The 69,959-nt window shown below is 43.6% G+C and overlaps 4 protein-coding genes, 1 non-coding gene and 4 pseudogenes across 10 annotated transcripts; 4 read left to right on the forward strand and 5 right to left on the reverse strand.

Annotated features, from left to right (window-relative positions):
* The first annotated feature begins 802 nt into the window (after positions 1-802).
* RFC2 (replication factor C subunit 2) lies at positions 803-19,197 on the forward strand. 2 transcript variants are annotated; one of them, XM_016130424.2, is made up of 11 exons: positions 803-949; positions 3,169-3,238; positions 5,068-5,109; positions 5,435-5,541; positions 8,226-8,327; positions 9,340-9,440; positions 13,964-14,121; positions 14,372-14,437; positions 15,758-15,838; positions 17,085-17,198; positions 18,817-19,197. In XM_016130424.2, the coding sequence occupies exons 1-11, from the start codon at positions 843-845 to the stop codon at positions 18,925-18,927; spliced, it is 1,059 nt and encodes a 352-aa protein (XP_015985910.1). In that variant the 5' UTR covers positions 803-842; the 3' UTR covers positions 18,928-19,197. The 2 variants fall into 2 exon arrangements, with proteins under 2 accessions (XP_015985910.1, XP_015985911.1); XM_016130425.2 differs by lacking the exon at positions 15,758-15,838.
* On the reverse strand, positions 7,327-7,429 carry LOC118607179. The gene has a single exon (XR_004952720.1). It is a non-coding gene; the product is annotated as a U6 spliceosomal RNA (small nuclear RNA).
* LOC107502832 (non-histone chromosomal protein HMG-17-like) lies at positions 12,388-13,739 on the reverse strand. The gene has a single exon (XM_036225359.1). The coding sequence runs from the start codon at positions 12,814-12,816 to the stop codon at positions 12,388-12,390; it is 429 nt and encodes a 142-aa protein (XP_036081252.1). The 5' UTR covers positions 12,817-13,739.
* LOC118607308 lies at positions 18,235-18,353 on the forward strand (annotated as a pseudogene).
* Positions 19,198-20,587: 1,390 nt separating the features above from the next.
* Positions 20,588-34,534, reverse strand: LAT2 (linker for activation of T cells family member 2). Of its 4 annotated transcripts, none has more exons than XM_016130427.2 (14): positions 34,295-34,498; positions 31,704-31,869; positions 30,292-30,417; positions 29,769-29,808; positions 27,200-27,258; positions 26,972-27,032; positions 26,682-26,719; positions 26,391-26,426; positions 26,279-26,309; positions 25,659-25,714; positions 24,554-24,616; positions 24,165-24,236; positions 23,568-23,688; positions 20,588-21,389 (listed from the first exon to the last, which is right to left on the reverse strand). In XM_016130427.2, exons 2-13 carry the CDS (start codon positions 31,837-31,839, stop codon positions 23,585-23,587), a joined length of 822 nt encoding a protein of 273 aa, XP_015985913.2. In that variant the 5' UTR covers positions 31,840-31,869; positions 34,295-34,498; the 3' UTR covers positions 20,588-21,389; positions 23,568-23,584. The 4 variants fall into 4 exon arrangements, with proteins under 4 accessions (XP_015985913.2, XP_015985914.2, XP_015985916.2 ...); XM_016130428.2 differs by having other exon boundaries at positions 27,215-27,258; positions 34,295-34,494; XM_016130430.2 differs by lacking the exon at positions 31,704-31,869 and having other exon boundaries at positions 34,295-34,495.
* A 2,364-nt stretch (positions 34,535-36,898) lies between these two features.
* LOC118607438 lies at positions 36,899-37,017 on the forward strand (annotated as a pseudogene).
* A 3,601-nt stretch (positions 37,018-40,618) lies between these two features.
* EIF4H (eukaryotic translation initiation factor 4H) lies at positions 40,619-61,857 on the reverse strand. Of its 2 annotated transcripts, XM_016130410.2 has the most exons (7): positions 61,695-61,849; positions 49,606-49,793; positions 47,689-47,753; positions 47,507-47,603; positions 47,122-47,181; positions 42,897-43,034; positions 40,619-42,621 (listed from the first exon to the last, which is right to left on the reverse strand). In XM_016130410.2, the coding sequence occupies exons 1-7, from the start codon at positions 61,751-61,753 to the stop codon at positions 42,482-42,484; spliced, it is 747 nt and encodes a 248-aa protein (XP_015985896.1). In that variant the 5' UTR covers positions 61,754-61,849; the 3' UTR covers positions 40,619-42,481. The 2 variants fall into 2 exon arrangements, with proteins under 2 accessions (XP_015985896.1, XP_015985897.1); XM_016130411.2 differs by lacking the exon at positions 47,122-47,181 and having other exon boundaries at positions 61,695-61,857.
* Positions 61,858-68,906: 7,049 nt separating this feature from the next.
* Positions 68,907-69,024, forward strand: LOC118607065 (annotated as a pseudogene).
* Positions 69,025-69,638: 614 nt separating this feature from the next.
* Positions 69,639-69,757, reverse strand: LOC118607616 (annotated as a pseudogene).
* Between the last annotated feature and the right edge of the window lie 202 nt (positions 69,758-69,959).

The raw sequence follows: 69,959 nt of genomic DNA on the forward strand, positions 1-69,959 counted from the left end.
CATAGTAACAGCACAGTAAAAGATAGTTATTATTCATATTTTTATTTATTATTATTTATTTGTATTTATTATTAATCATTATTATGACATTTAGGCGATGGGAGGAAACATTAGTTTAATAGGTAGAAATCCAGCCCAAAAGAATGCTTAAAGCACTTGTGAAGCTAAAGTACCTATTTCTCTGAAATGAAATTGAGTCACATCTTAAAGAACAGCTGCCTCCTCTGCAAAATGGGCGTAATTACCATCATGCAGCATGGCGAGAAGTCCCTAGCAATAAACGTCAAGGTCCAGGGCGCAGGAACCCTCCCAATAGGAGCTAGTATTGCATCAGAACATTCTGAGCAATCTGGAACACGGCACCGGCAGATTCCAGATGTCGGCTTTCTGCCACCCAGCACGGCTGGACATCAGTCCTCCTCCGCGAACACTGCCAAGTTCTGCATTTGGGTGGAATGCCCACAAGCCTCATCCCGCCAGGCTTGCCCTGGCGCTCGGCCTCACCGTGGCGCAGCTGTTCTACGGGCAGCACGGAGAGGGCCTCGCAACAAGTTACACAAAGATTAAAACCACCGAACGTCCCTTCCTGGAGTGACTAGCCTTCTCGGAAGGCGATGCGGTCTGGTCTCCTCATTCTCTCTCTCTGGACCCACGCCAGGTCTCCCGTAGCAACAGCGGCCTCTAACGAGCCAGCGGCCCAGTCGGTGCCCTTTGCGCAGGCGCGGGAGGGGGCGGGCCCACGGCGCCTGCTAGCGCCCAGGGTCCCTCGCGTCTCCGGGGCGGAGCTTGCGTGATGGCGTCATAGGGTGGGGCCTCGGGCGGCGGGAAGAGGCGGCGGGAGAATGGAGGTGCCCGACAACCCAGGAGGTGCGGGCGAGAGCGGGCCTCTGGACTCTGGTCCGGTCCCCAGCAAGGCCCCCGGTAGCGCTGGCCACTACGAGCTGCCGTGGTGAGGGCAGGCAATGAATGATCGGTGCTCTGGACGCGTGGGTGGGCGAGAGGCCGGTCGTGCCCCGGGAGAACCCAGGGGCGGGAGCTTGTTCGGGGGTCATCTGAGCAGAGCAGGAGGTTCCAGGGTGTCATCCAGGAGATTATTGTTTAGAGAGGGTGAGGGGCGTGGGTCGCTGAGCCCATCGAGGATCGAGAGTGGACGGTCTGACTTCTGGAAGAGGGATGTCGGTCAGAACTGTTCCAGCTGTGATCATAGCTTCCTCGTGATCACCCACTCTGCGCCAGGTGATGGGCCAGTGGTGACGCTGATAGACACTAGGCGGGAAGCGTCGGACGCAGTTTTGAAGCTACGGGTTGTGTGCAGAAGGCGCCCGCCTCCTTTTTTTGCCTCGTTTTAAATATAGCAGTACCTGGGTATCTGGGAGGAAATGGTAACTTGGGAAGTCACCTGCCACTGGTAGAGGTGTGCAGGCTCTCTGCTCGGGTCCCACTCCTTATGCGAACCCCTCAGAACTCTCCACGGAGCGCGGTAATGGTTTCTTCCCTGTCGTCTGTATATTCCCATTCCTCCAGCCCACCCCTCTTCTTGATGAGAGCTGATACTTAAATGGAGCACAGTATAGCTTAATGGAATATAGACAGCTGCGCTGTGCAGTCTCCCAGCCACTAGCCACATGAGTCTATTGAACCCTGGAAATGAGGCTACTCCGAACTGAGTTGGGCTATAAGTGTACAGTATACACTTGGATTTCGAGGACTTAGTATTAAGAAAAACTCACTAGTAATTTTTACATTGATTATGTGTTGAGAATGATAATACTTTGAATACATTAGTAAAATTAATTCCATCTATTTTCTTTCTACCGTTTTTAATGTTGCTACTAGAAAGTCAAAAATTACATATGTGGCTTGTGTTATATTTTTCATGTACAACACTATATGCTTAGGATACCTAAGTATACAAAACAAACTGCTGTCATGGAGCTTACATTTGATAAAGACAAAGTAAAAAATAAATAAGATATATGGTATATTTGATGGTGACAGATTTTGCGTAGTAGATAGCGTTGATGAGGTGATGTTTGAGCAAAGACCTGAACTATGTGGAGAATGCTTTCAGGTAGATGGAGCAGCTATGAAGGCCCTGAAGGAAGAGCATCTTGTTCAAAGTCCAGCTCAAACTTAAGCTCCTAACAAACCCAGGTGGTGATGCTCTCCATCCTCTGGGCTTCCACAGCCTTTGGTTTCTTTAACCAGTTTAGCACTGTAGTAGAACTAGCTTAGCAATATCTCCCCACTAGTAGGAAAGCCTTTTAGAGCAAGAACAATGTCTTGCTCATTTCTGTACTTTCTACTTTCCTCCCCTTAAAATCTCTAACTCCTTTCACATTGCTTGGCACCTGGAAGGAGCTGAGTTTGAAGAATGAATAGGAATAAGCATGCTCCATCTGCTGGTCTTGGAGGAGAGCTGTCTCTTTATTTCCTGTAGTGTGTGGCAAACAGCCTTCTTTGTATGCAGCTGCTTCTGGAACAGAACCAGTACCTGCGGAGGGTATGAGCTGGGGGTATATCAAGAAGAGTACTGGAAAGGGCAGAGGAGAAGTCTTCATGGTCATATCATTGCAAATCTACTTTTACTTCTCAGCTGGAAAAAAAGTCATTTTCTCTCATAGCATAACTTGCTATTCATTTAAAAGAGAAGTATTGGTTTGATTAGGCCACTAACCTGCCTACTCCACAACAGCCTAATAGAGTTTCAGGATAAGCCTGTGGTTTCTGTCTAGCCAGCCCTGCTGTGCACCTGGCACAAGTCTGCAGAAACTGGCAGATAAGGGATAAGAAGGGGACTCGGTGCACCCATGTCTGTCAGATCAAATGATGTCAGTGCTGCATATGCTGGACCTCTGTTGTGAGGGGCAGACTGTTGCCACACAGTAGCACATTGGTCCAGATGGTCTGCTCTGGCCCTTCTCCAGCAACAACAGGTGTTTTTCTGCTGTGGCAGGTTTGAAGTCTTTGGTGTATAATTCTCGCGCACTTAACTTTTCAAATGGTACTTCATCACCCCCTTAAATTTAAAACCTGCAGCTATTTGGTGTATTTTTATTGAATGTATATCATCTGACAAAGCTCTCGGGGTTACTTCTCTTTAGTGCTTTCTTTTGGGTAACATGAAAATAGCCATGTCAACGTCTTTCTGCATTTTCTTAAAAACAGGGTCGAAAAATATAGACCAGTAAAGTTGAATGAGATTGTTGGGAATGAAGACACTGTGAGCAGGCTAGAGGTGAGTGATTTTTTTTTAATAGAACTTATGTAGGTTACTGTGGCTTTGATAAGCTTAAGACATTTGGAGGAAGACAGACAAGATAGTGTGTGTTAGGGGTGGGGGCGGGCAGGTGAGCCAGAGATCCAGAAGAATTGGGACAGTGGGAGACATTTGGTTTAGAAATGACTAGAAGTAGCGAGTAACTTCAGATATTTGAAGGGCTGGCTTATTGGAGAGGGATTATCATATTTGTTTTGTATTCAAGAGTAGGGGTGGCAGATTTTTTCTGTAAAGGCCGATTAATAGATACCTCAGGCTTTTTGCCAAACACGTCTTTGTCAAATATTTTTTATTTTTAAACAATTCTTTAAACATGTGAAAACCATGCTTAGCTAGCGGGCTCATAAAACAGGCTTCAGGCTCGATTACTCCCACTCCCCCCACACCCTTGCCACCTCAGTTTGCCAGCCTCTGCCTAGAGGGACTAGGTGACAAGGCAGCCAGCTTCAAACAGGGGCAAGCAGAAGTGTTCACAGTAGAGCAAGCTTTGAATTCCTAGCCCTAGAGGTCTTTTGGTGGAATCTAGAAGTCCCAACTCTCTGAGATGTGACACAGGTTAAGTCTCTGTAGCAATGAGGCTTAGACCTTTAATAGCTAACATGGTATTTATTTATTTTACAAATTTATTCATTTTACAAATATTCGAGTATGTTCTCTGGACTCGATATGGTGCAGTGTTAGAAACCATTAATATAATGGTGAACAGAATAGACAGGATCTTTGCTCGTGTAAAGTTTTCAGTCTAATGGGGCAGCAATAAAGTCAGCAGGTAATGTGATAAGCGCTCTGCTAGAAGCGGTATGGGGTGCTGTGGGAGCACATGGGAGGAGTTTAGGGAGGAGTTAACCTGCTCACAGTATCTTTGTTCCTAAGTGGAAGAAGTGATACCAGGCTAACGAATGGGAGTGAGCCAGACTAGGCAGGGAGGAGGTGAAGAGAGAGGAGGCAACAGGAATAGCATGTGCAAAGGCCCATAAGCGAGAGAGCTTGGCTTGTCCTTGGGGAGGAAAATGCCATCTGATTGGAATACAGAGTAGTGCTTCCTAATCATTAGTGTGCATATGAATTGCCTGGGGGTCTTGTTTAAATGCAGATTCTGGTCCTATAGTTCTAGAGTGAGACCAGATTCCACATTTCTTACAAGCTACTGGTCCATGAGCGATGAGAAGGCTCTAGAGTACATGTACTGAGGTGTGTGAGAAATGAGCTGGTGAGGTAGGCAGGATCCAGACTGAGCAGAGCCTCCTGAGCCATCTTAAGAGTTTGTTCTTCATGATGAGGGCAGTAAGGAGTCATTCAAGGGTTTCAGTTAGGTGTAAATGTTAGATGTGTATTTTAGAAACTTGGTTGTGGTTATAGTATGGGAAATGGATTGGGGTGGAGCAGGATTAGAGGCTAGGAGACCAGTTAATGGTTTTTCAAAAGTGATCCAGGCAAGAATGTAGAAGTGGGGCAGAAGAGAAAGAAATGGACTTTAGATGAAAGAGAAAGAATGACTAAGCCTTTGTGATTGAGGTGCTGTGTGGGGTGAGGGAGAAAACCCAATTAAGAGTGACAGTGACCTCCAGGTTGATGCATTGACAGTCCAAGGGAGAGGAAATGTGGGTGGGCCTCAGGTTTGATGAATTCAGTTTTGAATATGCCGACGTGGGAGTTTTGAATATGCTGAGGGGCCTCCACATGGAGAAATTTGTAGCCGTGTCTACTACACAGACCTTGGTGGCTGGGGATGCTTGGTGCCTCAGATTCATAGGTTAACCAGTTTTAATGAACATTTCTTCCTTCAGGTTTTTGCAAGAGAAGGGAATGTGCCCAATATTATCATTGCTGTAAGTACTCAGTCCTGGCCCTGGTGGGACATCTTAGAGTCTCATTTTTACTTCCCTCTGAAGTACTTTCTTATGCATAGAGCTTCCTCCTCAGAGACGCCTATTACCACCAGAGCCCTTACATTTCCCTTGGCAAAAGGAAACATTTTACCCACGTTGGTTGGGAGGCCTGTGGGTTGGTTGCTTTGTTGATTTGGTGTGTGCTGTGGGTTGAGGTCGAGGGTTCAAGGTGGAGGCAAGTGCAAACAGTGGTGAACAGTAAATCAGGAGCTATGATAAGTTCATTCTATTGGCTTGAAGCACTTACTGGAGATCTCATCCCCAGGGTCCCCCAGGAACTGGCAAAACTACAAGCATCCTGTGTTTGGCACGAGCCCTTCTGGGCCAAGCTCTCAAGGATGCTGTTTTGGAACTCAATGCCTCAAATGACAGGTATGGATGGCAATTAGGACTGAAGGGTATTTTGTTATAGAAACTATCTTTTTTCCGTTCTGTGTTGTATGTGGAGCTTGCCTGCCCAGCGTTATGTTCTCTAATCTTTTCAAGTGAAAGAGGATGGGAATTCCTTGCCTGTTGAGATAACATCATAGGTGCTTGACTTGTTGGTTCACTTTTTTAATGGAAATTTAAAATATTATTTTTTATTGTGGTAAAATACACATAACATAAAATTTATCCTCTTAGTCATTTTTAAGTGTACAGTTCAGTAGTGTTAAGTATATTCACATAGTTGTGCAGTGGATCTCCAGAACTTTTTCATCTTCCAAAACTTAAACTCTTTATCCATTAAACAACACCCCATTCCCCCTTTTCCCCAGCCCCTGGCAGCCACCATTCAACTTTGTTTCTATGAACTTGACTGTTGTAGATGACTCATATAAATGGTTTCATACAGTATTTATCTTTCTGCGACTGGCTTATTTTACCTAGCATAATATCCTCAGGATTCATCTATTTTGTTGCATCTGTCAAAATGTCTTTCCTTTTTAAGGCTGAGTAATATTTCACAGTGTGTATATACCACCACCTTTTGCTTGTCCATTCATCCAACAGTGGATACCTGGGTTGATTTCATTTTTTAGATATTGTGAATTGTGAATAATGCTACTATGAACATGGGTGTACAAATATCTTTTTGAGACCTTTCATTTCTTTTGAATATATACTTAGAAATAGAATTGGTGGATTATTTGGTAATCCTGTGTTTACTTTTTTGGAAACCTCCATACTGTTCTTCATAGCGGCCACACCATTTTACATTCCCATCAACATTGCTCAAGGGTTCCAATTTCTCCATATCCTTGATGACACTTGCTATTTTCTGGTTTGTGGTTGTAGCTGTCCTAATGAATATGAGGTGCTGGTTCAGTTTTTAAACATGAAATAGTAGAGGATTATGAAATGAGAACCTGTTAAACAAAATGTCTGCAAAGTCTACCTTTGGTTATTCCTAGAGGATGTGGTTCTCACCTCTTGAATTGTCCTAGTTTTGAAGATCTAGTTTTGAAGAGCTGTATATACTTGAAAGAGGCAATGTCCATGGACTACAACTATCATGAATGAGCCTGTAATCAAAACATTTTGTCAATGTTGCTTCCAGATGTCAAATATTATTCGGTTCTAGCTTATTACCTCTTATTCTTCTCATACTTGCATCATCAAACTCACTAGTTTTGAAAACTTTGGTGGCTCATAATTTTGTTGAAGAGAGTATGGCCCATAATTGCAAAATATTTTCAGTTTTACACCTATTTGAATGATCAATACAATGACTTCCATTTCTATATCATCTTTTTCCTTCCAGTCACCTCTGTATACACACCTGCCTTCAGCTTTTTATCACTTACAAACTATCCTGTAAATGTTGGTGGACAAATATGATAAAAGATGAAAGAATGTTGTCACATGTTCTTTTAGCAAAACTGGAATGAAGTCCTTCCAGTTGAGTGAGTGACTAGATGAAAGTATATTTAGTTTTTGTCCTTAAAATATAGTGTTCACTCTCTAATTCTTTTTTTAAAATTATTTTTTAGTAAAATATAGTTACTGTATAATGTTATTATAGTTTCAGGTGTACATAATTATTCAACATTTATATACCTAGTGAAGTGATCGCCATGACAAGTCTAGTAATCATCTGATACCATACAAAATTATTCACTATTATTGACTATATTCTCAATGCTGTACATTTTATCCCCACGACTTACTGATTTTAAAAATATGGAACATTTCATGAATTTATGTGTCATTCTCGCACAGGACCCATGCTAATCTTTGTGTGGTCCAGTTTTAGTATATGGGCTGCTGAAGTGAGTACACTTGATTAAGTCTAAGCATTTAATCAAGTGTAGGATTTTGTAGGATTTTGTAGATTTTGGCATCTGAGGAAACATAGTCTGAGATGTTGCTTATATGATCAGTTTCACCATCATTAGACTCGAGTTCTATTTGTCTCTGCAGTCATTTTCTGATTTGTCTAATAATTATGAAACATTTTCTGAAAGCTTTTTCTTTTTGACATAGGTGGAAAATGAAATGTTTTTGAATTTTTAGTTATGGTCAATGAAAGCTTGAAAAAGGTAACAAGGATGATGTATCTGAACTTCTTTAATATCTTCTAAAAGGATAATGCAGTACCTCAAGAAGCACAATAAAAAAATGAAGGATGAGATAACAGTAATAGTATTTTTTCTCCCACTATTGCATTATTCTTCTAGATGGTTTCATTATCCTTTTATTTCCTATTATTTTAGTCATTTTTAGCATAGTTGAGAATAACTGATGATGAAACAACAGTTTTAATGTATAGGAAGAATAAGATCACTAAGACCTTAAAATATATCTTAGATTATAAAATGGATCCATATGGTAATTACAAGATAAAACAAGTTTCATTATATTAAAAGTAAGTAAATTTTTTCTTTGTTCTTCCGAAGACTTCCAAGAAGGAATCAAAATAATGAAATTTCTGTTCCTTTAAATAGTTGGAATTGCTCAAAAAGGAAACTTAAAAATGAAAATTGGGTCCATGTGGTATACTGATGGTTAAAAGTTCCCGTGAAGGTAACTTAATTTGTCTCAAAAGGTGACAGGTAAATTCTGGCTTGTTTCAGGGGCATTGATGTTGTGAGAAACAAAATCAAAATGTTTGCCCAGCAGAAGGTCACCCTTCCCAAAGGGCGACACAAGATCATCATCCTGGATGAAGCAGACAGGTAGAGTACTTTGCCAAATGCATTTTGGCCTTGATCTCTAAATCTCTTATTGGGCTTTATTAAATCAGGAGAAGAAGCTCCAACCCTTGCATTTTTGTGGTATGTTTGCTTATCATATCTTCAAAAGCAATTTAAAAGAGGCCTGGGCAGTTATTTAATGTGTTTGTTCCAGCATCACTTACGTGCATAATTTAAATGACATTTTATAAATTGTGAAATACATGTAAAATTTGCCATTTTTAATCATTTTAAAGTGTACAATTCAGTACATTCACATTTAGTACAACCATTACCAGTATAAATGAAAAGTTTTAAATAACATTAAAAAAAATAACTCATACTCTTAGAAGAAAATGTAGAAGATGTTCATATCTTGCTTTATTTCTTTTTTCTACACTATGCATTTTTAGAGTAGAGATCATAATACATATAATTTTTGTATCCTGGTTTTTCCTTTTAACATAAAAGGCAGTGTTCCACGTTATATCTCATTCGAAAATAGTTTATAATTGCCATATTATATTCCATAGTATCAATGCATCTTAATCATTTTATTGTAACATTATTTATAGAAATAATAGCAGCTAAAATTTATTGAGCACATATATGTAAGCATTTACATCATACCAGGCATTCTGCTAAACACTTTAGCTGTTATTATCTCATTTAATTGTCATCGGACACACAAAAAAAGATAATTGTCATCACAACCCTGTGAAGTAGGCAGTATCATTATCTCCTTATAGGTGGTGACATTGAGGCTTAGATAATTTGCCTGTGGTCCTATAACTAGCAAATGAAGGAACTACAAGGTGAGCCCAGGCAGGCTGATGCAGGGCCTCTGCTCTATGCCTGTGTGAGGCTGCCTGTATAAGACCCAAACAGGGTCCTGGAGAGAGGCCAAGCATGCTCAGTCAAGAGGGCAGGGTTCCCAGGCTCTATAGCGAAGGATTTGTGGCCGGTGGGACCTGGGTCCCCACTGCAAACCGTGCTCTTGTGTTTTTCTTCTCAGCATGACTGATGGAGCCCAGCAAGCCTTGAGGAGAACCATGGAAATCTACTCCAAAACAACTCGCTTTGCTCTTGCTTGTAATGCTTCAGATAAAATCATAGGTGAGAGTCAGCTCTGGGTGTCTTGGGGTCCATATAGTGCTTGCATTGGCTCTTTAGCAGCAGAAGAATAGGGACTTTTTGATTGCTTATTGTGGGCTGAGCATGACATAATCAACTTTTTCATTTAATTCTTTGCAGAAGTATTAGCTCTACATTAGAGATCAGAAAACGAGCTCAGCGAGGTTGAGTAGTTTGCCCAAAGACACAGAGCAAGTGGAAGAGCTGGGATTGGAACCCCACATCTGTCTATCCATTTTGATATCATGAACACAGTGTCATAGTCACTGCCCCTCTCCAAACGTGTTCTCGTACTTGCTGTGTGTGTCTGAGTACTTGGCATGCACTGTGTCTGCATACTAGGCTTGGTTATTATCAGCAGTTGCCTCACATCTGAAACCTTACATGTTAATCCTCTCTCTGAGCTTGTGTATGTCCTTCCAGCTCTCTCCCTCCTTCCCTCCTAGCAAACTATCTGTTTTCTAACTGCTTTGAGCCCTCCTGTCTCAGTGTCTCAACTTCCTGCTGGTTTCACATCCTTCCCTTTCTGATACAGACTGTGGACACAGTCCAACTTTCTCTTTCGCAGCTCTCTTGTTCCACTGTCCTTGCCTCGTGTCTGTCCTGCTAAACCCCAGCCTGTGTGTGCTCAGATATCCAGCTTCCCCTTCTCCACCTGGGCCATTGTGCACTGCTGCAGACAAGCATGTTACCAACTACGATACTCCTGCAGAGTTGGTGGGCTCTCTGTGTTACCAGGAATCCCTCATGTGCTTTAACTTCCCCCAGTAGACATTGTTTGTTCATTAATTTATTCAGCCATTTATTCAACAAGCATTTACTCTGTTCTCAATAGGTGTGAGGCACTGCTGGTGTAGAACATACAGAATTTAATGAGAAACATTTTCTGCCTTCAAGACACCAATGATGTGGTGGAGGAAACTGCCTAAAGTTCTTGATTGTTGGTTGTGTATGCAGGTTGTCTCCTTACTCTGTGGTAAAACAAATCTGCAAGGGCTTGAGTGACGTTATAGACCCTCCTCCAATGCATTTTGCATAAGGCTGTACATCAAGGAGTTATTTTAGTGATTTGAAACTGCACTTCTTGGTGGAGGAAGCTCTGGTCCTCCCTTTTCGTGAATTAATTTTTCTGATATATAGCAGCATTCAGATTATTTTCAATTTCTAAAGAGATACAGCAAACAAAAATGAAACCTCTAAAATTTATTTGATGTTGGAAGAAATGATTCGTGATCAAATTGCTGCAGAGCTGACTTTGAAACTTAGCAATTGAACCTCACTTCAGTTCCTGGAATCATACAGTTAAAAGAGAGGCATGTGTTCTTTGAGGAAGGCTATGGCTGCCTTAATCTGACATGTATTTAAATTTTGTGAACTCAACTTTAAGTACTTCTCAAAAGATAAAAATCAGCTAAAGGAAACTTCTAGTGTAGGTGGGAAGTTAATTGCTCTTAGATATGGACTCTAGTTTCTAATTGATCTTCTGTCTGTGCTGATAAACGAAATATATAAACAAAACATTGTGAGGCTTCCTGATTTCGGATAAGTTTAGATGGACTACCTCTTAGGGAAGCTGCTATTTGAAAAGTCTCATCTACTTGACAGATACTTAGCGTGTTCTATGTACAAAGCCTCTGTTCTGCATAAGGCACAGCAGAGGCTGCAGCTCTGTGTGAGGCTCTGCCCTGCACTCCAGGAGCTCGTGCACGGACAGGAAGGGGACTCCCGAATCAGCAAGCCCGAAGTCATTCCAAATCTTTTGTCTGCTCGCCACCACAGCCAGCCCCTCAACAAAATCGAATCCAAGGTCATCTCACCTCTCCAGTGTTTTGAACCCTTGCCACTCTTTGCTTCGCCGTTTCTCCCCTTTAATAGTTCAGGCTTCCTCCAACTTCTCTTGGACCCAAGTCACCAGCTGGCTGCCAGGGTCATCTCAGCACAAGTCTGACCCTCCTACTACCTGGCTTAACCCTCTAGTGGGCTCCCATTGCCTGCATAGCCATGCCTCCCCACCACCCCCGGGCTAGCACACAGGATCCCATTGACCACAGTCTCATCTTTTACTCCATGCACTGTAGCCTCAGCATCTCTCGCCGTTCCCCGAATGCCCTGGGCCTTTTCAGCACTCCTACCTTTTTCTTTTTTTTTTTTTTACCCCTCCTAAACCAAACTGTATCTGGCTTTATTGAAGGTGCTTTTCATACACAGTCATGATATTTCAAACAGGACATGGACAGTTGTTAACAGTATACAACAGCTTTCAAACTCCCTTCTTTAATGGACTGCCAAAATCAGAAAGCCACTATAAAACCCAGTGAAGTCTTCATCTGATGCTCTGAACAAGGGACGTTTAGAGTGAGGGCTGACATTTCACGTTAAGCATGTTGTTTAACTTTTTATAAGCCAACCCCAACTTTCAGGAAATGAAATAAAAATGGCAGAATTATCCATCTAGATCCACAATCTAAAAAAGGAACTGCTGCCCTATTGAGGAATGCCATCTCAGTGGTGACACTAGAAAGTCTGGGTTGCCTGACATACTGGTAACCAGTATTTTTAGGTCAGGTCCCAACAGGTTTGAAAGTCAAGTCTATGCTGAAGATGGAGAGGGAGGAAAGGACATGAAATGAAAACACAGTTTTAGTTTTTCCACACCACGAGCATTCATGTCAAAGTGGCTAATGTGTGTCAACATCAAGGGATCCTTCCTCTCAGGAACCAAGAGGAAGTCTCAAAACTAGAAGAGAAAGGTGTTTTTCCCCCGGATCAATCCAGCTCTGGAGACATTTTGTTAACTAATATATGTCATTACCCCAAGTGTTACAGCATAGCTTTTAAAAAGTAAAACAAAGTTTCCATTTTTATAAAGCTTGATAATATTTCAAACTATATAGTCAGCAGAAGTACAGTTATCCAAAATGCACACACTTCATTTGGCATCTCCAGCACCTTCAGCTTCCGGTGCCAAGTCTGTTTGGGCATCTCCATTTTCTGCAGGGTTATTGCCATCCTTGCCAGCATCAGCTTTCCCCTTTTTCCGCGTGGGTACCTTCTCTCCCTGCTTTGCAGGGGCCTTTTTAGGCCTGGGCTTTAGCTTTGGAGGAGCAGATTTCGCAGATAAACTTGTGGATCTCCTTTGTGGTTCATTCTTCACCTTGGCTTTATCTCCTTTACCATCCCCTTCAGCCTTTCTCTCGGACACGATGGTAACGGCAGCAGGATGTAGGCACTGGACATGGATGCAGCAGTGTGTGGGCTTGGTCGATCCTGGGGTCATTCTTGCCTCTTCACGCTGCTGCCAGCCCTCTTGTTTCTCAATATGCTGTTTTTTCTTGCCTTTCCAGCCTGGGAACCTCATCCCTAAAGACCCAGCTCAGAACTCACCTCTACCAAGAAGCTCCCTTCCACCAGGCTGAGTTGATTGCTCTCTGGCCTGTGATCCCAGAGTTATTCCTGGAAACCTCTGTCATGGCTCTGTCTCATTGTGTCATAACTTTCCTGTTTGTGCCTCCTTCTGTCCTGATAAAGTTAAGCTCTGAGGAGCCAGGACCTCATAATATTCATCCTCTGCATCCCCAAACCTGGGGAGGTAACGGGTTTCTTTAATACAAGTAAGCTAACAGGAATATGTTCTTTGAAAGTGTGTGTGAACAAAGCAGGGGGTGGGGATCTCTGCAGTCTGGGGAGATGGTTTGAGATGAGCTTTCAGTGACGGTTGTGATTTAAGTGGAAAGAAATTGAGGAAAGGACATCCTAGGTAGGAGGAGCCCTTCAGGAGAGGCAGGGTACCACACGCGGGGTTAGGAGAGTAGAAAGATGAGGTTTACAGAAGATTTTACATGGAAGGGTCAGAGGTGGACTATACTGTAACATTAGGGGGCTGTTGAAAAGTTTGGTGTGGCAGGAAGAGGTGACAGATCAAAACATTTTGGGGAAGGCCAGTGTAGCCCCAGAACAGAGGATGAATTAGACCAAATTGGGGCTCAGAGGTCATGGAGAAGCTATCGTCATAGTCTACACCAAAGGTTAAGGACAGCTTCCAGAATTCTGCATTTGTCTAGTGGTTCTCAGTCTTGGCTGTGGTCAGAATTTCCTGTTGGGCTTTAAAGAAACAACACAGATGTCTCGTACTTACCACAGACTTCCCCAGAAGGGCCGTGATGTCCAGTACACACAGCGATTGGAGTCCACGTGGGCCAGCACTAGCTCACCTGCTGGCAGTGGCACATGAATGTCTCTATCCTGGAGGATCTTTACCTTTCTGGAAGCTGTGGCCAGCCAAGGTCATCCCGGGCACTTCTGGCTGAGGCCTCTCGTTGCTCATTGGTTGATATTTTGACGTTTAGCCCCGGTTACTCAGGCACTCGTGAGCACCTGCTGGGTAGAGAGAGTGCGCCGGCACAGCTGGGCCATGCAGGTTGTGCAGCTGCTCTAAGTAACTGAAGAACCAGCAGGTTGACGCTGTCATTGGCTGGGGAGCCTCACTTTCTTCCTGTCTTGTTCAGAGCCCATTCAGTCCCGATGCGCAGTCCTCCGCTACACAAAGCTGACCGACGCGCAGATCCTTGCAAGGTTACTGAATGTGATCGAGAAGGAGAAGGTGCAGTACACCGACGATGGTCTGGAAGCCATTATCTTCACTGCCCAGGGAGACATGAGGCAGGTGCGTGCGGTTGCTGCCCTTAAGGCATGGAACTCCTGGGCTTGCTCAGCCCCTTATTTTAGGGGGAAAAGGGAAGTGACTGCTGCACAGAGCTCAGCATAGCCAGAGTGGAGAACATTGACCCAGCACACTGTTGGGGCCTTGGGCTGATTGAGAGCGGGCCTTCCAGGTGCGGTGCTTACCTAAGAGATGGGGAAGGGCTGAGACTGAAAATCGCCCCGTATGTGCTTATGCTTTTGTTCCTTGACAGGCATTGAACAACTTGCAGTCTACTTTCTCGGGATTCGGCTTTATTAACAGTGAGAATGTGTTCAAGGTACAATAGCTGGTTTAGTATCATAACCTGCAAAAGCAGTGTTTATTCGTGGGGGGCAGCAGAGGGGAGGTGGGACGGTGCCGAGAGGAGCGGGACACGTAGGCTGTTGCCGCCGTGCTGGAGCTCACCCTCAGTGGGCGGGGGTCAGGGAGCTTGCCCTGCTCCCATTTGTCTACTTTTATGTCCCAGACTGGAGGGTTGGGAGGGACTTCGGGATGCCACCAGTGTGTGATAAACGGAAGTGTTGCCACTGCTGCTCAGGTCCTGTGCTGGGTGCTTTCCCTGCGTCTTCTGATCCCCACAGCACCCCTGCGTGCAGATGTTCTCATCAGCATTTTGTGGCCAAGGAAGCAGGCTCTGGCGGCCTGCCCACGATCATCCAGCTGCTTAAAGCCAGGATCGAGCACAGCACTTTCCCCTCAGCAGGCTCTGGCTCCCACCAGAGACCTTCCCGCAAGCACATGCCTCTTCTCACCACTTCCTGTACCTGAAGTAGGGTAGCAAAGCTCTTCAAAGCCAAGCTGAGGAAAAAGATTCTCACTGTCTTGCATTGGCAAAAGATTTTTGTTTGGGGAATACTTTTGAAAATTGGCTACATCATCCTAAAAACTCAGTGTCTGATTTCTCCCTTTGAGGGTAAAAATTGGGTAGAGCTGTCCTTGCGTTCAGTCTGTAGCTCTTTCTCACCAAGTTTGTGGTAAAGAAAGCTGTGCTAAAAACCTTGCTTAGACCTTGGCAGTGGTGTCTTTTCAAGGACACTGAAAGGATTAGTAGTCACCTGTAGTGACAGTTAAGGTCTTGTGTCATCTTGGAGCACAGGCTTGAGGACTCCGGAAACAAGGACTTCTGAAGGAAGTTAATTGAACTGGGAAAAGAAAGCCAAAGGTGGGCTAAGGAACTATCTTGAGATATCAAAAGACTCATAGATTTAAATGTTGATCCTGCACTAGACTCTCAAATCTAGGGCCAGTGGAGGGAGTTGCAGGAGGCAGCATTTGGGCTCAGCTTATGCTGTACCACCCCACAGCAGTCAGCTCTTCAGGTCATGCTGAGGCCGGAGGTCCCTGTCAGGGAAAGCCAATTCCAATTCTGGTGGGAGACCGGCCCAAAAGACCTCCCAAGTCTTAAGTGGGTTTTAAGTGGTCATCCAAGTGATCTAAGATGTGACTAATGGCTTTAAAGCTGCCCCAAGTGGACATTCTTCACTGGCCCTTTGTTAAGTCATCTTGTGTTGGAGAAATCTGTAACATGGTATGGCAGGGCTCCCCCTCAGACAGTCTCCGCAGCCCCTGACTCGCCTCTTTCTCTCGGTTTGGTCAGGTCTGCGATGAGCCCCACCCCCTGCTGGTGAAGGAGATGATCCAGCACTGTGTGAACTCCGATATTGATGAAGCCTACAAGGTCTGCCTCCTTCCCCCTATCCAAGGGACCTTCCACTTAAGCAAGGCTAAGGGAACTTCCTGTGCTAGGGACTTAAATGCATCACTCCCCTTAATTCTTAAAATGATGCTAGGAGTGGGTACATTCTACACATGAAAAAACTACGACTAAGAGAGGCTAAATTCCTTTCTCTACTGGAATTCAAAACCATGGCTTTCTACTCTAATTATATTCTCCACAAGAGGAAATTGTCCACCTAAGAAAAGATCAGCCCAACTCCTTACTTTGCAGTGAAGCCATCTTTCTCTTTATTGAGGGGAGACTTCCATCTTCCCAAGAACATAGGAGTGGGCATTTTGGAACCCAGTAGTCCCCGGCCAGCCAGGAAAATGGGGACCAGGGTGTTTCTGGCCTGATTCTAGACCTTGGTCCTGTGAGGAGGTTCCAGTGGGGATATCATCGAGGTTTAGGTGACCCTCAAGTCACATAGGTGGCAGTGGTATGATTTAAGGCCATTGGTCTGATCACAGCAGGTTTCTCTCCCCCTATTTCCCACCAAATTAGTCCAGAGGAGACTTGAGTTTAAGGCTAGACCTAATGTGAAACTAGAGCACAAGGCAGGGAGACTGAGGCAGAGGCCCAGGTACACGGACTGGGTCACTGAGTGAGCCTGAAGGAAGCCTTCAGATTTATGCACACAGAGTTTCCCTACCACCTGAATCTGCCCAAAAATGCCAAAGCAAAGGCAGAAACAACTAACTGTAGATCCTGCAGTCCAGATGGGGTGGAGCGGGGGTTGCAAAGGCAGGAGGACAGATGCTGTGATCTCTGCCCTGGTCAGGATATGTTCAGGGCTGCAGGGGTCATTAGGACTCTGGCAGCTAGAGGAAGCATAGCAGATACAGGGTTCTGCTGCCTCCTCTCTGGGGTGTACTGGGATGATTGATAAAGTGTTTAAGAGCCTTGGCTAAAAACGTTACATGGGTACAGTCGTAGACCTTGCAGTGCATTTGAAAACATTTGCAATATTTTCTCTCTGCCTACTGGGAAAATCGATTAAATTACCCAACACAACCTAAAGGATGAGGCCCACCAGAAGCTCCATGGTATTTGGCTGATTCTCAGAATCACTTGGGTTTTCTAGGATGGTCTGCCCGCTCCCGGCAGTGTGGCAGGCCTGAGATTGGTGTGGCTTTGACCTCACTTTCCCCAAGCGTCCTTGCTGTTCACAAAATTCAGTTGCCTCAGTGTATCTTCTCTTGTCTAGATTCTCGCTCACCTGTGGCATCTCGGGTATTCACCAGAAGACATCATTGGCAACATTTTTCGAGTGTGTAAAACCTTCCAAATGGCAGAATACTTGAAACTGGAGTTTATTAAGGTCGGTGAGAATACAGCAATGCCTTTCTTCTGAAGACTGTGGCCATGCTGTGGTTTTCTTTATTTTACTCAGGCCTGGCACCAGGAAGGTGCTCACTAAGTGTCCCCGACTACAATGGAGTTGGGAGATGGAGGTGGGGCAGTTACTTGTTTCGGAGCCTGGGAGTTTGTTTAAACTAGTTCTGCTGGGAGTTTATTTAAATAGTAAGTGACCTACTGTTCCTTAGGATGACTCTTTTTATTAAAGATTTATTTGTTTACTCATCTTTAAGGTCAGATTAATTGAGGTAAATTTACATAAGAGTAAAATTCAGCCTCTTAGGTGCATTCTGTTGACAAAGGCATTCAGTCATGTAAATATGAGTCTCTCATCTGCCCGCCTCCCACAAATTTATGTGCCCCTCTATAGTCAATTGGAAACCACTGATCTACTTTCTGTTTAGGAGACAGAATTTTCCAGAATGTCATACAAATGGAATCAAGCAAAAATGTAGCCTTTTGAGTCTTGCTTTTCTCACTTAGCTTAATGCATTTCAGATTTGTTCGTATCATTGAGTCAATGGGCCATTCTTTTTTATTGCTGAATTGTGTTCCATTGAATGGACGTAGGAGTTTGTGTGTTCATCAGTTGCAGATCTTTTGGGTTTTGGTGACTATGAATAAAGCCAGTATAAACATTTATGTACATGAATTAGTGCGAATGTGAACCTAAGTTTCATTTCTCTTGGGTAAATTCCCAGGAGGTGATATTGCTTGGTTGAATAGTAAGTTTAAGTTTAAGTTTAACTTTATAAGAAACCAAGCTGTAGCATTTTGCATCCTACCAGTAGTGTGTGAGCATGTCAGCTGATGCACATCCCTGCCAGCTCTTGAATGCTCAGTTGGTTTTTAAAAGCCATTCTAATAGATGTGTAGTAATATCTCATGGCTTTAGTTTGCATTTCCCAGTAACTAATGATGTTGAGCACTTTTTCATGTGCTTTTTTGCCATCCAGAATCTCCTTTGATGTAACTTCTGTTCAAATCTACCCAGTTTTGTCTACAGCCATGCCACCCTGAACAAGCCCAATCCTGTCTGATCTTGGAAGCTAAGCAAGATCAGGCTTGGTTAGTACTTGGATGGGAGACCACCTAGGAAGACCAGGTGCTGTAGGCATAAAAAATAAAAATAAGGGATTAAAATAAGCTGACAAGGTCCTGGCAATCTGTGACATCAACCAAGGGTTGCCTTGCCTAAAAAATATAAAACAACAACAACAGCAAAAAACAAATCTAGCCAGTTTTTAATTGTTTTTTTTTTATTACTGAGTTTTGAGAGTCCTTTATATATTCTAGATGTAAGTCCTTTATCAGATATGTGCTTTATAAATATTTTAACATTTTCTCCAAGCCTGACTTTATATATATATATACGTATATATATTTTTTAATGGTATCTTTCAAAGAAATAGCTTTCTTTTAGGAAATATTTTGAATTTAAACAAAATCCGAGATATTTTCTAGTTAGAGTTTGAGTTCATTGCATCAATTTTGAGTAAACCATTAGTTTAGATTTAAAAAAGAAACAAAAACCTTTTCCCTCACTTATTAACCAGATTTAAATTTGATTTGTTTTTCAGGAAATTGGCTATACTCACATGAAAATAGCAGAAGGTGTGAACTCCCTTCTGCAGATGGCAGGGCTTCTGGCCAGGCTGTGTCAGAAGACAGTGTCCCCAGTGGCCAGTTAGAGTGGAGAACTCTGTGATTGGGTTTTAAGAGTCCCTGAGAGACAAGAGTCTCAGCCTTCTGCTCGGAAAAAAAATGCTGTCATCGGAACGCGCCTTTCTCTAACACACCGTGGCCTTCCCGGTGCTTCCGCACGTCTCCACAAGCATCTGCATTCGGCCCCAGACTCAGGGATGTAACAGGGGAAAGGCCCAAGAGAACCTCCAGGACAGAGCACCGAGTCTGGGCGTGTGTTGGCATTTTAGCTAATAAAGCAATTTTGTTGACTATAATGCAAGGCCGTAAGAAAGCCAGCTTCCTATCTCTGCATGCCCCTCACATCCTACAAGTAGAAAAGATTATTTAGACTGGACAAGGTAACCTCAGTTTTTCTAGAATTCTGGAGGACAGTTCTATGGGGTTTGTTGTAATTCACTGACTATTTAGAAAGGCTTCTCAGACCCGGGGCCATGAGCCCATCAGAAAGGACTTATAGGAATCACGTAGGAAAATGGAAAACTCCCGCCTCACTGCCTTTTCTGTGCAGTGCTTACTGCTTTAGAATTTCCCCGGGAATTTTATATTATAGAATTTTTTTGGGGGGGGGGGGAAGTACTATTTTTGCCGTTCTTTTTTTTTTTTAATTACAAAAAACATCAATTATATATTAAAAAAATGATATATTCTCTCTTTCTTCACACATTCATCGTAACAGTTTACCAACATGTGTCCAATCTTATATCTTCTGTACTCCCTCCAGCCCATGCCACTCTGAGAATGTTCTGAAGCAAATCCCAGGTGTCATTTTAGAATGGGGTTTCTGGGAGGGTGGGAATGACTCAGCTGGGATTGGTGGTCTCGTATAAAGCTTTGAGAACATACTCGTGTGGTATGCTGGCTCTTCCTGCACTGTGGGCTCCCAGGTGAAGGGCCGCAGCAGTGTGGCCGTGTGCACCCATGCTGCCGATAGTGTTGGAACAGCTGGACAGGCCCATATGCTTTTCTCTCCCCGCCCAAGCTGGTTCACAAAGGCTCTAGTGCTTCAGCCCGAACCTTCATAGCCGGAGGAAGCAGGGAGGGGATAGGCCTGTTGGCACTTGTACTTAGTGTCATCCCTCCCAGGCTGGTTAAGTAACTTGCCCAGACCATATCGTCGATAGGGACACTGAAGGGACACAGTGGAAAGGCTCCAAGATTACTGGCTTGTTGGGTTTGGGTTTCAATAAGGAGAAAAAAATTAAGGTCCTCAGAAACTACAAGGTGAAGTTTTACAAAGTATTTATACATACTTCTTCAACTTATTTTTCTTTTGGAGCCTCAGGGTCCCTGGAAGGTAGAGAAACGATTGTGCCCAGTTTGCAAGCAAGGACCTGGGGGCTCCGCCTGGGGTTTCCTTGCAGCCCTGGCACACCCCTGCTCAGACCCAAACTGTCCTCTGAGTTTGTGAGGCTGGGACCTTGGGACAAGATGTTTTTCTTCTAATTTCCTAACTTGTAGCAATAACTTCTTATAGAGAGAATGGATGTGGCATTCTGGCCAGAGAGCTGGACTTGGGGACCAAGGTCCTCTCCCTAGCACTCCCTCCAGGCCTCAGTGTCCCTTTCTGTGAATCGAGAGCCTGGTTCATCCCCTTAGAAGGTTTTACATGAAGCAGGAAAAGCAGACATTGGAGAATTGCTTCTCTTAAACTAAAAAGGTTTATTGAGACATTTTGGTTGGAGGAGGCATATATTTTTACCTCTAACTGGCTTTTCTGACCCAAGGTCCCACTGGACCCTTACCCTTCCCATGAGACAGTCATGCTGCTCAATCAGTTGAGTCAAGGCCAGCCCTGGAGCAAAGGAAGAGCTCAGGGCAACTGAAGGGCACACTGTTACACCCTGCCTGCCCTCTACAGGACTGATGCACTTTGTCCACAGTGGACATCCCCACCGAAGGGTCATGAAGATGGCTGTAGTCTCAGCTCTTAGTGAACCGAGGCCCAAAGAAGAGCACCAGGGCTCCCCAACTGCTGAAATTGAGTACATGTAATGCTTGTAGGAGACAAGATAGACGAGATCTCTGCCCTGGAGCGTAGAATATGTAGGCTCCACCTACATAAATTAACTACATGGTTATCAACCACAAAAACTAACCCAGCAACCAACATTAGTAAGCAATTTGGGATTCAAATCTGAAGCAAAAAAAGGATGAACGCCAGTGTTATACGATGTTTTCAATGTCCTAGGCGTTCAACCACAGTTGAAGCTTCACTGCCCTTGGCACCAGGCTCCTGCTCTGCCAGGGGAAGGTGATTCCATGTGTAACTGCCCCTTCCCAGGCGAGGTCCCTCATGGCCAGTGGGATGGTCCTCGGGACATGGTGTATCTCCCAGAAGTAACCGTGGCGGGGTCCAGAAGTCTGGAGAAGTGATTGTTGTGAGGCGATAAATTGTCCCGTAAGCTCAGGGTTTCTTGGCTCCATCAGTGAAGAGAAAAAATATTGTCTAAAAGGAAAAGGTATGCTTTGGCTAGCACTTAGTTCTCTCAGCACAGGAGTTGCTGGTTCCATAAGGGGAGGGGCACACAGTCACGGTCAGCATTCAGCTGCCCTCCCACAGCTGGCTGAGAAGAGAGCCCGCCCATTAAGCAGCTTTAGTTGTGTTTCTTCCAGGAGCTTCTGATTTTCCTTTGAAATCTTGACTGCTCTTTGGTCCTAACCAAGGCCTGAGTTACTTCGACCTGCCTTCCGTGTCTATCTGCAGCCTGACCTTTCTGGCTCCAGGTGCAGCTCCCTAACTGCCCATTTCATATCTCCCCCTGTGTGGGCCTCTCCAATTAATAGGCCCAGAAATATACGCCTTGCCTACTGACTCTGCCTCCCAGATCTCAGTGGCTGACAGAGACATTCTCTCTGCTCAGGCAAAAACCTGCGGTCCTCTTCAGCTCCCACCTCACACCCACACCCAGTGCACCAATGAATCCTGCTGACTGTAAAACATCTATTCCACCGCCTCCCTGGGCCGAGGTGGCACCTTTTGCCTGGACACTCAACTTATTGGTTTCCCTGCTCCCACTGCTGTCCCCCCGTGTAGTCAGTCATCCCTTGGTATCCTCAGGATTGGTTCCGGGACCCGCTCCCCACAGATACCAAAACCACAAATGCTGAAGTCCCTTATGTAAAATGGTGTAGTATATGCATAAAGGCCACAGGAGGTTATGCCTACATATCGCCTCATTTGCATGGATTGAATGTTGTGCTCGACATGTGGCAAATTTAGTTTTGCTTTTTGGAACTTTCTGAGATTTTCCAATTTGTGGTTTGTTGAATCCACTGATGCAAAAACACATACATACAGAGGGCTGACTGTATTCATTTCTCTACTCGGTAGCCAGTGATCCTTTAGAAACATCAAGTCATTCTTTGTTGCGAACCTTCCCATGTCCACCCTCACCCACTGCAAAATCTCAGAAAAAACTCAGGTGCTGGCCCTGCGTGGCAGGCCTCCCCTACCTTCCTCCAGCTCTACCACTCTCTATGCCCCACCTCCCATCATTGTCAGAGCCTCTGGGCACACGCCTTTGCTGGTCCCTGTGGGTGCCCTTCCCCTAGAAGGGTGCGGAGGGGGCTCCAAAAAGCCTCCCTGGCCTCCCTTAACTTACTCCACCATCTCCTGCCCCCTGCCCAATGTGACTTCCTGCCTCTCCTCTGTTTGTCTCCACAGGACTTATCACAACCTAACATGCTGGGTTTTTTTTCCCTCTGTTCTATCTCTCATCTCATGGCTATCTGTTGTATCTCTCCCACCAGAATGTCGGGCATTCTGTGTATTGTTTCTTAGTGTGTCCCCAGCCCTGAAGGTGGGATTCACTCCTGGCTGGTAAGTACTGGGTGAATGAATGGACAGTGGGGCTCTCTACTTTGGGCTCAAACTTCTGTGGATGGCTCCTGACCTGCCCAGGCCTGCCACCTGCTGAGAGGACTTCCTGTGTTCCCCAGATTGGGACTTTGGACAGCCTTCAAGGGCCCTGGAGTTGATCCTGCCACCAGGCAGTGGCAGGGCCTGGGCTCCAATGTCCCCTTCCACTCACTGTAAGTGTGACTTCAGGCAGGTGGCCTTAGAGCTCTGTGCCTGTGAGGCAGCAAGACATGGTGTGTATGAGCACTAGGCACGGTGCTGGCCAGTGCAGCGACTGCTTAATATGGTTCAGCATCTCCCAATCCTGCCCCCTGTCTGAATCCAACACTGGCCCAGTCCTGCTGGGTTCATGCTTTCTGTTTAGTGTCATGTCTAAGATGTAGGTCCCTTTAGCTCCTTTTGCGAGTGAGGAAATAGGTCCTGGGAGGTTAAGTCACTCGCCCCAGTTTGCAGAGACCCACCCAGAGCCCACCCCTTCACCCCTCAACTCATCAGCCTTCCCTGCCTGACACACCCCCAGCCTGAGACCTTTGTGCCTGCCATGAATCTGTCACCTCACCAAGCTTGTGGGAGTTAGTGGCAGGGTGGGCAAGGACTGCTTGGGAGGCCCAGCACCCTGTAGAGCCACCCCATTTCAGCACCCATAAATGCTGCCTCTTGGTCCCCCCTCCCCCATGGCTCTTCCAGCTCGAGCTCTCATCTTCTCCCTTGGAATAGGGTCCCTCAGACCAGTGAGGCCACCACCCTGCACTGAGGCAGCTATACCTTCTCCCAGGTCTGCCCTAGGCTTCCGTGGCCTCTATGTCCTTGTTCACATAATCAGGCTCCCCGTCATCCTCATCTGGACTTCCAGCAGGGGAGGAAGGTGCTTCTCTTGGGACGTGCTCTGTGGACCAGCAGGCAGACAGTCAGATGGTTCCCAATGGATACACCCAGTCCTGTTCCCCAAGCCAGAATGCCCACCCTGGGTCCCAAACCCAGAGGCCACAAAACAGCCTGAAGGAAAAGCTGCTCTGGATGGTGTGTCTGTCATGGCTCTGGGATTTGACAGATTTGTCCCACCTGGGGAGCAGAAGGAGTGTGACTCCATTCATGCAGCTGGATGGGCAGTCTGCCCAGGAGGACCCAACCTCAAGAAGCCATGGCTGCTGAGGGTCATCTCGGCATGGTTCAAGGCCAGTGTGGCCGTTGATGCACTGGAGGCTTCACCATGGAATCAACTGGCTTGGCTGCAGAGGAGCCCACCCTGGCCTGGCCCTCCCAGGCCAGAACCCATAACTTCCTGTCCCCTATCCTCCCAGGCCAGGCCCCTTTGAACCTGCCGAAGTTGACCCCAGGAGCCCCTGCTCTCCAGCCACGTACCCGTGACCCTCCTGGACTCTCGCCACTGCTGGATGGAAGCTGAGTTCTGATAGTCTTCAGATCCCTCATCGCCTGCAAGGAGAGTGCCAGGAGAGGGGGTGCAGGGGGGCATGACTAGTCCTCAGGCCAGTGATGTGCCATGGGCCCTTTTAGAGAGGTATCCTGCACCCCCATGCTGGACAGCCCCTCAGGGGAGGAAGGGATAGCCCTCGCACATTCCCACTAAGGTCCAGAATGATGGGTCGTCCTCCCAGGCCACAAGGTAGCATTTGACCCAAAGGCACCGGAGATACCGGTAAACTTTCAGGCTTCAAGGCAGGTGATATCTTTGAGCTGTGGGTACTTCAGATATCATTAGCCCCTGCCAAGCTCTAGGTTGACAACCTCACCTGATTCGGACTGTTTCTGCTTGCAGATGAGCACATTCTCATAGGAATTAGCATCTTCATCATCTGTTGGAGAGAGGGGAGAGGGCTTGGGGTGCACTGGGTCCTGTCCATCAAGCTTGGCTCTTCCTCCCTCCTTCCATTCCACCCTCCTTTGACAGATGACTTGTTCTACCAAACCCCAGGGTCCTCCAGGGTCTTGGAAATTCTCCTGGACAAGCCTCTTAATGGGTTCTGGCCTGGCTCCATCAGCTGCCACCCTGGGCTCCCTCTCTGTCCTCCAAGGTCACTCCCTGAATGAACTAGGGAAGCGAGATTAGAGGATGGTGTAGCATTCAGGCCCAGGATGAATAATTGGAGGGAGGGAGGCCCATCTCTATCAGGCAATGAGGGGCACGGAGAGCCACTGGGGGGCCAGGAGAGACAGGAGGCAGGATCCTTCAGGCAGGGCTGGGCGGGCTTGGAGACTTGCCCAAGGGCCTGGGCTGGGTATGGCATATCAGAGCCTGGTACCCTGGCATTACAATGCCAACCACTCCCCCACTCAGCAACCATCGTGTCACAGGGGCTCTGAGGAATGAGGGTCCCATCTCAAATTGGAAGGGGCCGGGAGGAAAGAAGAGGACCCCCTATCCCAGCATGGCCCAGGCAGGAGCCCAGGCCTATGCATCTCTCAGCAGGCACTGCCCACCCTTGGTCCTCAGTTTCTCCTTCTGTAAAGCAAAGGTATTAAGGGCCTAGGGTTCCAGCATCCTCAGAGCTTTCAGGGCTCAGTGTCCATCCACAAAGCCGTCCCATCCAGAGTCTTCTTCTGAGGTCCCATCTGTGTCTAGCCCTGAGTGAGGCCTGAATGACAAGGGGCCCAGCTTGCCCTCGCCCGCGGCCCCCTCTTTCTCCCTCATCCCTGTGGCCCACCCCCACAGCTCCCGTGCGTCTCCTCCCTTCTCCGCACTCGGGCTTCTGCCGTGGTGTCAGCTCCCTCAGCCCGCCCGTCACCACCACCATCCACCTAAACTGAGGCCTAACCTCCTCTGGCCCCATGAGTGTGACTTCCGAGCTGAGCTTCTTTGCTGCTCCTCCCTACATCCCTCCTCCTCCTCTGCCTCACCTTCCCTGGGCTTCTGGAACCGCCCCCAGTTGTAATATTCCATGGCGATGGGGTCTCTGGCAAGAAAACAGACAGAGCACCAACTTCTGGATAGGCCCGAGGATGGGGTGAGGGCTTCATGGAGGACAGTGAGGCCCGGGCTGCTCCAGCCATCACTCCCCCAGGGACCCGTGGCAGGGCTCAGCCAGAGTCTCCCCCTATTTTTCCATCTTAATTCCCTGTCTCTCTGAGCCCTCCTGGGGCTGAGGGCATGACTGTTTGGCTCCAGCCACCTTGCCATGTGACCCTAGACAAGTTCCCACCTGTATTAGGTCTCAGTTTACCCCTCTGTGAGATGAGGCATCTAAGGGCCCTTTCTATCTGGGGTTCCAGGTGCCCCTGTCACTTGTCTCTGACTGGGTGATGCTGGATGAGTCCCCCCAGACAGCCCCTCCCCAAAGCAGGGCCATGTCCCTGTTTCTGTATCCATAAAGCCACGGACACTTGAAAAGAAACAATGATACTGAGGGCCTGCCTGGGCCTGGGCTATCAGGTTCAGAGCCAGGAGGCCTTCATAAAAAAAGAAAGTCAAGGCAGAGGGGATGGGGAAGAGGTTCCAGGGTAGGGAGAAGGCCACTCACATGTAGGCTGCCTCTGATCCATGTCTACTTCCTGCAGGAGGAGGCAGAATTAGTCCTGATCACCAGGCGTTGGTTCCCCACCACAGGCCCTGTGTCTCCGGAGCCCACCTACCTTTGCTGAAGTTCAGGTACCTGGCAGATGCTGAATCTGGAAGAAAGACCAGATTCCTACCTTCACGCCTTTGTACCTGCTCTCTGTTTCCTCTCCCACTAAGCTAATCCCATCAGGCCTCCCAGCCTGGCTCGTGTTCCTCCATGTGCGTCCTTTGCAAAGGCTTCCGTCAGGCTGGCTCCCCTGCCCCCTTCCCCTGGAACTCCCCTGCACAGTATTTGTCCCATAAGGTATTCACCTGTCTCAGTCCCACCTCACCCCTGCCCACTCCTGTGTCTGAAGGTCACTCACCCTGGAGACTGGGGGAGAAGGGCAGGAGCTTGTCCTTCCTGCAGGGGAGGAAAAGGTAGGGGCTGAGGAGAGGTCAGGGGGAGAGGTCCCAATGTTTCTAGGAGTTTAAAGGCCACAGGCCCACAGCCCTCTGGTGAGGCCTTCTGAATCCAGGACTGGAGTTCTGAGATCCAAGGAGGGAGTGAGGTCTTGGCTCGGGCTCAGCCAGGTGGGGACCTCAGGGACCTCCTTCTCATTTCCTCCTGTGGGGCTGTGACCCCTCTGGATCCAAGACAGGGGGCTCATCCTACCTTGCTGATGCCATATCATAGACTGTGTCCACCAGGGGCCCTGGCCAGGCCTGCCCAGCCACTGCAAAGAACAAGGAGGTATTGGCTAGGCCCCCAGCCTAGCCCATCGGTGTAGCCCCCTCACCCCCTCACCCCACTTGATCATGCGTGGCCATAGCCTCAGGGCAGTGAGGACAGAAGGGATTTTGATATGAACCCCCAACCCCGAGCCCGGCCCCTGGGCCTTACTGTTGGGGGACTCACAGGAATACGTCCGGGCCACCACAAAGTCCTGCTCATTCTCTTGCCTGTAAATACATAGCACTGTGCTGACCTAGGGCCTGGCCTTGCACAGCTCAGGGACGGAGAGATAGGAGAGATGGACAGATAGGGGCAAGGAACAGAGAGGAGGGACATACCAGGGTGAGAGTGAGGAGGAGTTGCCATCCCTCCGGGCCTCAGATCTAGAGCCCTGCCCCCTGATACCCTCATTCTCTGGACTACCCCAGCCAACCACCCACTGGGTACCCGCCCTTCTCACATGACCCTGGGCTAGAGCCAGCTGCCAGAGGGACCTATCCCGCGACAGGGCTTCTTCAGGACCCCCAGGAGATGGTCAGGAGAATCCATGGGTAGGGCTAGGGGGCAGCCCTGAGATTCTGGGGCGTGATGGTTGGGGTGGCTGCTCAGAGACCCAGTGGTGATTTCGACCAGGAATGACAAACAGGCTGCCCCCACCTACCACCTCTGGAGTGTTTAACATTACCAGGAGAGCATGCCCCTCAAACATACCATTTATTCCCAGACAACTGGTGGGACAACTTTAAGGCTCAGCAGACCCATCTAGGTATTTAGCCATGGCTTAGTGTCCCCTCATTCCTCTGAAACACTCCCTTGCACCTAAGGGTGGCCACATGACTAAGCCCTGGTCAGTGAAAAGTAAGCTTTCCAGGAAAGCTCCTTAAAGGAGTCACTGACAACCGGGGTACAGCATTTTGCCCTTCTCCTTTATTCTTACTAAAGCCTGAGATGCAGAAATCAGGGCTGGAGCCTGAGCTGCCATTGAGGACCAGGAAAGGCCCTTGAGAATGGAAGCCACCACTAAGGAGCAGGTTAGCTAACTGTGAAAGCATTGTGGTCTCCTCCCCTGGGCTAATATGGGTCCTGGCCCAGCCTTCCAGGAGCTCCTGGGGCACTGGGGCTCAGGGGGACCTGATTTAGGCAAGAGGCTTTACATCCACAGGACAGAGTCAGGCTTGGCTCCCGAGGAAGCAACGCAGGAGCTGGCCGTGGCACACACAGTCTTTTCACGTAGGCTGGCAGGATTAACCCAAGTGAGGTGGGAAGAACCTAAGGCTCCTCTCTCTCCTCCTCCCACCCCAGCCCCATTTTCCTGCCCCTTACATGAAGAGGTTTAGTCTGCACAGTTCTAAGATCAATCGGGGGGGGCTGCAGTGGTCAGGGACTGAGGGAGGAGGAGAGAGGGGAAATACTGAGGAGGCCCGCTTTGGGGCAGGGGCAAGGGGGACAGCAGGGGAGCCCAACCCACCCCGATGGAGGTAGTGGACTAGAAGCCTAGAGGGCCAAGTAGCCAAAGAAGCCTGGAAAGATCCAGCCCTGGCCCCAGGAGTGGGCCTGGATGAGAAAATTCTATTTTCAAATCTCACTGTGGTTTTTCAGTTGCAAAAGGAAATGAGAGAGGGTGTGTGTGCACACATTTGTATGTGAGTGGCCACCCGGGCGTGCACACAAGTGCTGCTTGTGCGAGAAGTGCACGCATGAGCAAGTGTGCAGCGAGCGTGTGGGTGTGAGTGGGCGTACAGGCCTTTGGATGTGTGCACACGTAGGCCTCAGAGGTCCCCCGGGCTCCCCATCAGTCACTTTCCTACTCAATGTAAGAACACCAATGGCTGCTGCACCCCTGCGTGGGCTTGTTCCTGGGCCGCCCCCTGGTCTGCCGCATCTAGCGTGGCTGGCCCTTCCAGGGCTCACAGAGTGGCCCACCTGCCTTCAAAGTGCCTGGAGTTCCATCCATCCAGGTCTTGCCACTTTGCCTGGGTCACTGACCCCATTTTATCTTTACCCCACCTCCCTGCGGCACACAAGCCCCTGCTTCTAGCACTTGTGTGACCCCCCTTGGCCCTTAGGACAAAGGCCAAGGCCTCACCCTACAATCAAGGCCCTTATCCAGCTCATCTCTCTTAAGACACACTGTACCTGGCACCTCAACCCTGGAAGACAGAGTCTACCCAGGTCCTATGTCAGCAACTGCCCACCATTCTCTCTCTCTGGAATGTCCTCTCTCGCCCCTTTCTCTCTTAAAATTGTTTCTGCCACTTCTGTCAGGCCTCCTCTAATTCCCCAGGAGACATGCCCACCTCTTCCCCTGAGCTCCTTTAGCATTTTCCGGAGGAAACTTGGATGCAGCTCACATTGCGCTTTGTGCCCAGTCTCTGCCCCCCATTCCATCACACTGCAGGGGCAGGATCCCTCTGTCAACACGGCCCCCACCACCAGCACGGCAGGCTGCCATGGGGTCACAGGGAGGCTACCTGGAGGTATTTCTGGGCCAGCTGAAGAGTGGCATTCCCTCCTCCTGAAGCTGTCCTCTACCAGGCTGAGGCAGGGCCCAGACAGCCCCTGGGTGACCCCCTCCCTCCTCTGACAGCTCAAGATCCCCCCACCCCCACCCCGCCCCCAGCCCGGAGTGAGAGAAGGCATGAGGGAAGGCGTGCAGGGATGCCTGAGGGGACACCCATGTGGATGTCCACGCCCAAGGCACACAAAGTCACCGGACCGGGGACACAGTGGCACTCACAGGTTCCTCTGCTCATAGATTTTCTCAGACTGCTTCACACCTGCAAGAATGGGTCGGGATTAGCAAGTGTCCCAGAGCCAGGGTGGGAACTGAGATCCAAGGCACCCTCCCATCCCGTATCCCCTGTACCCTGCGAGGTCTCGGAGAAGACATGGAGACTGAGCAATCAATCACTCTGGGCCACCTGAAGTCAACAAGTTTCTCATCATTTATTTAGGAGAGCAGACTTGGGAAGGTGGATGCCCCAGACAGCCCAGCCTCCCCTCCTTTGTTCAAAGCAAACACCCCAGATATTTGCCCTTGACCTAGCAAAGCCAAAGTCCCACAGTGAGCTAGACCCATTGTCTTCAGGGACAGTTTGAGGCCAGCCTTTGGGATGTCACCCCCACCCTTTGAGGCTTATCCAGCTGCCCTCCCAACCACAGCCAGGTCTGGGCCTATGAGTGTCTCTGGGTACATACACTGCCTTCTCCTCTGTCATGCCCATGACCCCACCCACCCCGCCCCACAATCTCGCCTTTACCTGGGCGGGAGCAGCGCACACACAAGCTGGCCACCACTCCCAGCAGCAACAGCAGCATAGCTGCCCCTGGCCATACCAGCTCAGTCTCCACATTCATGTCTGCTCCTGGCCACTCTTCCTGCAAGGCTACAAAGTGGGGCACCCCATGAGCCAGGGTCAGGGGCTGTGGGGCCACCCCTCCAGGAAACCATCCAGTCCCTACTCTCAGGTTTCTGACCCCTACTGTCCCCTGATAGCCCCCAGCTAAGTCTAGGGGGAGGACCTGCAGAAAAACAAGGCCAGGACCAGACCTATTTTTTTATTGGACTCCAGATCCCCACCCCTGCCCCCAGGGCCAGCATCAACACTTGATAAGTGCTAGAAGGCTCTGGGGACTCACCAGACAACACCGTGTGGTGTGTATGCGCACATTCCTACACACACCCTCGCTAAATTCACACAACTGTCTTTTGAGGGAGAGGCTCACTTTTCACAGATGAAGAAACTGAAGCCAAACATCTTGCAGTTACTAAGTGGAAGGACAGGATTCAAGTTCCAGCCTTCAGACCCTAACTCTAGCTTTGTTCCCTGAATCCCTTGCCTCCTATAAATCCTGCTTTGCTCTCAGAGTCCGTAAAGCCTCCTGCACAAGAGCCCTCAGCAGCCGCCATCCATGGGCACTTCTCCACCCCATCCATAGCCTCCTGGGTAGGCTGGGAGTGGCATTTCCATTCCTTAAAGATCTGCATGCCCAGATTCCTCCTGTCTCGGGAGCTGGGAGCGGGGAGATCAAGGAAGGCTTTTCGGAGGGTGAGCCTGGGAGCGTGGGAGAAGTGCACTCAGGATAGATGGCCCTAGCATGCTGCTCATGGCGGCTGGTGGCATGTGCTGGGAGGGCAAAGGCTGGAAGGGAGTGGCTGCAGGGCGAGGAGGCCCTGAATCTGGGCTGTCTTAGTCAGTGGCCGGTCCCAGCCTTGGGGCCACGCTGTGATTGTCAGACCATGGCAATCACAGCCGTGCACTGGGGCCTGGTGAATGCAAGTAAGCCTCAACATATCCAGGACACAGCTGAGGGCAGCAGGGAGCCTGCCAGGGGGCCATGCCCCAGACGCGCAGGTGGAGCCGCCTCCACTGAGCATTCCCTCTGTGCACACCTGTGCTTCTGCGTCGTGCACCTGGGAGGAAGGCCCCTCCCCACTTCACAACTGGGGAGGATGAGGTCTGGGGAGAAGCTGAACTTTGTACTGCCCGTTTCTTGCTCCCTGAAACCTGTGAGTTTCCTCCATATCTCTGAGCATCCTGAATCCCTGTAGCAAATATAACATAGAACCTCAGTGCAGAGCAGAGCCTGGGTCAGGGACCCATCACAGAGAAGTCACTCCTCCTTCTCCGAAATGCCAAGTGAGTCAGTGGGAACACAAGAATTCTCAAACCTTGTGACTGGCCAGCCTCAGCTCCCCCTCCTCTTGGAGCCTGGGCGCTGCTTCCCCAGCCTGCACACCTTGCTCTGGCTCCTGCGGCTGCCCCAGCGCGCTCCCCGTCCCGAGCACTGTCATGGCCCAAGTTCATCTCAGGCTGTGTGGAGTTGGGAGCACCTGGCTTATAGAGAGAACTCCTGGTGTCAAATCCTGCCTGTGCCTCAGCATTTCCTAGCCTCAGTTTTCTCATCTGTGGAACAAGGATCAGTCACATCCAGCCTGGCTCCTGGTCAGGGCTTCCTGAAACAAACCTGCTGAGGGTCTTATTTCCAGTTGGTTGGTAGGAGCGGCTCCCTCAGGCTCCTGCCTCTTTGTCTTTTGGTTAGGACAGCAACTCTTGCTGCCCCCAAAGGAGATTTGGGCACAGACATGTGGGATAGGTCATATACATGCTCCCTGCAAGAGCTTTGGACAGAGTTGTCCACTCCTGGCCACTTCCATAGGCTGCTTAAGACCCCAAAAGCAAGTTCATACTCTCAGCCTGGCATTTTTGAGGCCCAGGATCTGGCCTGCTGACCTCTGGGGAAGGGTGGCTCTCCATCCCAGAAGGCCCCGACCACCAGAGAGCCCTCTTGCTTCCTGAAGTGAGAGGTACACTGTGGGGTTCCCCCAGCCCTGGCCCATCTCCACCTACCTGGCCATAGGAGAGGATGGGGAGGGAAGCATGAGAACAAAAATTCTAACCACAAACACAAATGGAATCTCGGCGTCATGGGTCTTTTGCCCTTTTGTTAAATGGGGGAAATAATGACACTCTTCCCGTGGGTTTGTCACATGAGGCCTGGTATTGAGATGACACATATAAGGTATTGGTGCGGGGTAGAGCACAGCTGGCTGTGACCACCATGACTGGCCATCATCATGGTCTCCATGAAAGGGGCAGGGGCAGCCACAGCCTGTCAGGGCTGGAGCTGGTTGGGTGGCCTGCAGCAAACCATGTGGAGCAACTTTCCCTGGTCCTCAGATACGTGGGTCCTGAGCCTCCCTCTACTGCCCCATGCGGGTATCATGCTGGGGCCCTGGGAGGGGCTAGGATCAGAAGAGAATGTGACCCTTACCCACACACCTCAGTTAGTTGTCACAGACATGCGTAGCATCACGTGGGAGACACCAGCTCCTCTCTTCCAAGGGAGGTCCAGAGAGATGCGAACTCTGTCCAAAGTCATGTACCTGGCCAGGATCCAAACCCAGGGCAAGCTGCCTCCGAAGGCCACATACTTTAACTTTTCTCATATTACAGTTTCAAAAATCATGGAATATTTTTTAAAAGACTAATCTGAGGAAAACTCCTATGGCTACTCAACCTTCCTGACTGAATAAATCTGCCCTCTCTCATAGCTTTCTACCTGTGCTCTAGAGCAGGGTGAAGGTGGAGGGAGAGGAGGCTAGGCCCCAGGAGAGGCAGCCCCAGCAGCCCCAGGAGGCCCCCAGAAGCCAGGCAGGGCTGGGTGCGGTTGGGTGTGGGGGAGGCTGCCATAGCCGGTGGCTCTGCAGGCCAAAATAGCATAAGGGGAAGTGGGCAGTTTTCATATGAACAAGGTTTGCAACAAGCCGGCTGTGGGAAAGCCCTTGATTCTGGGCGGGGTGGGCCTCAGTGTCCGAGCCTCCTGCCCAGAAAGGCCCTTGAAGATGATACTGCTCACTCTCCTAGTTCTTATCATGCTGTAAATGGAGAAACTAAGGCCCACTAGGGCCACAGGCCAGGCTGGGCAGTGAGGGTGGAGAGAGAGGTCCCAGTCTGACCCCTGGGAAGACTATCTACTGGGATCTGCTCTGATGTCTATTTTGTTTCCCCAAATAACCCTGGCCTTCAGATGAGGCTCACTGAGAGGTCTGTAATGGAGCCTCTCAACGTTCAGGTGACTGGTGCAGGGCTTCGGAAGCCCTTGTCCCACGGCAGAGATAGGGGATGGTGAAGGCCAGGGCCACCTCTTGACAGAGCTGGGTACGAGGAGCTCCCCAGGGACTACAGCCTCTCAGAGCTCCAGTAGAGAGCTGGAAGGCCAGGCTGGGGAATGGGAGGTGGCGGCCAGGACAGTTACTTCCATCTGGCCTGGGGCAGGACCTGGGTACGTTTGCCTGTAGAGTTTCTCCCAACCTCCCATAGCCCTGTGGCAGAGATGTTACAGTCCCATTTTATAAAGAAACCAAAGCTCTCTGTCTGGACCTAGGGAGCCACTGTCCTGGTCCTTCACCAGTCTCACACTCTGGGGGCTTCACCAGACTCACACTCTGGGGGCTTCCCAAAGCTGTGCAGGCTGGGCTAGGGAAAATGAGAACAGGAAGGTGGCCAGAGCCCCAGAAACAGACTGCCTCTCTGAGCACCACAGGGCCTAGGGTAACAGCTCCCTAACCGGGGCACCAGGGCAGTAAGGCTGAAAGAGGGGGTGCCAGGTGTCCTAACATCTTCCCACCCCATTCATCGGGCCAACAAGCACTCCTGCTGGGCCAGCAGGGCCACTCCAACCCTCAGGGTGTCAGGGGTGGAGCAGCCTCAAGACCTCTACCTCAGGGCCAGGCTCCAGAAACTCCTGGGAAAGGCTTACCTGTGAGTTGGGGGCTCTTCACTGCAACCACTTCATCCTGAGCCCACACACCTGCCTGAGCTGATGCTAACGCCACAGACACTGACGGGCAGCAGGCAAGGAAGGCGGCGGCGGGCTTCCTGTCAGCCCCTGAATCATCCCTCACACATCCGCTGCCCTGCCGGACAGGCTCTGCTGTGAATAGAGACAGAAAGACTTCCCCCCGCGCTCGCTCGCGCGCGCGTGCTCTCTCTCTCTCTCTCTCTCTCTCTCTCTCTCTCGCTCTAACACACACACATTGAGATAGGCATAAAGAGAAAGAATGAGACAAACACAGGCACAGAGAGAACAGAAAGACATGGACACACACACACACACACTACGTACACATATGTAAACACAAGTCGCAGGGAGAGGAAGAGACACACAGGGACAGGGAGACAGAATGAAGTGGGGGTGCTCACATGGACACACAAGGCAGCGAGAAAGTAAGAAGATATGAAGAAACACACACTAAAGAACACACATAAACACAGAAATACACATCCACACCAAAAACGTGAACACACCAAGACACCCAGAGACACGGAGAAAGGGGGGGGAGGGGGAGGGAGAGAGAGAGAGAGAGAGAGATTGAGGCAAGGAGAGAATGAGATACACACACACAATATACAGAGATACAGAGGACAGAGAGAGACAGGCAGTGACTGAGGCTGAAGTCAACCAAGAGACTCAGACTCAGAAGGAGAGGGAGACATGGTTAGAGACACACACACACATAGCCTATCAGAGACACATTCCGAGAGAGCCAGAAACATAAAGATAAAGACACTCACAGAACAAGAGTCCCAAGAATGAGACATATAGTACACACACATACACACACGCTCGCACACAGAGAACATGGGACATATGTGGACCAGGCAGACAGAACGAACAGCTCGCAGCAAAGAGCCAACAGAGGAATGGACATCTACAGGCATTAGAGGGAGACAGGCAGAAGGACCAGAGAAGGAAAGACAATCATAGCCCCTCCTCCATCCCGGGAGGCAGTTTCATCACCCCCATTTTCCAGATGAGGCTTGTGGAAGTGTGGAGCAAGGTGAGACCACTGACAGTGTGACCACAGCCCCGTTCTGACTGGCTGCTGCCCCTACACCAGCTGCTTCCCTCATCTGTGAAAGATGTGATGTAAGGTTTGGAAGGCACGGCATCACGGGGAGATGAGTAACCACCTGAGCAGTGCTGCAGTGCTTATGCTGCTGGTCATTAGTAACTTGCCTAAGGCCATGAAACTATTAGTGAAACCCCACCCACCAGATCCCAGGGAAGCCCCCGAGGGTCCCCTCATCCCCCCTCTGTCTAGCACTTCAGAGCCTGATCTTTCCAACTCTGGGGGCCCCTCTTGGTTCCGGGCTGGATATCTCCTGTGGCCCCAGCAGGGGGTGACCAAGACCTCCAGCAGCCCAGGCTCAGCCAGGGCTGGTAAAGGGGGAAGTACAGAGAGGAGACCCAGCCTTAACCGAAATGGAAACCGAGGGCTGGGTCCATGCTGCTGCCACCTCATGGGGAAGAATGGTGGCACATGGACTGGAGCTTGTTTTGGGTGAGTCCGTGGGTCCTCTGTGTCAGACACTGTCCCCATCTCCATACATGGCGGGACTAGAACTAAAACCAACCCAATCTGATTCCCAAATCTGTGCCTGTGCAATGAGCACCATGGCCCCTCGTTCCATGTGGGAAACGTTACATTTAATCCCCAGTCACTCTTGCCAGCTGGATGTTAAGTTTCTTATATAGGCGGGATGATGAAGGCTCACAGAGGCTAAATGGATTTGAACCCAGACTCCCAAAGCCTCCAAAGCCCATTGTCTTTCCACCACTCCCAAGTGCAGAGACATCGGTAGGCGCACACCAGCAGCCCTCCTTGCTGGGCTGCCTGCCTGACCCTCCTCACACAACTGGGACAAACCTGCATAGGTTTCCATCAATCCCTGGACCACATACCTCCCAAGGGTTTTCTGCTCACAGTCAGAAGCCCCAACATGTCTATGGGAACGAAGTTCTGTTCTACACTCCTGGCTTCTGTCTTGGGCCTTAGCAATGGCAGGTGCTGGAGTAACCTCCAACTACTGGCGATGTCTCCAGGTCCAATCACAGTGTGGCCAGGAGCCCTCTTGTGTCCCGGGCCCACAAAATCAAGGGCCTGTCAACCCAAAGACCCTTTTTGGACCTGAATGGAAGAACTCCCTTTCTAGGCAGCTCTCAAATTCCTCTGAATTCTATTTTATTTATAAAGCATTCAGTTGTAAATTAGAAATTAGGCTGTAAAAAACTATAGACAGTCCATGTCATTATACAAATTCTAGTGTTTTTTCAAACAATGGGTTTTGGTATTACATTTGTATATAACAAAATTTACCATTTTAATCACGTTTAAGTGTGCGATTCAGTGGTGTTAATTATAGTCATAATATTATACAACCACAACTATTCCTAAAACTTTTCATCACTGCTAACAAGGATATTTGGCTTTATAGTTCACAGCTGAGGAAATTGTGTACGCACTTGCTATAGAAGCAAGATGCCTAGGTAGTAATGCACTAGCTCTATGAACTCTCAACAGTCTACAGCCACGTCACCCTGAACAAGCCTGATCTCATCTGATCTCAGAAGCTAAGCAAGGTCAGGCCTGGTTAGTACTTAGATGGAAGACCATCTAGGAATACTGGGTGCTGTAGGCATAAAAAAACTCTCAACAGTTCCAAGGCTGAGAATCTCATATCACATTCTTTAAAGGCTGATGAGAAGCTATGAAATTGATAAAAATGCACCTTAGGAAGTACACACATTACTTAAGACCTGGGAGCTAGCTGTCACCTCCAGCTCTCAAGGTGTGAGCATCAATCCCGCCCCTTGCATCCAGCCATTTTTCTCTCCTTGGTTGTGAACTCACTACCCAACAGAACCTAGAATATTCCATTCTTCTGCCTCCTCCCTTTTTCATGTTATTTCTAAAGTTTTATAAAAATTTTAAAAAGTATCACTGTCTGTAAGCATTTGGAACTAATTTTCCATCTATTGTAACCACGATCCATCCATTTGTTGTGAGCAGTTATAGTTAATTCCTTTAGACTGCTGTACAACTATAGCCATCATCTGAATATAGTTCTGCAGCCATGTTATTTCTCTAGTACATACCTGAGAAGGGAACTACTGGACTATGGAGTATGAGAATGTCCAATTTTCGTTTTCTAGTTCATTCCCCAAAGAGGATGCACCCATTTACACTCTTATGACAAGACCCACAAACTTTCCAGCAAAGTGGTCTGTCAGGCTTCTTGACATTTGCCATCTGAATGGGTACAAAATAGTATTTACTTTGCAGTCTTGACTTATAATTCCTTAATTGCTAATGAGAAATTACACATGACTTTTTGGCCATATTTCATCTGTGAAATGTTAATATTTTGGTTTTCTCTTGGGTTTTCTTTTACCGATTTGCAGAAATTCATATACCCTTCATCTTTTAGTTTGTAACTTGTCTTTTCTTTTTGCTTTGATACTTTTTAAAAAATCTAGTGTGCAAATTTTTAAGAGTATTAATGTATGTGAGAAAAACTTCTACCAATTCAAGGAATCTTGGTGCTATTTATAGGAACTCTAGGTTGAAAAACTCTGACCTCCCTCCCTCCCAATCCCAATCCCAAAGATAAGGTTCTAGGCCAGTAATAATTTTATTAACACTTTATTAACAGGTACAAGAAACAAATTCTAATGTCCTAACTGAATACCAAAGAGCCTGCCCCTGTGAAATAGTTTGCCTTTATTTCCATATTTAATATTTTACAGTTAGAGGGTGGTTACAGATGGAGGAAGAGGTTAGTAGTAGGTTATATTTAAGTACATAGTCTTCATATTTTGGTTCATTTTCATGACAAAAAACTGCAGATGATGATTAAGATACTGGATGTATTTATAAGCCTATTAACCTCACAAAAGTGAGAAAGTAACTCAAACATCTCAATGTTGTTAAAGATTGGTCAAGAAAACATGATAGAGCAAAGCTCCTCACCAAGATAGGACACACGTAGCCAGGCCCAGGCCAACCTGCTCCTTTAAGTGCGAGAAGCCCAGCTGACCATGCAATCTGTCTTCTGTGTAGTCTCCCTCCAGGGGTACTTAAAGCTGATTCATCATCCCACATGCCTGGCAAACCCAGTTCAGGTAGGGCAAGGCAGACCAGGGAATAGCCAACTGTGGCACACACCATGGGCTGCTGTTTTGTATTGAAGATCCTTTAGAAAGTCCAGGAAGACACTCCGTTAGTCTTCCCTCCCGACTTCTCTGAAAGAGCACTGGTGAGAAGTTCCACTGGGTAGACAGCAAGAAGCAGTTGAACAGAAAACGGGCTGCCTACCCCATTCTTTACTAGCTCAAGAAGCCCTGGGGACAACACTGGGCCCTGTCAAGTCCTACTGCAGTTGACATTCCAGAGTGAACCTCGTCACAGTGGCAGTGACCCTGCATGACCTCAACTGCCATCTGGAACTGGAGAAAAGGACTGAGGAAAAACCAAAGTGTATTTAAAGCACAACTCCTGAAAAGAGCCAATTATGAGGCTGCTTAAAAAACAAACAGGCACAATAATCTCTAGAGGCCACAGATCACTGTCTCATCACACCACAAAAGAGCCTCAGGATGGAGTGGCTTTCCAAGTTGAAGTTATTTAGCTCTTGTTCTAAAACTAATCTCTTCTAAGTAATCGTCACTGAGAAAACCAGGCTATTCCTTAAAAATCAGGAATTTAAAAGTGGACACTAGGTAACAATTTCAACACCTCTTTCCCTGCACCCAAATGTCCACCTCCTGACCTCTTCCCTCTTTCTACATCCAGTTCCCTAATGCTTTCCTGAAGAAATAAGGCATTTGAGTCATGATGGGAAACCCAGGCTTCTCAAAGTCGGCTGTGGAAACTATTCCTTTCCTAAGACCTGGAGAAAAAATCTGGCCTCTGACAAAATGGATTCTGTGGTTAAAAATGTTCTGAGAAACCCATGCCCTGCATTAAAAGGACCTTATCTGGAACTTTGACAAAATTTCTCTGAAGCCAGCTCAGGAACAGCAGAGAAATCAGGCCTCAAATATCTGCCTAAACCTCTCTGGAACATTTACATAGTTGGTGTACCCATTTGTGAAAATGACTCTATTTAATTAGGTGCTCCTATGGGAAAGACATCCCCTCCTTTTTCAATTTCGTTACTTACAGATGGGATGCAGATGCTAAAATGCTTTTGGTAATATTTATTACCGAAATATTACACACCAAGGGAAGAGGTGCTTGTAAGAAGGAATCATTGCAAAGTTATAGCAACATCTGAGGGAGGCAAGAAAACAGCTGCACAGGAGTTCCATTTCAACTCTGAGAAATCTCTGAATTTCTGGGAGACCAAGGGTGTGAACATTCCACAGGCCCTTCAAAGGCAGACTCCAAAAGGACCTTTGGAAAAAAGCCTCAGAGTTATATTTCGAGCCTGTGGCCACTAGCACCAAGAAATCCCTCCAGGAGACCAAGTCCTAACTCCTCAACTTAGGGCAGAGGGTTTTCAGTCTCAGGGATTCTCTCCCATAAAGAAAATACCAAGCAGGCATCGAGTCCTCTCCTCCATGCTCTTGGCTGGAGAGCAACTCAAATAAACAGTTACTCATACATTGGCTGCAACAGTACCCACTCTTTTAACCTTTCTCCAGATAAGGCTGCGGTCAAGGTTCTCGCCTTAAGACAAGTGAACCTGCAGGGTGCCAAATCCTCCACTACAACCCTCCTCTGCCAGTCAAGCATGTCCCAAACAACTCAAAGCTCTGCACCTTGCCCACTAAGTCCACCAAAAATCATAGAACTATCAAACCACACAGCAGTACCTCCCCAAAACATACGACCTGCTTGCCATGGGAGCAGCACCCATCATTGTCAAAAAGAGTGCCTAGATTTCTTCTAAGAACAAGCTGTTTAAAAATGCAAGTGCACATTGTGCAAATAGTTGATTTTTTCCATAATGGGAAAAAAGTCCCTTTACTCAACCAAAAACTACAGCCACACCATATGTAGGCTTCTGTGCATTAGGTACATTACATTTTTAGGAAATGAGGGAAACAAAAGCTGGCATCCTATTTCTAATCATCACAAGCTCTTTTAAGATAATAATTTCATCAATCCTGTAACTTCCAAAAGATGCTTTTCTCACTGAAATTACAGTATACTCCACTAAATACGGATGCTGCTTCCCAAATTTAAAACTGTTAATTTCATAAGCAGCTAAAAGAACTCAAAAATAAAGACAAGCATTAAATATTACGTAAGGTTTTCTTTTATTTAAAAGATCATTCACAAAATACCATATCCATAGATTTACTTTCTGTCATATAGCTGAATGTGTAAGTGTTTGGAATTCCATTCTTACATTTAAAAGTCAACTGGATTGCCCAGAAGTTTAGATGAATTTGTTTTGTTCTTAATCTTTTCCACATTGAAGATGTAAGTAGGTCATCTGAAAGCATCAGGTTTGATTACAACCACATAATGCATGTCTTAAGTATTGGTGTTACACAAATGGTTCTTATTTCAGAAGCAAAGATGACAGGTGGAAGGAAAGAAGGGAGAGTTCTGTAAATTGCTGAGACCTTGTAACAGAGTAAGAGAAGCAAGGGATGCCAGCTCATGACAAACTACTATCTAAGCACAATGCGCTGCATAGGCCAGGCTACCCCTCAGCCCTCCAGTCATGCTGGTGAGGGTCTCTAGGTACTGGCTGACCCCGAATTGCTCCCAAAGGAATGGACTGAAACTCGGTGTTAAAGAATTTAATTTGTTCACACATAGGTGTTCAAGCTCAAAAGCTACTGCCTAGCCCCCAAGCCCTGGGTAAAAGCTGAACACCGTACATGGGAACAATAAACTTTGTCCCAAAGATGAGACCTAGGAACTTATAGCCACCTACCAGTTATTTTAAGGTTCTTGACAGCTCTGCATAGTAAAATTCTCAATTCATCAAATAAACAGTAAAGTGCCAGATTCTAGGCCCATTTTCATCATAAAATTAAGGGATGGTGGGAAGCACAGTATCTCATTGTTACTTATACAAGGGAACAGATAAACACAAGGGAGAGATGCAGAATACACAGACAACAGGGATTTGGAAAAAGCAATGTCCACACTATAAAGTTAGCCTAGCACTGCTCTACCACCTCTACCACCTCTACCACCACCACCACCACCACCACCCTTTAGTCCCCCAAAGCACCTGTGCCCTGCAGAAGGGAAACCAGCAGTAGGAGTTTGCTACATCCAGCCAGCCAGAGGAGTCTCTGATAGAGCTGGTGAAAGGAGGGATCCAGTTTGGACATGGTGTTGAAAGAGCAATAAAAAACATGTGAACACAGTAGTGCATTCAATTGATCTTTGTGAACTCCCCACCAACATCCACATTACTCTTAGGTTTCACTGTTTGAAATTTGAGCCTATTCTGCTTGAATAATCCATATGGGGTGGGGGTGGGGAAATAGAGACAGGACTATCTATAAATAGGGAGGGGAAGGAATTTGCAAGGATCAACAGATATTTTATCCTTGTTTTGAAAACGAGGTGCCTCAAATTCTGTATGTTGACCAAAGCTGAATAAAAACAAGGTGTTATCCAATTTGTGACTTCTCTGTTTTTTGTTTTTTCGTGGAAGCCACAGCAATACAGAACTCAACATGCAGTTCAGAAGAGAAGCTCTGAGAAAAATCAAAGAAAATGACTGAAGTCTCTGGCCAGGGTGTCTGAAGTAAAAAGAGAAAGCAAAGGAGAAAAATGAAGTAGCACCTCAATCCAAAGAGCTCCCACATGGTGGCTACCTTTGTCCCTCTAGACAAACTCATGTGCTGGAAGGAAATAAGGAGCAAGAAGGAGAAAGGACAGAAGGAAAATGGGGGAAAGGAGTGGCAGGAAAAAAAAAGCACAAAACAGGCACTAGATACAGCAAAGCCAAGAATGTACTAAAAACCACTTGTTAACTGCTGACATGCACTCACAAGCTCTGTGTTTCCTTTGTAAGAAAGGAGGACATAGGTCAGGCGCAGGAATGGTAACTGCAGGACTGCCGGTCCAGGGGGCTGGCCAGGCTGTGGTCTCGCTCTAACTCCCCCCATTCCCTCCCAACCGCAAGCTCATTCTTGCTCCTTCTGAACGACTTCCTCTCTCGGCCGGGCTCCCCCGAAGATAGCAGAGTTGGGATTGGCTACTTGATTGAGGGGTGTTGCAACTGTTCGAGGTTTAAGTTGGAGCCGTGGTCTCTGTGCTCTTTCCTCTGAGTGGGAGGAAAAACATGGTTTATAAAGAATAGGACCTCATTCCCCATTGGGCAAAATGACTGAACTGATGCTGAAATCTCCAGCCCAGCTCATTATCTAAAAATTAACAGAACTATTTTATCCCTAAATAAGTTAATAATGGTAAACTTACTATTTAAGACTAAGAGTAGTCTACAGTAACAACTGTGCATGGCTTAAGAAGGCAAATGTCCATGAGGTGCAGTCAACGTATCATGAAAAGGCTCCCTCCATTTACATGCTGTTGCCATACCTTCTGTTGGTTCTCTGAAATCCATATTGAACCCTCGAAGGGGAGGACCATCTCTGAAACGACTTCCCATTGGGGCGCCCGTTCGCCGGTCACCTGGGCGACTCCCTCCCCTGCCTCCTAAGAAGTCATCCCTGAAGCCTGAAGAAACAAGATGACAATGAATCACTTTTTAAACTACTGTCTCAAAGCTGTTTACATAGCTTGTATGAAATGTTTGATTTTAAATTCTTTATTTTGTCCAGAATCTGAAGTTTTTCCAAAATACGGTGCATTGAAAATGAATCCAAATGTAAATGTGCTGGGTAATTTCAATGCTACAGATTTTTTAAATAAAAAAGAATCTTAGGAGAAGAAAATAAAATAAGCTGTTTAAATTCTTAATTGCAGGAAAAAGTAGAAAAACACTGTTATAAGGCTATATTCTAATATGGCTTAAAACGATATGAAAACCCTCAAAGCACATTTTATCGTTTTCTAATATAAATTTATAGTTATTAAAAAGATAAACCTAAAATTTAGAAGTTACCATTTAGAGCGCAAAATCACAAGAAAAACCTAGATACAAAGACAAAATAAAAATACGAAGTCACCTCTGGGTGACACTCCCCATTTTCCTGTTCCTGCTGCGTTTCAGTGTGGATCATTCTAAAAGCAAAGCACCTGTGTGGTAAACAAAGCAGTTATCCGAGTAAGGCTCACTCCCTAAGGGGGGCATGCTAAAGAGAGCAGAGTACCTCACGCAACCTGTACCTCATCTCCTCTAGTTAGAAAGGGGTTTTCACCATTCATTTGTATATCTGCTAAAACCTTTACCAACAGAAGTAAAATGCATCCATTTAAGAGTAAGTTACAATTCTTATCAGTGTGTAGAAAAAAAGAGTATTTTCTCAATGGACTTTAAAATCCTTAAGCTTTTAATTTTATATTTAAGTGAAAGCTTTTCAGTTATGATGGTTTAAGCCAACTAGCCTTTAACAGTATGGCCTGCTGAAATTAGAGTTAACTTCCAGTAAAAAATTTAGAAAATAAGATTGTAATTAAACAAATGAGCTTGTCCCCTCCCTTTCAAGTTCCCAAAGATGACTTTTACTCACTCCAAGGATGGTGCCACTGCTCAAAGCTTTATAGGAACATTTGACAAGAATCCTGAGCCTGATGCATATTCTTCTATAGAGAGTTGATCCCCATTATTCACTGATTTCATATTTGCAAATTCATCTACTTGCTAAAATTTACTTGTAACCCCCAAATTAATACTTGTAGCACTTTTGCTGTCATTCAGATATGTATACAGCAGTGAAAGATTTGAGTCGCCTCAGCTGAGGTGGAACAAGGCAATACTCTTGTTTCAGCCCATACTGTAAACAGAGCCGTTTTATGACCTATTTAGTGCAAGGTTTTTGGCTCTTGTGCTTTTGGTTGGTGATTTCTGTTTAAAATGATCCCCAAATAGTGCTCAAGAACTGCCTAGTGTTCCTAAGTGTGCACAAGAAAGCTGTGATGTGTCTCCAGGAGAAAATAAACGTTAAGATAAGCTTCAGGGAGAAGTTACAGTGCTGGTGGCCAATATTATGAGTTCAATGTTAATGAGTCTACTATATTAAATAAGGTGTCTTTACTTTTTTGTATTTTTATTAATTAAAAAAAAATTTTATTATGGTGACATTAGTTAATGAAATCCAGTAACTTTCCAAGTGCACAATTCAACAGTAAGGTGTGTGTATGTACACACACACACACACACTGCACTGTGTGTTCACTGCCCACAGTTAGATTTCTTTCTGTCACCACACATTTGACCCTTTTTATCCCATCTACCTCTCCCCACACCCCCTTCCTCTGGTAACCACTAGTCTACTGTCCATATCCATGTGTCCATTTGTCCTGCTTGCTGTTGCTTTTAGGTTTGTAAATAAGGTGTCTTTAAACAGAAATACACACTAAACAATTTTATGTATTGATCAACTGACAAAATGCTGTGATCAGAGGTTCCCAGGAACCTGGCCACATTCCCTTGGGAGCAGTGGTTTAGTATTTGATTTGGTGTTTGAGGTGATTCTATAGAAACTAACTACTGCATATGTGGAGAATCAATTCTATCTGCAATGGTGGTACTTTTCTTTAAGGGTGAAAAGGGTTTTGGAAATGGATAAAGTTAACTGAAACTCAGTTCAGAGACTGAGTTGAACAATATCAATTTTAACGAAACAAGTAATGAAAACAGTTCTAAAAAGATTTAGACCATATAGCACTGCTTTGGGGGAAAACACACTGGGATGCATACAGTCAAGTATAAAGTTCTTCAGTCTTTTAATCTGACACTTTCCCCAAACTATTCTAAGCTGTGAAGTATATCTTTCCCTGTGAGTATGGAAATAAAGTTACCTTCTCTTAACAAGATTAATTTTTGGTACCAGTGTTCAGCACGAAACAAATCAGCTCACACACACAGTGACAAGGGCGATAAACAACTGCTACTTTGTCCAAGTATATAACAAAGCACAGTAGAGAAAAAACCCAATGTACATTAATTAACATCAGTGACAGCTTCATTTCAAAATATGATACGAGCAGTGAAAAGATTACGAGGGAAAAGCAAGGCTGAAATTAACAAATATCTTTTAATCAAGTTTAATGATAGGAAGCACACTATTCAAGAGAATATTCTTAGTTTTCTTTATGAAGCTTAGTTTAACACATTGGCTATTCCTGGTGGTGGGACTATTTTATTTTTATTTGTTTTCCTTTGTATTTTTTGGTAATGCTTGATATTTCTCTTACAATGAGCAGATGTCATTTAAAAAAACAGCATTATTCTTTCAAAGAGTAGAGATCTATTTTAAAAAATAATGTATATAGGCATTACTCCATGTGGGCACTTCATCAAAACATTGCAGTTCACACTGAACTGGTGTTGGCAAGGTAGTTTCTCCAGTTATGTTCATTATATATCTCTGCTTCAGAGTAAAAAGCCCAAGCTAAGCCAATAGTAGAAAGGCATTGGTTACTTAACTCCCACAGTTCCAGGGCTATGAGCTCACTGTGCTATTTCCATAGTAGCAGGAAATGCACAACTGGCAGGTCAATGACCACCACTCACTGAATCACTACTGCTATACCTGGATTGGCTTTGAGAAGACATTTGTTGCATGTTTCAATCAGAGACTAGCTTACACATAAAATTCCAGGTTTACTGGATTATACTATACTTTTATGAAAAAGCTCATTTCTGATTGGCTATAGGACTTTTAAAAATTAAATTATTCAACAGATATAAACGGTCATCTGTTTGGCTAAAGCAGTACTGGAAATAAATTTTAAAAATTTTAGACTCATAAGACACCATTTATAAAAATTTTAGATTAATAAGACACCTTGCACCAGTTTTCCCATACTTACCAATTACTTTTTATTGAGTTTTGTTTTGATGGGGGAGGGTGACGGGGTGGGTTGGGGGTATTGATGGTCTCATCTTATATAGTGGAGAGTATAGAAATAACCTCAAGTTTATAGGAAAAAGAACAAACATTTTTAATTTTCTACCTTTCTGTTACAATTGACATTTTTACTATACATATGAATTACTTTTATTAAAAAAATAAAAGATGAAAAATAAAAGATGAAGAAAAGCAGAGACCTGGCATGCTAACTGACTTGAGTTGAGCCAAGGAGGCACTTATTGGTCTGCCTTGGTATATTAAGAAAAGAAATGGTAAAGCAGATCATGCCCACCATTAAAGGATATAAGTTCCACAGCTCTCAGAACTCTTACTATCTAAGAGTAAGCCACCAGGAACCCAGTTATAAGGCTTTCTGTAGGTTTCTAGGCCCTCAATACTATTTCTAGTCTAGGCCCCCCATACTATTTCTAGAAGTAATAGTATACTTATATTTTGTACACACAAGAGGATTCCTTGGTCTAGACTCTGAGAAAGACTACTGCAAGAGACAAAGGCATATATGAGAATGACCAGTAGATTAAAGAAAGGTTACAAAATAAGGTGGACCGGTCTAACTCGCCCACCATGAAGAACCTTTCAAGTCCTACCCCCAAACACTTAGGTTCTAACAGAGGCTTATTGCATGCCTGGGTACCTTTTAGGAAAGTTTCATTTGTGAAAGGAACTAAAGTAGTAGTCTGGCTAGGCCAACTACTCACAAGAAACGTACAATAGCAGCAAGGCCATTGAAAAAGGTTAAGTGGTGATACTTTAAATACTGATACCGGAATTGAAGTCATCCCGGGACTCCCATCCACCTCTAGATTCTCGAGAGCCACCCATTCCTGAGGATACACAAAAAAGATAAGTTGAGGTCGGATCATTACCTTGCTGCACAAACAGGATAAATTCACTGGGATGAAGTACAACTCATGTGATGGGAAGTTCAATGAAATTATAGAATTTTTGCTGCCAACAGCAGAGGAAAAAGAAAAAAAAAAAAAAACCCAGGCCTGCAGAAGCATCATTCATTTTTTCTATGATTTCACATATTTTTAAAAGATCACAAAAACCTATCACACCTACAAAACAGAGTTCTAGTAACCTTCCAGAGTTGTGTAACCAGTAGGCATACAGTGAGTTTTATGTTGTTTTAGAAGAACCAATCACCTCTGTCATCTGGTCCACCTTTCCTGAATCCAAAGCCACCTTTATCTTGTTTTCTGCCTTCTGCAATGTCCACACGAAGTGACCGATCACCCAACAGCTAATGATAAGGGGAAAACAGTGTTAAGTATTAGCAAGAAAAATCTCAACTGCTAACATGATAGAGAAAACCTGAAGATACTTACTGCACCATCGTATGTCAAGGCTTCCTTAAGGGAATCCACCTCATCGAATTCTACATAGCAGAATCCTGTAAGAGAAAACAAACCCTATTTCCTCAAGGAATTTTGGGTTAAAGATATGGTGGGATCCCTAGTTGTACTGCTTTCTCACATCAGAACTACCACTTCTGTTGCATCTAGATGACTGCAGACTAGCAGAGCCTGAAAAAGCATGTTTTACTTTTCAATATGTAGAACTTGATTAGTATTCCTCCCTCTCAGTTATATTCTATTGGGAAGTATTAATCAAACAGGAACTGATAGAGCAGCTGTGTTTTTTTTTATAAAGCTTTCTTCTTGTTTTAACCATAATATTAAAACCTACCCTGGATCACTGCAGTGCTGCTGGTTCTGACTTCTGAATGATTTTCATATAATCTAAAAAGAGTTTTAAGACATTTCAAATTCAATACTGAACATGCTTTGAAGGAAGTGGCTGAAGGTGCCTGTAGTTGGTATAAAAACCTCTAAATAAGTTTTTTCCTCTACCTGCAACACTCTTGTCTACGTCCCTTCTTCGCCATCTGGAGTCTACAACTAGGTTAAGTAATCACCCTGGCCTAATATGCTCACCAGTGACTTGTATAACCCCCACCACTGCTGGAGCATCCTTACCCTGTGTGATGATTACACTTCACCTTCAAAGCCCACTAAGACTGCAAGTGCTCTGAAGGCCTGGGTCCAAACTTTTCCTGTTCACCATTTGCTAAGTTACTGACAGAAAAATGTACTGCTAGGCAGGAGAGTGTCTACCTTGCACTCACCTTCTTCCCTAAGTGGATTCAATGTTTAGAAAAATTGAGAAAACCACCTCCAAATTCAAAGAGGAACCAGCAGCCAAGTCACTCCATAGAGGATGATCCTCTATGAGACAAAGTCTGAAACCTGCTGCTACTGATTCAGCCCAAGGTTGGCTTCACCCACACATTTCTACCTTAAGTTTGACTTCCTAATACTTGTTAGCAAACTGGATAGGACTTACTTTCACAAGCTTAACTTATATATATGTATATGTGTATATGTATGTATATGTATATATGTATACATACATATTTATGTGTGTGTTTTCATTGTTTGATCATTTACTATAAGAAGGCTTCAGATACTTAAGTAAAAAAGCTTCCGAAAAGATAAAAATACATGGAAGCACTCAGATGAGCAACACCTCTGTTTCTTGTATAGTTCCTCACCGTAAGTCACCACAGTCACTCTACTTTTCAGGGCTGTACTTCTAGATAAATAATGAAAACCAAATGCCCTTGTACTTGCATCATGTACTTAACTACTGGGCACATTTCTCTTCAGGCAACCTTGAAAGCTAGATGATAATGTCATTTGATTATTCATTCTTATTCCTTCTTTGCTCCAGGACCCTTGAGATACTAATCTATGGATACTAACTTTATCTGAAATTTGAGCAAATCCTCTCCCAAGCACATGCTCTGAAATCACAAATGTAGAGTGACAACACTTATTTGATTATCTTCTGGATTTTAGAATAAATAACTAAATTACAGGAAAACTACCAAGAAAAATGCCTGAGTTGGGTAAGGTGAAATGCACTCGAAACGGCCTTGGTTTTATCTGTTCACTTCTCTCCCATGTAACTCCTTTACTGGTAGACAGGACTGCTATGTAGGTCAGGCAAACAGATTAACCTGGGTACATGCCACATATTTCTACAAACTAGATCATGTATAAAATATTTTCCCCCAAGTAGAACTGAAGATCTGGGTTAAAGTGCTATTTTTTTTATTTCAGCTACTTGAACCATGCAGACACTTTATAACACTTTCATAATTAGAGCCCTTTTGTTAACACATTTTGGTTTAGACTCTCCCCCTTATAATAATGTACTTTAAGAATTCCCCTCAAACTCACCTTTAAATTTGTCTGTGTCTTTGTCTCTGACTAGCCGTACACTCCTTATGCTGAGATCCTTAAAGATAGCATCTATGTCGCCCTGAACTGTATTAAAAGGTAGATTTCCTACATAGGCTGTGTAGGGGGGCTCTGTGGGCAGCTCCTTCTGGCTACGGGAACCATGGCCACCAGCACTGCCACGGGACCTAGGAGAGAAAACAGACAGGATTCAAATCTGCCCACATGTTCCTGTCCTAGATCAGGGACAATGAAAATGTCTTCCTCTCAGCCATACCACCAAGGTCAAACATTCCACTCTCACATACAATATCAATTGGAAATTACAGAGTATTCCAGAACACTGTTTATGAAAATGGTGTCTGTTTTTGGTAACACAAATCACAGAAACACAATCTATGTAAACATGCATTTCTTTTGAAAATCAAATCCAAATATATCCTCCTATGATTCTCTTGTATTCATTTAGAATCAGCATCTGCAAAGTGTTTCATCCTAAAATGCCCTTCCTCACACCCAATAACACTAATATATACAGAAATGTACTATCTAGAGTCATTGTGTTGTACTCAGGAGGGAATATCAAAGCTGCTCATTATACTCATAATACATTTGTTTCTTGCTATTGTCTGGATATGGATAACCACACTCTAATAAAAACTTTAGATTTTGTGTGGCAGGTACTATGTATGTACTATTCTCTACTCCCCATGCATTACTTCTCTGGGTCTTCAAATATACAGTGCATATTACTAATCCATTTCCTCAGATATAATGAGAGCTATAAAGTGGCAAAGACAGGACCTTGATTCCACCACATCATTACTAATTTGCAGAAGTATCGGTTTAAATCCCAGCTCTACCACTCACTAGCCACGTAATTTGAGGTGTTACTCAGCTTCTCTAAGCTTTATTTATTTGTGTAATTGGGCTAATACTGACAAAGACCTTGAGTTATTTAGAAACAATGTGTTTCATACATTGCCTGACACACAATATATATGTTTAGAGTAACAATTATCACTGCCATCTACAATCTGAGTTTAAAAATGTTTTCCAGATAATCAAATGTCAGCTAATAAATGCATGGAATTAGGAATCACATGATTAGAAAATCACTACTCTGCAACTGCCAACGTAGTAATAACTGACCCAGGCTAGGCTCATCAATGGATGCCAAAACCACCGATAAACTGAGTTTTGGGTGCATGACCTCGAATAACCCCTGACATTATTAAACTCAAGGAGGAAAGTAAGTTCCTTCTCAAATGGAAAAATCTGACAGTCACCTCCTTAACCAGGTAATTGAATTTAGTATCACTAAATAATGGGATGAGGTTACATTATATGCCTTCTATACATATTCTTCAAATATGTCAGTCATGAAAGATAAAAAAAGGCAGGGAGACTAATGAAATAGTACAACGAATGTTATGTGTGATCTTTGGATCCTAGAATGAACAACTATAAAAGAAAAGCAGATGGAGAAATTTAAATATGACATTATAGATATTACTGTATCAATGTTAAGTTTCTTAGAGGTGATAATTGGTATTGCAATTATTAGAAGCCTTCACAAGAGAAACAAAGTATTCAGGAGTGAAATGTTAAGACATCCAACATTTATTTTCAAAGGGTTCCACATAAAGGATATGAATTGCATCTCACTTCCCCTTCTCCTAAAGTTTAGCAAATGTGACTTATTTTGCATTTCAACACTACTGCTAATGTACAACACTACTGTTATTATCTCAATAACCATAAAACTTAAACTATTTTCAATAAGGTATCTTTGAGACTGAATACTTAAGATACAGTATAAACTGAAAAATGTCAAAATGGAGGATGAATAATAATAATACACTTTTAATTCTCACTTAACATTGACAGGTTCTGTGACTTTAAGCAAAATAACATCACAAAACCAATTTTACCAGAAGCGAATTAATATAAACAAGAGTTAAGTTCCTATAGTATCCCAATGTTCTAACAAAACCACCTGGATGAAATGATGTTATTTGAGGATGAAGAGATGGTAAATTCCACAGGTGTGTGTATGATGAATCAGAAAACTGGAGGTAAGAAGGCTCGCTGAAAAGGCACATTAAATGTTCATATGAGAACTTATGAAGGGTGCTCAACACAAGACTGAAAAGATAGTCAGACAACCTCTGACATAGAGCAGGAGACATGAGAGCCTTGATAGGGACTGCTGCTACCTAGATGAATGGTAATAAGATGGGGCCACTACTAAGAAGCAGTAGAATGAGAAGCCAGCTCTAGTTTCGGGAAGATAGAAGAATCCCATTTCAGACAAGCATTATTTTAAGAGCTAGAGATGTGGAAATAGCTAACTAACCCAAGTCCATCAACTTGCTCATTTCATTCTAGCCTCACAAAACCACTAATGGCTTAACAACCTAGACTTTTTCAAGAATGACTGAAGTAGTCCCAAATACTACCCCCACTAGATTAGTAAATTCTACAGGAAGGCAGTGGGATTGGGGCCATCTAGGAGGATTTCGATTTATTTACTCTAACATTTATGACACATCTACAGTGTGCCAGCAACTTGAGAGACAAATCCCAGAGACTACATATGCACATAATAAAATATATTATCAACCAAATTTAAAAAATCAAATTTCAGAAAATTCTTTGAGCTAAAATTCCTGAGATATTTTTACCACTAGTTTAAATTTAGAGGTGACTATTACCTAAATAAATAAGCTGTTACATGGAAGCACTTCCTAAAACAGGTTAAAAATAACAAATAGGAAAGACTCATTTCATACCTTAATACCTAAAGTGTCCTTGTCAGTTATTTGATAAATATTTCAAATCTTTTTGTATAAAGAAGTTTAAAATTGATCACAAAAACTCCTTTTAAACACTGACTGCTTTATAAAAGTTTAATAACAATTCTAAAGTGTTATGGAAAAGCTAAACCTGCTAGAGGCTACACTGTTCACGCAGAAGCAGGTGATCAGCAGCCATGAGTATAAAACAGATGATAAAAGACAATATGAGTGGCTGGCCTCGGCAGACCCCTTCTCCATTTAGAATAGAAACCTGAAAGTCTATGCTGCAAACTCCCAGGCCATACCATCCTTGCCACTGAGTAATGATCCCCCCTGCTCACTACTATCCCTTGGGGGAGAAGTCACTGATTTATAAAACAACATATGACAGTTTTAAGGTAATGAATTACATGCTCAGTATCAAAAAATCCAACTTTCAACTCCAAGAGTGACCAAAATCCTTTACAGACAGATCACTTTTCGTCAATCAAATCAACTAAATATTTGAATCTCCATTAAATAGAGAGTGCAGTATAGAGGGCACAAACCTAAGACTCAATTCCTTCCCTCAAGGAACTGACAATTCAACTGAAGGGGATCCAGGTATCTAGAAAAGCGAAATCCCACCCCAATCAAAGAACTGCAGAACAAGAGACAGCAATGAGAGCAGCCTCTGTAGAGTAGAATAGGAACTTGGACTCCACTTTCCAGATAGCAGACAGGGAGAGAACACTGAACTCCTATAATAATGGGTGAATAAGCACAGATAAGTAGAAGTGAAAGAAGACTGCAGGAAGGGTGACCATGAGAAAAAATATTAAGAGTAGAAATTATTGGGACTGGGATTAGATCCAATAAGGAGTTGAAAGAGAAAACAAATGCTCAAGACTTATTTCCAAAGGATAAAAGTTAATGAAAAACAAAAGACATATACTATTTCTGAAAAAGAATTTTATAAAGATTTCTAGATGTATTAGAAATTAAACACAATTTAAGCACTGTTGCTGTCACTCAAAACTTCAAGACCAATGCCAAGATAACAAGATTATAGACTATTAACCTTTCTCTTTGGGATTTGAAACATTAGGTGTTCTCCTATTACCTCTAGGCGATAACTGAAATAATTTCATTAGGGCTGATCAACAACTCTATAGTCTTTCAAGCGCCACCCAGAAACACTTATTAGCACATACCATTCGGCATGTGGCACTATGATAGATCCTACATAAAATCACAATAAGACTGCCTTTATAATAGTAAAATACAAGAAAGAAACAATCTACTGAGCCTCCTTTTAAAAAAGAGAAAGTAATGGTCAAAACGTGTAATGTATTTAGTTCCTAGACTATAATCAAAAAAGATTAAGCTCTCAAAAGCCAAGCCCTTATATCATTTACACCATTTTAAAATACCTCTTATTAATATCTTACATTAGTAAGATACACTAGTTATAATCATTGAACCAATATTGATACATTATTAGCTAAGTTCAGTTTATTCAGATTTCCTTAGTTTTGACCCAGTGTCCTTTTTTTCTGTTGAGGATCCTATCCAAGATGCTACAGTGACATTTTAGCTGTAGCTTAGGTCTTTAAAAATTAGCCCAATGTAACTTGGATTAAAGGCACTTTCCAAGTAGATCTTCCTCTAAGTATATGCATTTTCCAAGGCCTTCAATCAGCATTCAAAATTAAATCCCTTCATCTAGATAACTGTCATTTACTACAGGATGTGCATGGAAGCTTTGAAAGCTTCTGGTAAACACTGGGGGCAAAGCAATGTCTACAGTAAATTCTTCAATAAGCCTTATTTTCAGGGAGCTCTTTTCTGTGAATGAGATCCTCATAATTCAATCACATCTGTAAGATTAAAAAAAGGCCTTGCAGGGAAATGCAAAGTAGTTCTAAGGCAGGAACTCTCTTGTAGGGTCCTTTCTCTCCAGAACTATTATAATATCTGGTACTTACTAGAAGTTGAAGGAATAAAGTCAAGGGCATAGCACCTATTTTAGCATTGTGAACAACTTCTCACCAATATTCGTGTTCTTATTTGGAAAACAAATTTAAATACAAGAGGGTTACATGTATTTAATGACATCCCCAATTAGATACTTAAATGTTTTTCAAAAAATTTTTTAGCTGTGACCAATAGCAAAAAATACATTTTACATCGCAACTAAATACATGCCTGCATATTAACTAGAAAAAAAAAAAAAAGCTTGCCCAATAGTACTAACTCATAGTATAGTATAATGCACAGTATTCTCTATTCTACTTCAACTTTAAAAATGCCCCAGGACTCCCTAAATTGATTTCATCATCTACCAATAGAACACAACAGGCAGTTTAAAAGCCTTGTTTTAGATGAATAGCAAACACAAGGGGGACTTCCAGTTTACAGTCTTTTAGAGAATTTTTCTTTCTAGGAAAATAACATTTGTAATAATGTACTAAAATTTTGGATTCCTATACATTAAGGAAGCAAATAAATGGGTATTAATGACTTTATATAGGTGAAAAAGGTCCCTCAATCCAAAAGTTCCAGATTTTCCAGGGGAAATAAAATCTTAAACCTCAAATCTATTTATTGGTCCTCAGAGAATACTTCTCCCCCCCCACCCCTACCCCCCCACAAAATCTGTCTTAAAGCTATGGTGTGAACTATTTCTATGGATTAGTTTTGAACTTTACAGGCCAAGAGTTCTTTTTTTCTAAGTTAGAATACTTATTATTTGAGATCTGACATCTACAAACTACCATCTCCAATTAATTTTAAATGAAACCATATTTTTATTCAATGTTAGATTTTATTTGATTCAAATAACTTACTACTATACAACTTACTTTACAAATTTCAATTATTCAGATAACTACGAAATGCTAGACAGAACGCCATTTAAAATCTAGAGTTCAAAAGCATTCAGAGCCTTTTCTTCATTCAACATTTGAAAAATCCAAAATCTAACTTACTTGTATTAAAACACATGTATTAATAATACTTAAAACTAATTTAAATAAATTTATTTAAAAATTTAAAAATCCTTAATATTAATAATTACATTAGCCAATATCAAATTTAATTTACAGCTACCTCACATAGTTACAAGAATTAAATGTATTAAAAGTATCAGGAAAAAAAGATATATACACTCCCTCTTTACAAACAAATAGCCAAGAAAAAGAGAGGAGTCTATCAATTAAGAGATTTAGTAAGCAGAGCCAAATGCTATGTGCAACTCTGCCTGGTCCTGACTAAAACAAATCAACTGTATGGTAAAATATATGAGCTAATTAGAGAAGTCTAAATATTTACGGGACTATTATATTGTTTTCAGATGTGATGATGACGTGGTCATATTTTTAAAGTTTTTACCTTTGAAACTCATGCTGAAGTACTTCTAGATGAAATAAATGATATTCAGATTTGCTTTAAAACAATCTAGAAGTGTGTGGGAGGAAAGTAAAGTGAGGAGGTATAGATGAAATAAGAGTGGTCACTATTTTTAAAAACTGGGTAATAAATACATGGGGTGGGTTATTATACTAGACTCTGATTATGTTTGTGTTTTAAGTTTTTTATGATCAAATATTTTTTGCAGATTCCAACAAGCCAACTATATGAAGTAATCTTTGGGACAATTGGGAAAAAATGACCATGGACTTGGTAACAGAAAAACTGGTGGTTAAAAAAACCTTACCAATTAGGAACATATTCTCCAGTATTGCCAAGTATTTTATGATAGAATGACAAGGTGGCTGGGATTTGTTATAAAATATTCTATCCTCTCCCCGCAATGGGGAAGATAGATGAAACAGGAATAGCAAAAATGTTTATGAAGTTAAAACAGAAGAATGAATGGAGAGTAGCTTAATGGGTAGAGTTTCTTTTTGGGACGATGAATAAGTTCTGGAAATAGTGGTAATGGTTACACAACACTGTGATTACTGAACTAATTGTGAACGTTAGTGCCACTGAACTGTACACTTAAATGGTATAGTTTATGCTTTTATATATACAGATATATATACACATACATACACAAAAAACTAAATAATGGCTATGTGATATACTAGTGTCTACTTCTGTTTATGTATGAAAATGTGTGAATTAATTTTTAATTGTCAGGTAAAATGAGCAAGTAGTAGATTCCAGCCCAATCTAGACTTCCATTAACAGAAAACTAGCTCAAGTAGCATTTCTTTTTATCTTCAGTCTCTAGAGAGCACTAAAAATGTACTATACTTCCTTTAGTTCCAGCTCTTCTCTCCAGAGCCACATCTTTCTTCTATTTAACAGTGCCTTAGGCTTACTAGCTGTTGTACCCTTGTTATGTCTTCTCTTTTTATCAGAGACCTACGCTGATCTTGCAACTGGTCTTAGCATGAATCAAGATGGAGGAATCAAACTGCATTATTACTCATGCTTCACCATGTACTTGTAGTATTTAAAGGGGGGGGGGGGAACCAGCTTTAATAAAGAATACCTTTGATAAAGCAGTAAAAATTATTAATTTTATTAAGTCGTGACCCATTTTTTAATCTCATGTTATGAAACAAGGACAAAGCATTTCTGCTTACAGAAGTATGATGGTTATCTCCATGAAAAGCACTCATGTAAGTGAGTTACAAGCTGAACTAGCTATTTTTTTTCATGGAATACCATTTTTACCTGAAAGAACTGACAATACTACGGTTATTTAGACTTGGGTATTAGGCAGACATTTTCTTGAAAATGAAGTGAGCCTGTCAAGTCAAGGAAAACAACTAATAGTATTTGTTGCCCATGAGAAAATGCAGGCTTTCAAGCAAAAAACAGAATTTTAGAAAACTTGTATTCATTAACATAAGCTTGGCGGCCTCCCAATACCTGAAAATTTTCAGATGAAATTGATCATGATAGTATTAAACATATTTTTGATACTGTATAACAAAATGTGTCAATGTCTGCAAGATTTGCAATAACTCAGTCAACTATTTTCCAAATGACCAATGTGTATCATGTCATTCAAAATATAACACAGACTGAAAGAGTGTAACAGCATGAAAAGTCTATCAATCAAGTTTCATATTCTATATTGCAACTAATCTTTATGGAAACTACCACTTGTTGAGTTTTGGTATGGTAGCAAATAAGAATATCCACAATTACCTGAAAAAGCTATTCAAATACTCCTTCCTTTTCCAACTATTTATCTGTGTAAGGCTGGATTCTGTTCACATACCTATGTCAACCAAAACCTATCTCAGTGAACAAAGAAGCAGGTATGAGAAATCAACTGTCTTCTATTAAGCCAGACATTCAAAAGGCTCCAAAACCACAACTGATTAATTATAGAAGAATGTGTGCAGAACAAGGGAGATCATAGTCTCTATCTACCCTATACCAGAGTACAATGCTTAACTGGAGATGCTATGTTTTCAATGGAGTATTAACATACTGGAGCACATACAGAGGGCCCCGATCAAGAAGAAACATTTCAGAAATCGTGACGTGGGGAAAACTTAAAAGAACCTAGGACATTCACTTTTTTAAAAAGAGGACTCTGATGAAAAGGAAAAGAGGCAAGGTATGCTCTCTTGCCCGACACTCACTTCCTTTTGGAGGGGGATGCTGGAAACTAGAGGATGGAATCTGATCTTGGATTGACATCTCCTGCCCCCAACATTCTGCTTTGTTATGTTCCAAGCTTCTGGGAAGACCTGAATTCGTGTCAAGTCTCCTCAGAACACTATGGTTAATTTCAAATAGAAAAATAAAATTTAAAAATATACTAAGAAATTTTTTAGAAATCTCAGAGGCATTTGTATTAAATACTCCAAATATAAATTCTGTAACAAACCAATAATTTACAAGAATAAATTACTTAGTACTCATTTATAATACTAGATTAACAGATTTCTCTTACTTGGATTTAGAAATACAAGCAGTTAAGTAAAAACTCACTCCCATTAACTCAAGAGAACTTTTTTCACTCTATTAGCTCAAAGGGAAATATTTTAAGAAAAAATTATAAATCAAAAGCTACCAATTATTAAGCATTTTTTATGTATCAGAAAATATACTGTGCACTTTACATATGCTTCGTTTAATACTTACAGCAGCTCTATGTTTGTGTTCTATATTACATGTAGAGAAAATGAGGCTCAGAGAGGTAAAAGAACTTGTTCCAGATCACACAGCTAATACACGGCTGAGCTAACATTAAAGCTCTGGTTGGCCTGATTCTAAAGCTAAGGCCTTTGCCTAAACTCTCTCTCTCCCAGAGACCTCTTGGTAAAACCAAGTATTTGTGATAACACTTTTTAGAGAGGATAATGATTTGGACTCTAACATTGGGAGACTGAGGAGTAGAGAGAAGGATGACAATAAATCTAAACAACTTGGTACTTAATAGGTAAATAAGATTTTAGAATAAACTTTTCAATATCTTTATAGATCCTAGTATCAGGAAATAGTTACCATTTTTATACATTGCTTTCCTTCCTGTTTTAAGTTAAAACATGCTTAGATATTTAGACAAAGATGCCAAGCTTGAGTCCAAGACTCGAAGTTTAGAATTCTAACCTCCCAACCAGAACCTGATAAAGAATACTTAGATTTACAGTTTAATCAATTTTTATCAGGTATCACTTCAGCAACCTCATTTCTTGCTAACTCCAAGTTCCAACACAATTCTCAGGATAGATGGTTTTAGGTTACTCAACACAGTTAAAAATGTAAAATCAGCATTACTCTCCACTTTATTGCCAATGGCAAACGATAAACTGGAACCTCATATAATTTAGCAGACTGCAAAACCAAAATACATTCAAGTTCTGGTACAGTTGACTCTTGATAATTTGGAATTATGATGCTTTTTGAGCAACAATGCAGTCCCTGATTCTCTCCTTGGCAGAAGACATGCCTCTACAGGCTGGGAAAATAAAGTAACTGTTCAATATTGCTTCCTGACAAGTGAACTGGTTATTATATACAATTATAAAATAAACTTATGAGGACTGTATAATTATAAAAAACAAGTTTACAGATTATGACTGTACATTTCAAACCTGCTATTCTTTTCACCTGTGACCCAAGTGGTTTAGAGTTGAGGCATCTTACCTAGCTAATGCATTTCAGGCTACAGAAAAGGTGCCTTGCAAAAGTACCAAACAAAGTAATACAAAGTAAAACGAAGACTGACTTCTATAGATAATATCATCTTCTATGATGCTTTAAGCATTTTATCTGAACATATGCAAACAGCACCAAGACATCTGTTGGTATGAACATATTTCAAATAACAACTGAAATTATCATCGAGGAATAAGTGGTAAACTATTCTACCATCTTGCTAAATTTCAGAGAGCCCAATAACTGGTAACTTCCGACCTGAAAAAATAACACAGACTCTTTGGGAATAAAAAAGCTTTGGCACAGACCACACCAGTACAAATTTGGTCCTCTGTGAAGTTTTCTGACTCACTCCGGGCATTGTCTAAATAAACACACAAATTCACAAACAGGTTTTAAAAACTACTATTAAGAATCTGAGCAATATTTTCGATGTACTTTTACATAAGTATAAGGTCAAATGGAAAAATTCCAAGAAGTTCAGATGTATAAGGCGCTTAACAGTAAATGCCCTCCTTCCATTTTATTTAGGAAGGTTAGGAGATGTAGCGTGCTAGCCACTGTTCATAGCAGTCTCTGAAGTCCATCTGGGCAAATGGCTAACATTTTCATTGTCTTTTGATACTTGAAATGTACCTTAAGAGAATTTTACTTTTGATCACTTTCTATTGTTCAGGGCACTTCAACTACCAAAACTGACATCCACTAGAAGTCTATCTCAAATACCTCCAGTGCAGAATTTAAAATAAAATAAAAAAATCCCTAGGCTCAGTCGGTATGACTTATTGCAGGCCCAAACCAAGTAAAATTCCTTGGGTACACCCTAAATGGAACTACTGTGTTTAGTGTAGTTTCCTTGGGCACTTCTAAATGAAAGTAGAAAGAAAAAAAATCCTAGTTATTAAATTTCAAGATGACTGAAGTACAAATATGATGTCTAGAAACTTTCCCCAAAGGCAATAATTTTATATGCCATCCAACATCTATTTCTTTTTTATTAGCAAATAAAATATTCTTTGAAATAACAGGTGGCTCCACTTCCATGTTACAGTGTCATGAATGGTATTGGGTATACTCCCTCACCAAAAAGTCTTTGTTTGAGCCATTCCCAAACCAAGATCATTCTACACCAAACAAAGATACTTTTGGGATTGAAATTCAGGAGACTGGACACCTCAGTAGGTACTATTGTGGTGTTATCCTGGGAAAGTAATCCTCTCCGTAAAAGCACACAAAGGCCAAGTGTGTCTCTTGAAAAATAGCAAGATGTTTACAGCCTATCTTCTAAATTCTATACGCGGTTACTTGCATTAAAAAAAGAATCCAGTGCGGGTTCCTGGAATTAAACACCAAAGCTTTTTGTTTCACCAGTCAAGGCTTTTTTTTTCTTTTAAACTAGGCACCTTAGCTTTATGTAATCTATATTTGACCAGAACCTGAACAAGGCTAAATGCGATTCCTTCTCTAGGTCAGAATGAGAAGGTAGGGAGAAACAAAATTTTCAGTCAGCAAGCACCTGTTAATAAGAAACTCTGACCCAAGAAATAATAAAAAATGCTATGATGTATGCTTTGGATGATCTCTCCATTCCTGGTTTGAATCGGACCCATTCCCGGGCTCCAGCAGCCAAACCCCTGCCTCACACTTAAGGGAGAAGGAAACTGTCCCTCTCCTGGCCTCCCGACCTGTATTACAGTCAACTGGCCTTAGGGCGAAGGGAGTCAAGGAGCCTACAGTACAAGCAAACAAGAGGCCGAGGCAGAGACCAGGATTGGAGTGGGACAGGCCGCGGCCTCCACCCCGCGCCAAAGCAGAGCCCGGAGCAGGCTCTGCTGTCCTGGGGGATGGTGCTGGAAGCAGGAGCTCGTCTTCCCGGGCGCTCAGTGCTGCTGAGGCCTGGCCTTGCGGCCGAGGCAGGGGGAAAACACGCCGTCGTCGGCAGGAGGCAGAAGAAGGAATCCGCTCCGTAAGCAAGACCCCGGGAGTCTAACCGCCGCAGCCTCGTCCCCGAGCGCGCCATTTCCCAGCCCTCCAGGCACCTCTCCCAGGCCTCCGCTGGCCCAGCCGGCCCCTACCTTCTGTCGTCCCGGGTGAGCGCAGGAAGGCCGCCATCCCGAGGCCCCCGACCCCGCCCGCTCCCTGCTCCCTGCCGAGGCCCACGCACGCCCGCCTCACCCTCTGCCACCGCCGAAGCTGCTGTAGGCCCGATCGTCGTAGGTATCGAAGTCCGCCATTTGCCGTCTCCGCTCCGAGAGGAACCAGGGTGAGCGAGGAAGGACCCCGCAATATAACTCCCCCAACCCCGCCGCCGGGGCTGTCCGCAGCGCCGCCTGATCGCAAATCGCACGCACGCGCGCGCGCGCGCACGTAAGCCGCGCCGCGCCCGGCCTGGGCCAATCCTGGCCCGGCGCACTGTACGGCCCACGTGGTCAGGCGGTGCGTTTGCGGGCACTTGGCCTCGCGCCCCAGGCCATTGTGTGCTAGCTGTGCGGGATCACCTGCTGCTACCGCCTGCCCACGTCCCACCCCGCCCCGCCCCGCCCCGCCCCACCCGTAGACGCGAGCCTTTCCCTCCCTCGGAACCTTCGGCGGCTACCTTCTCGCGTTTAGACGACCACTCTCCGGGCTGGCCTCGGACACTGTGTCGGGCTCACTGCGCTTTCTGCTTTCATCTAGCTTTTCGTACTTAAGGCCTAGCGGGGGACCCAGAGTCTTTCTCCGACACCTTCTTCCCTGCCAAGGGGTCGCCGGATAACAGCAAAGTAAGGGTCACCTTCTCTAAGTTGGAGACCGTAGAGCTGGACACTCTGAGAATGCACAGGGGCAAAGGGCCTGGATAGGGTGACATTGGGGTCAAGTTCCGAGCGTGCTAGTCGTTAGGGATGCAAATACGAATCACCTTCTGGGGTCTGCTGGAGGCCTGGGTATTGGGGTGGGGTGCAGGATGAGATTAGACCTTAGGTTGTCATTGAACTAGCAGAGTCCATGCAGCCTGCTTTTGTAGAAATCTCTGTGCTGGAAAATAATTCGGTCCTGACGAATTCCATCTAGCAATAACAAAGAAGATATGCAGTGAGAATTAATTACACTGGTAATTGCTCAGGTTTGTGATTGAGGCTGTGGTAGTATTGGGTACTCCAAAACCTAATGTGTCTAGTAGGTACAATTTAAAAGAACCTAATACAATTCCTGTGCGTATACCCAGTAAGTATAAACGTATAAAAATGCTTTTATATTTAAACATTTTCTGCTACTTTATCCCAGTACTGGGATTGACAGAGCAGCTGTTAACTCATTTTTAAAAATGTCTTCTTCTTTCCAAGTAATAAGACCACTTTACCATCAGACCCAAAGTAACATGCATTTCTCCTCTTGCCAGCTGTGCGACCTCAAGCAAGTTACTGAACCTCTTTAATGTCTCAATTTCTTCCGCATAAGGGGAATATATTACCTACTTTCTCAGTATTGTAGAGATTAAATGAGAAAATGTTTGAAAATACCTGGTCCACAATAATCTATATTGAGCAGCTACTATGTGTCTGGCAGCATTATGGGTGTTTTACATATATTGCTTCCAAATTTCTTATATAAAAGTTATAGCTGTGGAAACACCCAGAGAGACAAAGTGACTTGCCCAAAGTCATACAGTCTTGAACTTAGCACATGGCTCAGAGAAGTGCCAATCATTTCTTCTCTCCTTGCAGTTTAAACTTGGACCACTCTCCCATCTCTTTCCCATAACTCCATTATTCTTACAGTGCACTTAAATGCATTTGACTAAGTGAAAAATCTTAATATTTACTCTTTATTACAGTTTTATCGAGACCTTAATATTTATTATTGATGGCTTTTCATTTTTTTATTCCGAAGTCTTCCACTCCAAAGTCACCTCAAGGTGAGCTCCTAGAGGACAAGCGCCATGTTGAGAGGGTTCCCTCTGCCATCTATCACAGAGCTCTACATGAGAAGGGGGTCATTTATCATTAATGAAGTAAAAGGAGGGAAGATTTGGAGGAAGGCCTATGGCTGAGGCTTTCCCAGCACCATACCATCCATGGGTCATCTCCTCCTTCCTGGCTCAGTTGCCATTTCTACCCAGCCATTAACCCACGGCCAGTCTCGTGGGCCATACTTCTATCTAGACTGTAGGCCCTTTTTCCTTCTTTTGGTTTCCAGCACACGATGTACTTCCCACTCAGGATCCAGAGGCTTTAGGCCAACCCTAGAAAGTGTTGTAAACACAGTGACTGCCTCCATGGCAAAATTAGGTGTCCGACCTCTCCTGAGGTTGTCCTCATGAGCTTTGTTCCTAATTTGTTTCCTAATTCCTTCCTAGAGTAGATAACCCAGCCCTTACTAGTTCCTTGAGCCCTGGGCATGAGGGAAGGCAACCCTCCTTGAGGCTCCACACAGATACTACTTTCTCTGAGAAGCCTTTAGTCTGTTGGTGAACCTGTGGATTACATTTCTAACTGCCTGTGTTTAAATCCTGTCCAAGCCACTTACTACTAGCTGTGTCACCTTAAGCAAGTTGTTTAATGTGTCAGGTTTTTTTTTTTTTTTTTGTCTTTAAGTAGGAATAATAGTCATTGTGATAACAGATTTCAAAATTCATGCTATTTTAACGTTTTTAAATGTTGGTGTTTTGTTAACTTACCTAAAATTTGAAATATGAATCATTTTTGTGTTGAGATTAAAATCAGTGGCAAATAGTCAACTTAGGTGAAAAGATACATTGATACTCTACAAATCTATACAGGTCTATTCCTGTGTAAATCTTAATGAGTGTCATATCTAGCTATTGCAAAGCTTCTGTTCCAGGCATGAGTGTTACCCTAGGTCAAAGACTTTCTAAACAAGTGAAAATGAATGTGAAAAAAGTGGAAATTGCCACATGAAATCTCCATCTATACATGATTAAAATAAAGAGGAAAAAAAAGTACTGAATATATTTTCTTCCTAACCAAAACAAAACTAGAGCTTACTAGCACTGAAATGTGCAGATTTTGCAAAATAACTCAAAAAACAGGTCAAAAAAGATCACAAATATATCAAATAAGAAGTGGAAGTATTTGAAGAAGGGTGCTTTAACTCTGCCCCTTTGGTCTGTTTTCCACATAGCAGTCATAGTGTTTCTCCTAACCAAGATTGGTATGTGAAGGAGTCTGTAAAACACACTGGTTTAGAGTGAGGGCTTCAGCGCCAAACAGCCTGGGTTTGAATTCTGGCTCTCCAGTTATTGATATTATATGATCTTAACAATGCTGTAATCTCTCTATACCTCAATCTCTCCACAAACTAGAAATGACAGTAGCACTTGACCAAGCCCCTAAAACAGGAACACAGGAAGCATTCTCTAAATATCAGCTGTCACAATTAAAAAAAAAAAAAATCAGAGCATGTCATTGCTTAAACCCTCTCATCTTTCCGAGTAGGAAGCCAAAGCCCTTACTATGACCTAAAAGTTCTTATATTTGGTCTGCGATCAGCCCCTCCTTTCTTCTCTCCCATCGCTCGTCCACCCAGCCGCACTGGCTTCTTTGCTCTGTTCCTCTAGAACTTAATGTCCTTTCTCCACTTCAAGCCTTTGCATTTATTGTCTCCCGAACCCCACGTAGTACCCACTTTCACTTCCTTTAGGCCTCTGCTCAGAGAAACCTTCCCTAACTGCTCTATTTGAAATAGCACCAGCCCCCAATTTTTTCTGCCTAGTGGTCCTTTTTCCAGCACTTATCTCACCTGACTTCTCATCTATTAATTGTTTTCTTATTTAATATCTGTCTTCCCTGAGAACAGGCAGTTTTGCTTTCTGCTTGCTGATGAAGCCGCAGCACCTACACAGCAGGGCCCGCCTCAGAGGGTGCTCAATAAATACTAGTGCTTCTCAGAAAACTGTAACCAGCGAAAATATTTGGAGTTAGAGGAAAACCCTTTCTTCATTCCATGTTTTCCCATCCTTCAACTTGGGTAGCTTTACAAAGAGCTGCAGCCACTGGAGCTCTTAAGATCCTGTGACTCAATAATGGTACCATTCATTTGCTTTATTAGTATTATTTTTAACAGTTTTATTGAGCTATAAGTCACATACCACACAATTTACCCATTTAAAATGTATAGTTCAATGGTTTGTAGTATATCCATGGAGTTGTACAAATCTCTAAACAATTTTAGAACATTTTTGTTACGCAAAAGAAGCTCTGTTCCCTTTAGCCTTAATTCACTTAATCCTGACATTCTCCCCTCAGAGCTAGAGACTAATCTATTTTCTGCCTTTATAGATTTGCCTATTCTGGACATTCCATGTAAATGGAATCATGAAATATGTAGACTTTGTTACTGGTTTCCTAGCATAATATTTTCAAGGTTTATTCATGCTGTAGCATGTGTCAGTACTTCATTCCTTTTTTATTGCCAAATAAAATTCCATTGTGTGGGTATCACATTTTATTTATCCATTCATCAGTTGATGGACATTTGGGTTGTTTCTATTTTTGACCATTATGAATAATGCTGCTATGAATATTCACACACAAGTTTTTGTGTGGACATGTGTTTTCCCTTGGGTATATACCTAGAAGTGAAATGCTGGATCATGTGGTAACTGTATGTTTATCTGTATAAGGAACTTCCAGACTTTTTCAAAGTAGCTGCACTATGTTACATTTTTACCAGCAGTGTATGAGAATTCCAGTGCCTTCCCGTACAGAGCCAGCACTTATTATTTTGTGTTTTTTTCGATTATAGCTATCTCATGTATGTTGCGTTTCCCTGATGGCTATAAATATCTTTTCATGTGCTTAATGGCCATTTATAAATCTTATTTGGAGAAGTGTATATTTACATCATTTGCCTATTTTTAGTTATTTGTCTTGTTATTGAGTTGTACGAGTTCTTTATTCTAGATACAAGACCCTTATCAGATACATGGTTACAAAATTTTTCTTCCTTTCTATGGTTTTTTTTCACTTTCTTTATGGTATCATTTGAAGCATAAAGTTTAAAAATTTTAATGGTGTCTGATTTTCTATTTTTTCTTAGTTGCTTATGCTTTAATTATCACATCTAAGAAACCATTGCCTAATCCAAGGTCACAAAGACTTGTCTATGTTTTTCTCATAAGAGTTTTATAGTTTCGGTTCTTATATTTAGGCCTTTGATCCATTTTGAGTTAATTTGTGTATATGGTGTGACATAGGGTTCCAACTGCATTCATTCACATGTGGATATCTAGCTGTTCCAGCACCATACGTTGAAGACTGTTATTTCCTTATTTAATTACGTTGGCACCCTTGCTGAAAATCAGTTGACTAAATGTGAGAGTTTATTTCTGAACTCATTTCTATTTTATTGGTCTATAAGTCTAGCCTTATGCCACCACTGTTTTGATTACTGTTGCTTTGCAGAAAGTTTTGAAATCAGAAAGTATGAGTGGCTTTAATTTCTTTTTTTTTTTTTCAAAATTATTTTGGCTGTTTGAGGTCCCTTGAATTTCCATATGTGTTTTAGGATCAGCTTGTCAATCTCTTGAGAGAAATCAGCTGGGATTTTAATAGGCACTGCATTGAATATGTAGATCGATTTGGGAAGTATTTCCAGCTTAACAATTTTAAGGCTTCAAGTCTGTGAACATGAGGTGCCTTTAAATTTATTTAGGTCATCTTTAATTTGTTTCACCAATGTTTTGTAGTTTTCAGAGTATAAATTTTGCGTTTCTTTTGTTAAATTTATTTCCAAGGAATTTTTTGGATGTTATTGTAAAATGGAATTGTTTTCTTAATTTCTTTTTCAGTTGGCCCATTGCTAATGTATAAAAATGTAATTGACTTTCATGTATTTATCTTATATACTGCAATCTTGCTGAACTCATTTATTAGTTCTCATAGCTTTTAAGCAGCTTCCTTAGAGTTTTCTGTGTGCCAGATCATGTCATCTGCAAATGTAGTTTTACATTTTTTCCAGTCTGGATTTATTTTCATTTCACTTTCTTGTTGAGCTAGTGTTGAACAAAAGTAATGAGAGCAAATACCTTTGCCTTGTTCCTGATCTTAGGAGGAAAATATCCAATCTTTCATGATTAAGTATGTTAAGCTGTGGGTTTTTCATAGAGAACTTTATCAGATTAAGGCAGTTCTATTCACTATTTTTTTGTGATTTATTATGAAGGAGTGTTGAATTTTGTCAAATGCTTTTTCTTTTTTTTGTTGTTGAGGTTTTGTCCTTTATTTTATTGATTTTTGGATATTAAACCAACCTTGTATTCTTGGTATAAATCTCATTTGTGGTATGGAATCCTTTTTATACACTGCTAGGTTTGATTTGCTAGCATATTGTTGATATTTATATCTATAATCATAATAAATATTGATCTGTGGTTTTCTTGGGATATCTGATGTCATGTGCTTTATTTTTTTAGATGGCTCTTTTTAAAGAGAAAAACATTTCCATTTTAATTTTTCATTATTTAATATTCTTCATTTTGAAGAGGTATTCAGGTTTTTTTAAGGCTTTATTGAAATATAATAGACAATTAGTAGCTCATATTTACATTGTACAATTCAATGCATTTTTTTCAATTATACTTAGCATACAATAATAAATCCACATAACTCACAAAGCAATTGCACCACTAAGTCTAGTACCCCTCTTCCTCTTACATATTTTATTACTTATTAACCTTTTTCCCCATGTTACACTCTACATCTCCATGTCTAGTCTGCAACTACCCAATCCCCCATCTCCCCTCCCATCTACTAGCCCTCAAAATATTTTCTGTATCTGAGTTTATTTCCGCTTTTGTTGTTGTTTATTTTGTTCTTTAGATTCCACATGTTTGTGAAATCATGCAATATTTGTCTTTATCTGATCCATTTCATTTAGCGCAAGACCTTCTAGGTCCATCAAGGCAATATCTTTTTCCATCCTCTTTTAGTCTTTGTGTTTCTTGTAATCTGAAGTGAGTTGCTTGTAGGCAACTTGTTTTCTTACCCATTCAGCCACTGTGTCTTTTGGTTGAAGCACTTAATTTTCCATTTGAGGTACTTGTTGGTAGGGATGTAGTTATGACCATTCTTTATTCCTGTTTTTCATATATGTTTTTTCTTTTTAAAGGGGTCCCTCCAACATTTCCTGTAATACTGGCTTGGTGTTGATAAATTCCTTCAGCTTATTTTTCTTTGGGAAGTTCTTTATCTGTCCTCCAAGTGATAGCTTTGCTGGATAAAGTAGTATTGGTTGTAGATCCCAGGTTTTCATCATGTCAAATATTTTGGGCCAAGCCTTTCTGTCCTGCATGGTTTCTTTTTGAAAAATTAGCTGCCAGTCTTATGGGTGTGTCCTTGTAGGTAACTAACTGCTTTTCTCTTGCTACTTTTAAGATTCTTTGTACTTCTCTATAGCCATGCCACCCTGAACAAGTCCAATCCCATCTGATCTCGGAAGCTATGCAGGGTAGGACTTGGTAGTACTTGGATGGGAGACTACCTAGGAAGACTAGCTGCTGTAGGCATAAAAAATAAAAAATAAGGGATTGCAAGCAGACAAGGTCCTTGCAATCTGTGAGGTCAACCAAGTGTTGCCTCGCCTAAAAAAATAAAATAAAATAAGAATCTTTGTATTTAACCTTCGACATTTTAATTATGATGTGTCTTGGTGTGGGTCTCTTTGGGTTCCACTTTCTTGGAACTCTCTGAACTTCTTGGGGTTGTATGTCTATTTCCTTCATCAGATGAGGGAAGTTTTTTTTATCATTATTTCTTCAAATAGCTCTTCAACATCTTCTTTTCCTTCCGGTATCCCTATAACATGGATATTTTTACATTTAATAGTGTCTCATAGGCTCCTTGAATTGCTATTATAGTCTTGCCTTCTTTTTTCTTGCCATTCTGACTGAGTGTCCTTGGCTTCCCTATCCTCTATACCAGTGGTTCAATCATTTTTATTCACTCCGTTTATTCCATTTAGTATATTCTTCATCTCAGATAATGTGTTCTTCATTTCTAACTGGTTCCCTCTTATAATTTTCATTTCCATTTTTATTTATTTTTATTTCTTTGTTAAAGTTCTCAGTGAATTCATCTACACTTCCTCTAAGTTCATAGAGCTTTTTTTTTCAATTATTATTGCCTATAGCACCTGGTATTCCTAGGTGGTCTCCCATCCAGGTACTTAAAAGGCCTGACCTTGCTTAGCTTCTGAGATCAGACAAGATCGGGCACATTCAGGGTGGCATGGCTATAAACCATTGAGTATCTTTCTAACTAGTGTTTTGAACTCTGCATCTGTTAGATTACTTGACTCCATTATTCCTGGATCTCTAGTCTGTTTTCATATAATTTCTGCTTCTTTGTCTTCCCATTTTGGCAGCCTTTCAGTGTCTATTTCTGTGTACCAAGCAAAGATCCTAAGTCTCCCAGTCTTATTAGCGTGGCTTTGTGTAGTAGG

Source organism: Rousettus aegyptiacus, unplaced genomic scaffold, assembly GCF_014176215.1.
Source record: "Rousettus aegyptiacus isolate mRouAeg1 unplaced genomic scaffold, mRouAeg1.p scaffold_m13_p_8, whole genome shotgun sequence".
Lineage (NCBI taxonomy): Eukaryota > Metazoa > Chordata > Mammalia > Chiroptera > Pteropodidae > Rousettus > Rousettus aegyptiacus.

Coding starts and splice junctions, on each gene's coding strand:
- RFC2 (XM_016130424.2), top strand. CDS start 843: ATGGAGGTGCCCGACAACCCAGGAGGTGCGGGCGAGAGCGGGCCTCTG. Junction 5,542..8,225: donor CTCAATGCCTCAAATGACAG/GTATGGATGGCA, acceptor GGCTTGTTTCAG/GGGCATTGATGTTGTGAGAA. Junction 14,122..14,371: donor CCCAGGGAGACATGAGGCAG/GTGCGTGCGGTT, acceptor GTTCCTTGACAG/GCATTGAACAACTTGCAGTC.
- LOC107502832 (XM_036225359.1), bottom strand. CDS start 12,816: ATGAGGTTCCCAGGCTGGAAAGGCAAGAAAAAACAGCATATTGAGAAA.
- LAT2 (XM_016130427.2), bottom strand. CDS start 31,839: ATGAACTTGGGCCATGACAGTGCTCGGGACGGGGAGCGCGCTGGGGCA. Junction 25,715..26,278: donor GGATCAGAGGCAGCCTACAT/GTGAGTGGCCTT, acceptor TTTTCTTGCCAG/AGACCCCATCGCCATGGAAT. Junction 24,237..24,553: donor GCAGAAACAGTCCGAATCAG/GTGAGGTTGTCA, acceptor CTCTCCTTGCAG/GCGATGAGGGATCTGAAGAC.
- EIF4H (XM_016130410.2), bottom strand. CDS start 61,753: ATGGCGGACTTCGATACCTACGACGATCGGGCCTACAGCAGCTTCGGC. Junction 47,604..47,688: donor CCTTGACATACGATGGTGCA/GTAAGTATCTTC, acceptor CCTTATCATTAG/CTGTTGGGTGATCGGTCACT. Junction 43,035..47,121: donor CCGGGATGACTTCAATTCCG/GTATCAGTATTT, acceptor TTGTTTCTTCAG/GCTTCAGGGATGACTTCTTA.